The sequence below is a fragment of the Tachyglossus aculeatus genome, chromosome 20, assembly GCF_015852505.1.
Source record: "Tachyglossus aculeatus isolate mTacAcu1 chromosome 20, mTacAcu1.pri, whole genome shotgun sequence".
Lineage (NCBI taxonomy): Eukaryota > Metazoa > Chordata > Mammalia > Monotremata > Tachyglossidae > Tachyglossus > Tachyglossus aculeatus.
In genome coordinates, this window is record NC_052085.1 from 32,193,701 (window position 1) to 32,259,583 (window position 65,883).

The 65,883-nt window shown below is 52.8% G+C and overlaps 1 protein-coding gene across 4 annotated transcripts; it reads left to right on the forward strand.

Annotated features, from left to right (window-relative positions):
- The first annotated feature begins 37,340 nt into the window (after positions 1 to 37,340).
- Positions 37,341 to 58,956, forward strand: WNT11 (Wnt family member 11). 4 transcript variants are annotated; one of them, XM_038761904.1, is made up of 6 exons: positions 37,341 to 37,399; positions 39,276 to 39,444; positions 50,882 to 51,117; positions 51,718 to 51,995; positions 56,511 to 56,803; positions 58,390 to 58,956. In XM_038761904.1, exons 2-6 carry the CDS (start codon positions 39,356 to 39,358, stop codon positions 58,562 to 58,564), a joined length of 1,071 nt encoding a protein of 356 aa, XP_038617832.1. In that variant the 5' UTR covers positions 37,341 to 37,399; positions 39,276 to 39,355; the 3' UTR covers positions 58,565 to 58,956. The 4 variants fall into 4 exon arrangements, with proteins under 4 accessions (XP_038617832.1, XP_038617836.1, XP_038617833.1 ...); XM_038761908.1 differs by having other exon boundaries at positions 56,511 to 56,777; positions 58,390 to 58,515; XM_038761907.1 differs by lacking the exon at positions 37,341 to 37,399 and adding an exon at positions 46,658 to 46,695 and having other exon boundaries at positions 39,402 to 39,444.
- The last annotated feature ends 6,927 nt before the right edge of the window (positions 58,957 to 65,883 follow it).

Here is a 65,883-nt window from a genome sequence, read left to right on the forward strand (position 1 = left end):
GCACAGAATATGTTCGGTGTGTGCGTGCGTGTGTATTTTCTTCCCAACAGACAGCCCCTTCATCATCATCATCGTCAATCGTATTTATTGAGTGCTTACTATGTGCAGATCACTGTACTAAGCGCTTGGGAAGTACAAATTGGCAACATATAAAGACAGTCCCTACCCAACAGTGGGCTCACAGTCTAAAAGGGGGAGACAGAGAACAAAACCAAGCATACTAACAAAATAAAATAAATAGAATAGAGGATAGAGGACTCACTGTGTTTCTCCCAATCTCCCGGCAGGGTTTTCTTTTCTTTTTTTTTTTTTGATGGCATTTTTATTAAGCGCTTACTATGTGCAAAGCACTGTTCTAAGCGCTGGGGAGGTTAGGTTGTCCCACGGGGGGGCTCACAGTCTTAATCCCTTCTTTCTTGTGGTTTGGGTTTTAGACTGTGAGCCCAATGTTGGGTAGGGACTGTCTCTATATGTTGCCAATTTGTACTTCCCAAGTGCTTAGTACAGTGCTCTGCACATAGTAAGCGCTCAATAAATATGATTGATTGATTTGGGTCGACTACCCCATGTCCTCTGTCCTCACGGAGACGACTCACTGACAGATTCTGCAGGCAGGTGGGCGAGGGAGACTTTAGCAGGAAATAACACAAATGTAGCAGGATGAAGTCTTTGAATAACTGAATATACAAAGAGGCAGGTAAATAAATAATAATAATAGTAATCATGGTATTTGTTAAGAGCTTACTATGTGCCAAGCACTGTTCTAAGCGCTGGGGGAGATGCAAGGTTATCAGGTTGTCCCAGGTGGGGCTCACAGTCTTAATCCCCATTTTCCCTTCCCCACAGCACCTGTATATATGTATATATGTTGGTACATATTTATTACTCTATTTACTTTACTTGTACATATCTATTTTATTTTGTTAGTATGTTTGGTTTTGTTCTCTGTCTCCCCCTTCTAGACTGTGAGCCCACTGTTGGGTAGGGACTGTCTCTAGATGTTGCCAACTTGTACTTCCCAAGCACTTAGTACAGTGCTCTGCACACAGTAAGCGCTCAATAAATACGATTGATTGATGATTGATTTTCCAGATGAGGTAACCGAGGCACAGAGAAGTTAAGCGACTTGCCCAAAGTCACACAGCTGACAACTGAGAACCCACGACCTCCGACACCCCAGCCTGCGCTCTTTCCACTGAGCCACGCTGCTTCTCTAAATAAAACTATTCCCTTGCACAAGAGTGCTGAGGAGAAGAATAAAAGCACAAGTACCGAGAGGGGGTATTAATTAGATTGGGGTGTCTGACTGGGGTGTGGACTAATCAGGGAGGTTTTCGAAGGAGGGCAGGGCGATCGATTTGTATCTGCTTGTCTTCCCATTTGACTGAAAACCCCCGCGGGCAGGTACGGCATCTTCTACGGCCGTCGTATATTTCTAGGCGCCCTGCACAGCGCTCCGCACAGTGACAGCTTTCCGCACAAAGTAAGGCCGCAGTCCGGTGCTCTGCCCGCAGTAGGTGCTCAGTCCACAGCAAACCCCCTGTAGAGTGCTCTGCACACAGGAGATGTCCAGTCCGGAACTCTGCACACTGTAGGCCTCCGGCATGGCGTTCTGCAAAGGTTTCCATGATGGTGAGATAACGTGTATTTCCCCGCCCCCCGCATTCCTGGGTGAAGGCCTGGGGGCTCAATGGTTAACGCTGGTAGGAGACGCCTCGCTGAGCATTTATGTCTTGGGAGGCTGGGGTTAGAGGCAGCAACAGTTAGCCCCCCAAGGGCAGCCGGGGACCAGGAGGCGGTTGAGGCCGTCCAGGGGTCAATCAATCAATCAATCAATCAATCGTATTTATTGAGCACTTACTGTGTGCAGAGCACTGTACTATCATCATCATCAATCGTATTTATTGAGCGCTTACTGTGTGCAGAGCAGTTAGCTGTACTAAGCACTTGGGAAGGCCTTAGGAGGCCTTCCCAGACTGAGCCCCCTCCTTCCTCTCCCCCTCATCCCCCTCTCCATCCCCCCCGTCTTACCTCCTTCCCTTCCCCACAGCACCTGTATAGATGTATATATGTTTGTACATGTTTATTACTCTATTTATTTTACTTGTACATATCCTATTTATTTTATTTTGTTAATATGTTTGGTTTTGTTCTCTGTCTCCCCCTTCTAGACTGTGATCCCACTGTTGGGTAGGGACCGTCTCTCAATGTTGCCAACTTGGACTTCCCAAGTGCTTAGTACAGTGCTCTGCGCACAGTAAGCGCTCAATAAATACGACTGATTGATGGGTGGATTGGAAGTCCAAGTTGGCAACATAGAGAGACAGTCCCTACCCAACAGTGGGCTCACAGTCTAAAAGGGGGAGACAGAGAACAAAACCAAACATATTAACAAAATAAAATGAATAGACTAGATATGTACAAGTAAAATAAATAAATAAATGGAGTAATAAATATGTACAAACATATATACATATATACAGGTGCTGTGGGGAAGGGAAGGAGGTAAGATGGGGGGATGGAGAGGGGGAGGAGGGGGAGAGGAAGGAGGGGTTCAGTCTGGGAAGTCAGGAAGGTGGGGGGACCGACCCCCGGCCCCGAGGGCTGGAGAGACCTGAGCAGCCGGGGCCATCCGCTTCCTCTCCCCCTATTCCTGCCCGGCCAACCATTTTTCCCTCCTTGATGATGATGATGATGGCATTTATTAAGCGCTTACTCTGCGCAAAGCACTGTTCTAAGCACTGGGGAGGTTACAAGGGGATCAGGTTGTCCCACGGGGGGCTCCCAGTCTTCATCCCCATTTGACAGATGAGGGAACTGAGGCCCAGAGAAGTGAAGTGACTTGCCCAAGGTCACACAGCGGACATGTGGCGGAGCCGGGATTCGAACCCACGACCTCTGACTCCAAAGCCCGGGCTCTTTCCACTGAGCCACGCTGCTTCTCTCACACCTCCTCCTCCAGGGGCCCTTCCTCCGGGCTCTGCCTAGCTCCTCTGGGCCCCGGTTCTTCCCTGCTCTGCCCAGTCTTGTTCTACCCTGCCTAGGCCTGCCCCATCCCTGGCCTGCACCTACCCAGCTCCTGCCCAGCCCCTGCCCCATTCATTCATTCAATCGTATTTATTGAGCGCTTACCGTGTGCAGAGCGCTGGACTAAGCGCTTGGGAAGGCCAAGTCGGCAACATCTAGAAACGGTCCCTACCCAACAGCGGGCTCACAGTCTAGAAGGGGGAGACAGACAACAAAACAAAACATATTAACAAAATAAAATAAAGAGAATAAATATGTAATAATAATAATAATAATAATGTTGGTATTTGTCAATCAATCAATCGTATTTATTGAGCGCTTACTGTGTGCAGAGCACTGTACTAAGCGCTTGGGAAGGCCAAGTCAGCAACATCTAGAGACGGTCCCTACCCAACAGCAGGCTCACAGTCTAGAAGGGGGAGACAGACAACAAAACAAAACATATTAACAAAATAAAATAAAGAGAATAAATATGTAATAATAATAATAATAATGTTGGTATTTGTCAATCAATCGTATTTATTGAGCACTTACTGTGTGCAGAGCACTGTCCTAAGCGCTTGGAAAGTACAAGTCGGCAACATATAGAGATGGTCCCTACCCAACAGCGGGCTCACAGTCTAGAAGGGGGAGACAGACAACAAAACAAAACATAACAAAATAAAATAAAGAGAATAAATATGTAATAATAATAATAATGTTGGTATTTGTCTATCAATCAATCATCAATCAATCGTATTTATTGAGTGCTTACTGTGTGCAGAGCACTGTACTAAGCGCTTGGGAATCAATCAATCAATCAATCAATCATATTTATTGAGCGCTCACTGTGTGCAAAGCACTGTACTAAGCGCTTGGGAAGTACAAGTTGCAACATATACAGTCCCTACCCAACAGTGGGCTCACAGTCTAGAAGAAGCTTACTATGTGCAAAGCACTGTTCTAAGCGCCGGGGTAGATACAAGGTAATCAGGTTGTCCCACGAGGGGCTCACAGTCTTCATCCCCATTTTCCAGATGAGGGAACTGAGGCCCAGAGAAGTGAAGTGACTTGCCCAAGGCCACACAGCTGACAAGTGGTGGAGCCGGGATTTGAACCCATGGCCTCTGACTCCAAAGCCCGGGCTCTTTCCACTGAGCCACGCTGCTTCCCTCAAGTACATGTACAAGTAAATGTACAATGAAACGTAAATCATGTTACCCGTCTCTACTTCTTGAGTGATCTAAACAGATCAGCGGTTTACCATAATTTAAATGGCACAGCACACTAAGAATAAACACTACAGGGTTCTCTTTCCTGATTTTCTCATTTTTTTTTAACTCCCACATATCTTAGTAGCCTTGTCTTTTAAGATTAAACTCATTGTTATTCCAGGCATTTATACACTTTGGCAAAAATACCATCTTAGGTCCTGCAAAAGCCCACTGTGAGCCCACTGTTGGGTAGGGACAATATATGTTGCCAACTTGTACTTCCCAAGCACTTAGTACAGTGCTCTGCACACAGTAACCGCTCAATAAATATGATTGAGTGAATGAATGAATGCAAAAATTACCAAAGTACGAAGAAAGAGATTTTGCCCATCAGACTACAGTCACATCGAAGTACAACCCTCCCCTGTTCTACCGTGACCAGCCCAGCCGCTGCCCTTGTACCCGCCCAGTGTCTGCCCCTCTTCTGCCCGAGTCCCAACACATCCACACTGGCCTGACTCCTGGTAATAATAATAATAATAATAATAATAATAATAATGCTGGTATTTGTTAAGCGCTTACTATGTGCAAAGCACTGTTCTAAGCGCTGGGGGGAATACAAGGAGATGAGGTTGTCCCACGTGGGGTTCACAGTCTTAATCCCCATTTTACAGATGAGGGAACTGAGGCACAGAGAAGTGAAGTGACTTGCCCAAGGTCACGCAGCAGACATGTGGGGGAGGCTGGATTCGAACCCATGACCTGTGGCTCCCAAGCCCGCACTCTTTCCACTGAGCCACGCTGCTTCTCTTAATACAGCCACTTAGTAGAGCCACTTGTCTGCTGTGTGACCTCGGGCAAGTCACTTCACTTCTCTGTGAGCCCCACGTGGGACAACCTGATTACCTTGTATCTACTCCAGCGCTTAGAACAGTGCTTGGCACATAGTAAGCGTTGAACACATACCATTATTATTATTATTATGAATATTAGAGCGCCCTGCAAATAGGAGGTATGCTAGGCTGGGCTCTGGGGAAGTGACAGAGGGAGGAGGGGACCTCGTTATTGGCCTCCAGGGATTGTTAGTCTGGTGGGGGGACAGGACACACACATACACACAAGTGCACACACCCGCAACCCTTCTGTTTCCTGCAGATCAGCCTCTCAGAGGAAGGAGAGCAGTTGGGGTGACCCCTCCTCTCTGCACCCCTTCTCACCCAAGCAGACGGCAATGCAGCGTGGCTCAGTGGAAAGAGCTCGGGCTTTGGAGTCAGAGGGCATGGGTCCGAATCCCGGCTCCGCCAATTGTCAGCCGGGTGACTTGGGGCAAGTCACTTCACTTCTCTGGGCCTCAGTTCCCTCATCTGGAAAGTGGGGATTAAGACTGTGAGCCCCCCGTGGGACAACCTTACAGTGCTTTGCACATAGTAAGCGCTTAATAAATGCCATCATCATCATCATCATCATCATCATCATCATCAATGACCCACGGCCCGGGGCGGCAGCCAAGGCTTTTCAGGGCTGATTGCCTCACTCCAGGATGGATCCGGCCCTGCAAATTAAAACCCCATCACTGCCCTCACCCACCTTGAACCGCCAACCCCCTCAGCCTTCCCCCCACCCCACCCCATCCTGGTTCTGCCCAGTAGGCTCTGAGAGGAAGCCGCGCTTGGGATGGTCCGGCGGGTTGCAGGAGCGTGATGGACACCGGCTCCATTTCCCCTGTTCCTCAGGGCCCCACCCCGGCCCCATCCATAGCCAACCCCTCGCTTCATCATCAATCGTATTTATTGAGCGCTTACTGTGTGCAGAGCACTGGACTAAGCGCTTGGGAAGTACGTATAGAGACAGTCCCTACCCAACAGTGGGCTCACAGTCTAAAAGACTCGCTTCCCATTCCTCCTACACCAGCCCTTAACCCACCAGCTTCCCGGCTCCCCTTAGGCCCCTGAGAGACTCCGAAAATTGGGCGGATTTTTGCTGGCCTGGGATCAGGGCGCCTGAGATTCCCCTAAGGCAGGGGGATGGATGAAATGACCCCATCTCATCCCGCAACTCTCTGGCAGCCGGAAATGGATCGTCGTCATCATCAATCGTATTTATTGAGTGCTTACTATGTGCAGAGCACTGGACTAAGCGCTTGGGAAGTACAAATTGGCAACATATAGAGACAATCCCTACCCAACAGTGGGCTCACAGTCTAAAAGACTCGCTTCCCATTCCTCCTACACCAGCCCTTAACCCACCAGCTTCCCGGCTCCCCTTAGGCCCCTGAGAGACTCCGAAAATTGGGCGGATTTTTGCTGGCCTGGGATCAGGGCGCCTGAGATTCCCCTAAGGCAGGGGGATGGATGAAATGACCCCATCTCATCCCGCAACTCTCTGGCAGCCGGAAATGGATCGTCGTCATCATCAATCGTATTTATTGAGCGCTTACTATGTGCAGAGCACTGGACTAAGCGCTTGGGAAGTACAAATTGGCAACATATAGAGACAATCCCTACCCAACAGTGGGCTCACAGTCTAAAAGACTCGCTTCCCATTCCTCCTACACCAGCCCTTAACCCACCAGCTTCCCGGCTCCCCTTAGGCCCCTGAGAGACTCTGAAAATTGGGCGGATTTTTGCTGGCCTGGGATCAGGGAGCCTGAGGTTCCCTAAGGCAGGGGGATGGATAGAATGACCCCATCTCATCCCGCAACTCTCTGGCAGCCGGAAATGGATCGTCGTCATCGTCAATCGTATTTATTGAGCGCTTACTATGTGCAGAGCACTGGACTAAGCGCTTGGGAAGTACAAATTGGCAACATAGAGAGACAGTCCCTATCCCAACAGTGGGCTCACAGTCTAAAAGGGGGAGACGGAGAACAAAACCAAACACACTAACAAAATAAAATAAAATAAAATGTGGGGCATACCCCAGCTAGGTGTGCCAAAGTAAATTTAGAAGGACTATGCTGTTCAGACAAGATTCATCTATAAGGAGTTGTGTCCCATGACTCTACAAGCCTGCTCCTGGCATCAATTTATCCTTCTCATTGAGAGATAACATTTTGTGTCTTTTAGCCTCCCTAAGGTTCGATCCCTGGCTAACAAGGCCCCACCGAAACCACGCTCTGGGCTCAGCAGGGACGTGGGGAGGTTACGCTCACCAGCCCGTGTCTCCCCGCTTTTAGTGACAGGCGGTGAGGCGGCATGCAACCGGCCCGGCCTGCCGGTGGGGAGGGGGGCCGGGCTCCCGGCAAAGTGCCGTTTTGGTGAGTAAAAGGTAAATGAGTCGGAAACTCGGGAATGAAAACATCCCTTGACGTTAGCTGGGGGTGGGGGGGGTGGGGGGTCACAGCCAGTAGGGCTGGGGCGGTCGGGGAGGGGGCGACCAGCAAAGGGAAGCAAGCAGAGCTTGGCAAAGTGGTTTGGGTGTTTTCTGACCAAGCTGACTACCTGGAGGACCAATTCGAAGCCTCTAACTCTAGATCCCCACTTGAATAATAATAATAATGATAGCATTTATTAAGCGCTTACTATGTGCAAAGCACTGTTCTAAGCGCTGGGGAGGTTACAAGGTGATGAGGTTGTCCCACGGGGGGCTCACAGTCTTAATCCCCTTTTAACAGATGAGGGAGCTGAGGCCCAGAGAAGTGAAGTGACTTGCCCAAAGTCACACAGCTGACAAGAGGGAGCCGGGATTTGAACCCATGACCCCTGACTCCAAAGCCCAGGCTCTTTCCACTGAGCCACGCTGCTTCACTTTGCCATTCCTCGCTTCCTCCTTTCCCCACCCCTTCCTCCTCTTCCCCAACTTCCACTTCCGCACCCCTCCCTGCCGCCCTCTCCTCCGTTCTCTCAGATCCCCCACCCTTCTCATACTCCCTGATCCCCTGATTCATTCATTCATTCATTCAATTGTATTTCTTGAGTGCTTACTGTGTGCAGAGCACTGTACTAAGCGCTCGGAAAATCCTCCCTCTCTTCCCAGCACCCTACCTAAGTACCTCCGTCGGCTCAAGTGGAATGGCTTCTGCGTGAGACCTGCCCCCGGGGTCACAGGGCCTCTCCCGGGGACTCCCCCTCCGTTACAAGGCCCCTGGCAGCCCCACGACGGGCGGCCCTGCTTCCGCGCCGTGTAAACAACCCGACGGGAAATGTAAACAGCAACGGGTCTTGGTGGTAATCGTGGTCTTGGTCATGGTGGTCTTGGTTGGGGCCTTGCCTTCCTCCCCGCTCACACCGCTCACCCGCTCTGCACGGGGGAACGGGGATCGGGAAGGGGTAGGAGTTGGGGTTCCTGCGTAGTGGGAGCCCAGGAGAGAGTAAGCACTTAGTACAGTGCTCTGCACACAGTAAGCGCTCAATAAATACAATTGATGTTGAGAGGAGTGGAGGAGTGGGCTAGGGGTTCTGGCTAGCTGCGGTCGTTTGGTGGGCGGCAACAGGGCAGTGCTTACTGATCGTTCTCTGGTCTAGAGGGGTGTTCATCTTGGACCCACCCTGGCCTAGGGACTACCCTCTTCAGACTGCTCCCCGGCCCAAGTGGTACCCTTCCCACCAGACAACTCCCTGGTTCAGGGGCTGCCCTCTCCAGATGCCCTCTCCCTCTCTAGTTACGTACCCCCTGAGCTCCCTTCAAAGCCCTACTGAGAGCTCACCTCCTCCAGGAGGCCTTTCCAGACTGAGCCCCCTCCTTCCTCTCCCTCCCCATCCCTCCCGCCTTACCTCCTTCCCCTCCTCACAGCACCTGTATATATGGATATATGTTTGTACGTATTTATTACTCTATTTTATTTTGTTAATATGTTTTGTTTTGTTCTCTGTCTCCCCCTGCTAGATTGTGAGCCCACTGTTGGGTAGGGACCGTCGCTATATGTTGCCAACTTGTACTTCCCAAGCGCTTAGTACAGTGCTCTGCACACAGTAAGAGCTCAATAAATACGATTGAATGAATGAAAGATGGATCTCTAGCCTGGGAGTGCCCTCCCCACCAGGCCCAGGAGATGTCCACCCCACCCTGGCCTAGGGGGAAGCCTTTTCATTGGGCCTCTTGACCTTTGCCGAGCACCGCCTGCATGTCTGTCAGCCTCATTCCCAGGGAAGCAGGATCTCCTTTCTGGTTTTCCCTCGAGAACAAGCACCCTCTCCTTGGTTCATTCTCCCCCAGATCCTCTGAAATAGGAAAACTGTAGCCCCAGTCCTTGGCTCCAGGGGACTGGCAGCGGGGCTGGAGTTTCCGAGTTCCAGGAGGCGAAGGAACCCACCCAGTCGATCGGTCAATCGATCGTATTTATTGAGTACTTACTGTCGGTGAACCCATTCCCTGCCCACAACCAGCTTACGGTCTAGAGTCACCAGCCACGATTCTCCCTCGGAGTCGGCCACTGCCCCAGGCCTCCACCCTCCTGTCCCCAGTGACCCAGCGCGGACTCTCGTCCGTGTGTCTGTCCATAGCTCCCTGACCCCACGGGGTCCCAGAGCCGTGTGCCCTGGCTCAGGTCACTCTCCCCTTCATTCCCCTTCCCTCATCAGGGTGAGGAAGCCATGCCGGTGGGACCAATGCGGGGCAAGGAATGGGGTGGGCAGGTGTTAACCCTTCTCCGCTCAGGTGAGGGGGTGCCCCCCACCCCACCCCCTAACCCCCTGCCTTGGGCTCTGACTGCATCGCTTCAGTCAAACCTCGGCCCCCTACTCCTCCCCCAAGGCCGGGTCCGCAGACCAGCACCGCACCGACATCCCCCCACCCCCCAGTCCACGGGCTTCCTCTCGGCCCGTCTGTGAGGGGGAGGACGGGGGGGCGTGTGGAGGGGGCTTCCTCTGCTCCGCTGGGAGCCGCAGCCGGCGAGGCGCTACGCGTGGGCCGGAAACGCTGCTCGGCTCGTTACCTGAACGTGCTGGCACGGCGGCCCTCCCCTCCCCACTCCAGCTGGGGCCCGGACCCCAAGCCAAGGGAAACATCCAACAACCTGGGGTGAAGAGGATCCCAAATGTTTCCCAAGGTACCCTGAGGCCCGGCGGGAGGGACTGTGGCCTGGGTCAGGGTCAAAACGGGGGAATGTCTTTAGCCTCCTCGTTGTGACAGGCCGAACAGTGCCTGGCACTCAGTAAGGGCTTAACAACTACAATAATAATAGTAATAGTAATGATGGTGTTTGTTAAGCGCTTGCTATGTACAAAGCACTGTTCTAAGCGCTGGGGAGGTTACAAGGTGATCAGGTTGTCCCACGGATAATAATGGTCATTGTTATTATCAATAGGACAAGGGGGCATGTCCTGCCGGACTCTGCACCATCAAACCCCCCACCCCGCAACTCCTCACAGCCATTCCCCAATGTTTGGTTTTGTCTCCCCCTTTTAGACTGTGAGCCCACTGTTGGGTAGGGACTGTCTCTATATGTTGCCAATTTGTACTTCCCAAGCGCTTAGTACAGTGCTCTGCACACAGTAAGCGCTCAATAAATACGATTGATGATGATGATGATGACTCCCCGCCTCCTCCTTTTCTGCTGCCTCTTCAGGCTCAGGACAGAGCAGGCCCTTGACATTTTCCTCTCCCTTGCCCCTCGGCTCTCCCCTTTCTCTCTCCATCCCCTGGCTTACTGGCATGGGACGTCCTTCCCACCTCCTCCGCAAATTCCCCAAAGCACGCTCCTCTTGTCCTTCACGGCCCTCTTGGAGGAGGTGGCTTTTACAGTCAATCAATCAATTGTATTTATTGAGCACTTAGTATAGTGCTTTGCACACAGTAAGTGCTCAGTAAATACGATTGATTGTTTGGAAAAGCCGCCTCCTCTAGAAGGCCTTTTCTGATTGATTCCCCCCTTCTCGACTGTGAGCCCACTGTTGGGTAGGGACTGTCTCAATATGTTGCGAACTTGTACTTCCCAAGCACTTATTACAGTGCTCTGCACAGTGTAAGCACTCAATATATACGATTGATTGATTGATTGATCCCCACCTCTCTAATCAGGCGGCCCTCTCAGCTCCCTGACATATTTATTCATTACTGATGGATTCAACCGCTTGTGTCTGCTGTTTAGATCTCCTCTCCTGCTCTTTTTACACCCGACCCTCCCCCTTCCCTCCTCTCTGTTCCTCACCCTCATCTCTCCCGCCACTGCCGACCCGTTTCTCACGCCCTCCCTCCCTCCTCCTTCCCTTCCAGCAGACCAGGGCTCTCCCCATCTTCGAGGCACTGCTGAAATCCCATCTCCTCCTTGACTGGGGCTGGAGTCCCAAGCTCTGGGCCGGCCCCACTGCCGTCTAAAGGGAGTCAGGTCCCCAAGGGCCGCTCGGGACGGAGAGACGGAGCTGGGGACGGGAGACAGTTGTCTCAGGCTTACAGGCCTCAGATTGACCATCCCGGACCACTGCCACCGGTCAGATGCTGCTCTGTGCTAGGATAAACTGTGTGGGTTGTGATAATAAGATGAAAATGAAAGCAGCCCCTGGCGCTGTGAACAGCAAACACAACTGCACAACAAGGAGGGAGACGGAGGGAGAAGGGGAAGAGAAAGAGAGAGGGAGAGAGACAGAGAAGCAGAGAGCAGAGACAGGGAGAGAGCCTTCTGTCGGGGGACTGTGGGTCCCACATCGGCTTTTTCGGCTTTTCACGGGAAGCAGTGTGGCGGCTTAGCGGAAAGAGTACAGGCTTGGGAGTCAGAGGTCATGAATTCTAATCCTGGCTCCGCCACTTGTCAGCTGCGTGACCTTGGGCTAGCCGCTTAACTTCTCTGGGCCGCAGTTGCCTCATCTGTAAAATGGGGATTAAGACTGTGAAATCCACGTGGGACAACCTGATTACCTCGCATTTACCCCAGTGCTTAGAAGAGTGCTCGGCACATAACAAATACCATCATTATGATTTTCGAGCCACAGTTGCTCTCATGGTAAACCGCAGGGCGCCGGGGGAAGAGTAAAATCACAATATTGGAGGACAGGATGGGGGGTGGTAGGGAGGTCATGGGAGGCAGTGGTCACCCAGGGGATGGAAGGCAGGGGCCAGGAAGGGGTGAAGGACGGACTCGGCTTCCTGAGCTCAGCTTCTCGGCCTAGGGTGGGACAGGATAGGGTTCCCTGGCAGCTGGCAACCAGCTGAGCCGCAGGTGTGATGAATCCAGTGCTTTCTAGGGGGGAGAGGTCGGGAGGAAATGAAGATGGGGTTCAGGAAAGAAAGAGCTGGGGGGGAGGAGGGTTCAGGGGAAACACATACCCAGGGGGACGGCGGGGGAGGAGAGGTTCGGTGGAGACAGGTACTCCAGAGGGATGGGGTGGGAGATTCAGAAGACCAGGGACCCCAGGAGAAAGGCGTAGGGGGTTCAGGAGAGACAGGGACCCCGGGGGAAGGGGTGGGGGTTCTGGGAAGACAGGGAACCTAGGGGGATGAAGGTCGGGTGTTTGGGGGAGCAAGACCCTGGGGGGTGGGTGAGGATGTCCCGCTCTGGGTGTGGACTCCCCCCCAGGTTTTACCGAGGCCTCTATGGACCACACGCTCTCGGTTTTAATAATAATGACGGCATTTATTAAGCACTTACTATGTGCAAAGCACTGTTCTAAGCGCTGGGGAGGTTACAAGGTGACCAGGTTGTCCCACGGGGGGCTCACAGTCTTAATCCTCATTTTACAGATGAGGTCACTGAGGCCCAGAGAAGTGAAGTGACTCGCCCAAAGTCACGCAGCTGACAATTGTCAGATCCGGGATTTGAACCCATGACCTCTGACTCCAAAGCCCGTGCTCCTTCCACGGAGCCACGCTACTACGCTACTTGAGCATCTGGCCCGAGGCAAACGTCCTCCCGGAGGGCCTAGACGGCCCGCGCCTCGCGGCCAGACAAGCTATTTTGAGAGGATGAACGGGGCGGTTGGAGGTGTTTGCGGAGGGACTTGGAGGGGTGAACGGGTTTGAATCAAACCAGAACCTTCCTTTCCTCCTTCCCGGCCTCCCACGCTCCTCCAACCTCGCTGCCCCTCCTTTCTAGCTGAAACCAAACCCTCCCTTGTTCCCAGCCCCACCAGGGCGCGGAGGAGAAGGAGGAGGCTGCTGGGGGGAGAGAGGCAGTGCGGGCTGGTGGTTAGCGCGCAAGCCATCCTCAGGGGTTGAGGGTGGGGGATGCTACATAGGTCTAAAAGCCTCCTTCTACCAGCCCAAATACGATTGATTGATTGATTGATTCTCTGACTGCCCAAGAGAAGCCCCCCAGAGTGGGGTAGAAAAGGGGATTCCGGCCTGCTTCCGACCCTGGTCAGTACACCGCTTTCCCTCTTCGGAGAAGCAGCGTGGCTCAGTGGAAAGAGCCCGGGCTTTGGAGTCAGGGGTCATGGGTTCGAATCCCGGCTCCGCCCATTGTCAGCTGTGTGACTTTGGGCAAGTCACTTCATCATCATCATCATCATAATAATAATGGCATTTATTAAGCGCTTACTATGTGCAAAGCACTGTTCTAAGCACTAGAGAGGTTACAAGGTGATCAGGTTGTCCCACGGGGGCTCACAGTTTTAATCCCCATTCGACAGATGAGGTAACTGAGGCACAGAGAAGTTAAGTGATTGCCCGAAGTCACACAGCTGGCAGTTGGCGGAGATGGGATGTGAACCCATGACCTCTGACTCCAAAGCCTGAGCTCTTTCCACTGAGCCACGCTGCTTCCCCAATCATCATCAATCGTATTTATTGAGCGCTTGCTATGTGCAGAGCACTGTACTAAGCGCTTGGGAAGTCCAAATTGGCAACATATAGAGACAGTCCCTACCCAACAGTGGGCTTGCAGTCTAAAAGGGGGGAGACAGAGAACAAAACCAAACATACTAACAAAATAAAATACATTTTCTCTCTCTTTTTTGTTACAGCTTTCTTTGTGTGTCAGTTACCAGCGCTACCCATGCCTTAGATGGGGTTCAGGGATTGGGTCTCATCTTCATTCTGCATCCCGAGAAGTAGCGTGGTGGAAAGAGCCCGGGTTTTGGAGTCCGGGGTCATGGGTTCGAATCCCGGCTCTGCCCATTGTCAGTTGTGTGACTTTGGGCAAGTCACTTCACTTCCAGTTCCCTCATCTGGAAAATGGGGATTAAGACTGTGAGCCCCTCGTGGGACAACGTGATCTCCTTGTAATCTCCCCAGCGCTTAGTACAGTGCTTTGCACATAGTAAGCGCTTAATAAATGCCATTATTATTATTATTATTCCCTTTCCCGCCGTCCCCTGGAGACTTCTCTCCTCTCCCCCGCCCCGCTGGGGAGCTGTCTGAAGGGGGTAGGGAAAGTGGGGAGGGGTCCATCCGCAGAGTCCCCTTTTGGACCTCGGAATCACCCCAGGCCCCGGGAATCCTCTGAGTCCGGAACCTTCTCCCGCGGGATCCCACGGCTCCAGCGCTCACCCGAATGTCAGAGACCCTAGAGAGCCCGGCCCCCAGATTTTCCGAACCTCCTGCCATGCTGAGGTGACCCCCAAAGGACCAGCCCACAAGCCCCAGAACCAAAGCCTCTCCACCAGGGTCCCAGATTTGCTCTTGGTGGGAGAGAGGGTGCACCGGGGTTGGATTGGGTCAGGGGTCCTAGGTTCTAATCCTGGCTCCACCTCATGTCTGCTGTGTGACCTTAGGCAAGTCACTTAACTTCTCGGTGCCTCAGTTATCTCATCTATAAAATGGGAATTAAACCCCAGTCCGTAGTACGATTTATGTGAGCCCTGTATATATGCACCTGTATATATGTTTGTACATATTTATCACTCTATTTATTTATTTTACTTGTACATATCTATTCTATTTATTTTATTTTGTTAGTATGTTTGGTTTTGTTCTCTGTCTCCCCCTTTTAGACTGTGAGCCCACTGTTGGGTAGGGACTGTCTCTATATGTTGCCAATTTGTACTTCCCAAGCGCTTAGTACAGTGCTCTGCACATAGTAAGTGCTCAATAAATACGATTGATTGATTGATTGATTGACTGTCTCTATATGTTGCCAACTTGTACTTCCCAAGTGCTTAGCACAGTGCTCTGCACACAGTAAGCGCTCAATAAATACGATTGATGATGATGATGATGATGATGATGTGGGACAGGGACTGTGTCCAATCTGATTAACTTGTACCTACCCCAGTGCTTAGAACAATGTTTGGCACAAAGTACTTAATAAGTGCCATAGTCATTGTAATTATTGTTAGTAGTAACCACAGTGATAGTATTTATTAAGCCCCTACAGTGCACAAGACACTGTCCTAAGCCCTGGGAAGAAGGTACATGGATGAGAATAATAATAATAATAATGATGGTGGCATTTATTAAGCGCTTACTATGTACAAAGCACTGTTCTAAGCGCTGGGGGGGATACAAGGTGATCAGGTTGTCCCACGGGGGGCTCACAGTTAATCCCCATTTTACAGATGAGGTAACTGAGGCCCAGAGAAGTTAAGTGACGTGTCCAAGGTCACACAGCTGACAAGTGGCGGAGCCGGGATTTGAACCCATGACCACTGACTCCAAAGCCCATGCTCTTTCCACTGAGCCACGCTGCTTCTCGGGATGCAGAATGAAGATGAGACCCAATCCCTGAACCCCATCTAAGGCATGAGTAGCCCTGGTAACTGACACACAAAGAAAGCTGTAACAAAAAAGAGAGAGAAAAACAGCATGAAGAGACAGGAATAAGGAGGCCTTCCCAGACTGAGCCCCTTCCTTCCTCTCCCCCTCGTCCCCCTCTCCATCCCCCCATCTTACCTCCTTCCCTTCCCCACAGCACCTGTATATGTGGATATATGTTTGTACATATTTATTACTCTATTTATTTATTTATTTATTTTACTTGTACATATCTATTCTACTTATTTTATTTTGTTAGAATGTTTGGTTTTGTCTCCCTCTTTTAGACTGTGAGCCCACTGTTGGGTAGGGACAGTCTCTATATGTTGCCAATTTGTACTTCCCAAGCGCTTAGTACAGTGCTCTGCACACAATAAGTGCTCAATAAATATGATTGACGATGATGAATAAGAAATAGATACGGGAGCTTCAGATTGTTACGGGTCTCCGGGCCGGGGGTGGGGTCCGTCTTAAGCCTCGGCAAACTGGAGCACTGGGATCCTGGGGCACTGTCCGCAGATGCTCAATTTGTACTTCCCAAGCGCTTAGTACAGTGCTCTGCACATAGTAAGCGCTCAATAAATACGATTGATGATGATGATAGCTGACTGTCGACTCCAAAGTGCGATCAATTCTAGAGCCCTGCAGGAGTTTTGCTGTGCCACCTTCTCTAATTTCACCAAGCATGCCCTCAATCTCTTCTAGACCTCTTCTGGACCTCTCCTGGGCCTCTCTTCAGCCGCTCCTGAACTTCTCCTGGGCCTCTCCTCAAGCCGGTAAAGAAAAACTGTTCCTTTCCCAGCCAGTAAAGAAAAGCTGTTCCTTTCCCAGGGGGATCAATCAATCAATCAATCAATCGTATTTATTGAGCACTTACTATGTGCAGAGCACTGTACTAAGCGCTTGGGAAGTACAAATTGGCAACACATAGAGACAGTCCCTACCCAACAGTGGGCTCGCAGTCTAAAAGGGGGAGACAGAGAACAGAACCAAACACACCAACAAAATAAAATAAATGGGATAGAAATGTACAAGTAAAATAAATAAATAAATAAATAAATAGAGACCCGGGGGGGGCCGGAGGTTTGAGGGGAGCAGCGGCACAGGTGACGGGGTTCTTTCCCCCACACTGTGGAGGTGGTGGTGTGTATCTGTGTGTGATTCAGGGTTGGGACAGGTGTCAAGCCCTTTCACATGCACTCAGGTACATACACATGCATGCGCTCGGCATACACATTGTCTCCCCCTTCTAGACTGTGAGCCCGCTGTTGGGTAGGGACCGTCTCTATATGTTGCCAACTTGGACTTCCCAAGCGCTTAGTCCAGTGCTCTGCACGCAGTAAGCGCTCAATAAATACGATTGAATGAATATATACACACACACACACACACACACACACAGAGCTAGGAGAGACGCCGCTCCAGATCCGATTCCGGATGGAGGCTGGGAACATCCAGAGGTCGGGAGGAAATTTGAAAATGGAAATGGTCCCTAATTGACTTTTAATATTTCCTGTGCCAGGTCTTAAAGTTAACGATTGATTCTGTTTCTGTGGCGGCCAGTTCTGTGGGCCCGGGGGTGAGGGGCCGGCTCTCACTCAGGCTGGGAGGCCTTGCCACGTGGGGAGGGCACCCGGCTGTATGGGCCACCTGAGGGCTGCCCACAGAGGGGCCGAGTGGAGGGACGGTCGCAGGGTGGAAGCTGGACCTTCTGTCCACATCCCTGCCAGCTGGGCAGAGGGCGGGAGTACTCTCATCATCATCATCAATCGTATTTATTGAGCGCTTACTATGTGCAGAGCACTGTACTAAGCGCTTGGGAAGTACAAATTGGCAACATATAGAGACAGTCCCTACCCAACAGTGGGCTCACAGTCTAAAAGGGGGAGACAGAGAACAAAACCAAACCTACTAACAAAATAAAATAGAATAGATATGTAGAAATAAATTAAATAAATAAACAAATAGAGTAAAAAATATGTACAAACATATATACATATATACAGGTGCTGTGGGGAAGGGAGGGAGGTAAGATGGGGGGATGGAGAGGGGGATGAGGGGGAGAGGAAGGAAGGGGCTCAGTCTGGGAAGGCCTCCTGGAGGAGGTGAGCTCTCAGCAGGGCCTTGAAGGGAGGAAGAGAGCTAGCTTGGCGGATGGGCAGAGGGATTGGGGGCATTCCGGGCCCGGGGGATGACGTGGGCCGGGGGTCGATGGCGGGACAGGCGAGAGCGAGGTACGGTGAGGAGATACTCTCGCCCTGCAGGATTCCAGCGGGGACTTCTGGAAGGTGTGTTGAACCACAGCCCCCCCAGGCTTCCATGGGCCTGGGCCTCAGAAAGACCTGGGTTCTAATCCCGGTTCTGCCACATGTCTGCTGCGGAAGCTTGGGAAAATCACTTCACTTCTCTGTGCCTCAGTTATTCCATCTTTAAAATGGGGATTAAATCCTACTTTGTCCTGTGTAGACTGTGAGCCCCTTATGGGACAGGGACTGTGTCTCTTCTGATTAGCTGGTGCCTACCCTAGCGATGATGATGGTATTTGTTAAACGCTTACTATGTGCCAAGCGCAGTTCTAAGTGCTGGGGTAGATACAAGGTAATCAGGTTGTCCCACGTGGGGCTCACAGTCTTAATCCCCCTTTTACAGCAGACAGATCATCATCATCATCATCAATCGTATTTATTGAGCGCTTACTATGTGCAGAGCACTGTACTAAGCGCTTGGGAAGTACAAGTTGGCAACATATAGAGACAGTCCCTACCCAACAGTGGGCTCACAGTCTAAAAGGGGGAGACAGAGAACAAAACCAAACATACTAACAAAATAAAATAAATAGAATAGATATGTACAAGTAAAATAAATAAATAGAGTAATAAATATGTACAAACATATATACATATATACAGGTGCTGTGGGGAAGGGAAGGAGGTAAGCTGGGGGGGATGGAGAGGGAGACAAGGGGGAGAGGAAGGAAGGGGCTCAGTCTGGGAAGGCCTCCTGGAGGAGGTGAGCTCTCAGCAGGGCCTGGAAGGGAAATGGCAGAGCCGGCATTAGAACCCAGGTCCTTCTCGCTCCCAGCCCTTGTTCTAGCCACTAGACAACACTGCTTCCCAGGTCTTCGGCCATCCAAAGGCCTCCCTGCCCACTCGGGCCCCACTATGGCTCTCCGGGCAGCAGCCGCTTGGTTGTTGGTATGTTTGGTTCTGTTCTCTGTCTCCCCCTTTTAGACTGTGAGCCCACTGTTGGGTAGGGACTGTCTCTATGTGTTGCCAATTTGTACTTCCCAAGCGCTTAGTACAGTGCTCTGCACATAGTAAGCGCTCAATAAATACGATTGATTGATTGATTGATTGATTGGGCGGCCGACGTCCGTCCTCTACACACGCCCGGCCCAGAGGAGCTGCGCTGCCGTGAGCAGGGGCTCCAGGCGGGTGAGCTGGCAGTGGTCCAGAGCGGGGCTCGTCGGCGTCGGCGACGCCAGTGACCCCACGCAAGAAGCCGGATATGGCGCCTGCGGGGGCCAGGTCTCCCAGTTGCAGGGAAGGCCGGACCCCCCACGGCTTGGCCGACTGTCAGCTGGGCGGGGAGCTGGGAGCTCCCGTGGCCGCGGTCCGGCGGCCAAGGCCTCCGGACCTGCAGGAGGGGTGGCCCCAGTTGGACAGTTGGGCACCTTTTCAGAAGAGACTGTTTCCCCCCTTCCCCCAGATCGTAGGTCTACTATCCTGCTTCCTACCTGGAGAAGCAGCCGGGTGGGGAAGAGGAGAAGAAGAGGGCTGACGGGACCTCGGTGGGGGACTTGCGGGGGGTCATTCCAAGGGCACGGTCCTTGGACTACTCTGAGTCCTGGCCCTGGTGCCGACGCCGGGGTTGCCACATCTGACTGTTCCCCTGGGAGCAGGAGCCAGGGGGGCCGTGCAGGGGAGGGAAAGTCCGGCTTCCTTGCGTTTCCAATCCCACGTTCAGCACGGCTCATTGTCCCACCCTGGTTCGGAGGTCCCTGACCACTCAGCTTTGGCCACTGACCAGCTGGCTCCTGTGGCCGAAGTGGCAGGCAGCTGCTGGCAGAGGAAGCTATGAGGGGCTCGGGACTCTGAGTCGGGGGCATCCAAGGCCCTGGGACTTCACGATCCTGGAAGCTGCCCAGAAGAGACAAATGTCTGGACAGTGTCACCAGGCCCCTGATGTGTTTCTTGTTTGGCTCGAACAGTTCCCCAAATCGTTGCGTAGAGACAGAGGGGGTGGGGGAGGGAAAGAGAGTGGAGGGCCTGGGGAGGGAGAAAAGGAGGGGGACTATTTGTTTCCAAGCTGTATGACCTTGGTCAAGGCCCTTAACCACTGTTGGCCTCATTTTCCTCATCTGTCAAATGGGGAGGGAAGAGTAGTTGCCGTCCCCTTGGGATCACAGAGGAGGAAAGACTCCAGAAATGTTGTAGTTGGGGACGGGGAAGAGCCGGGCTCACCGACTCTGCTTCCAGCTGGGATTCTCTTCAGGGTCTGGGTTACCATTCTGCCAAGGGGGCTGGGGTGCGGGAGGTCTTGAGTGGAAGATCATCAGCCCCCGAGAAAAGCCCCCCGGGTCAGCTCCCCAGCCCTCCAACCCAGCAGGTGCCTGCAGTCCATTGAGGAATTCAGGACAGCACCCTGCACACAGTAGGTACTTGGCCCACGGTAGGTGCCCAACCCAGACCCCTTCACACAACTGCAAACTTGCTGTGGGCAGGGAACTTGTCTGTTTAGTGTTATATCGTACTCTCCCAAGCTCTTAGTACAGTGCCTTGCACTCAGTAAGCATTCAGTAAATGCGATTGAATGAATAGGGACCCAATACAGCATCCTGTCTCCCCCTTTTAAACTGTGAGCCCACTGTTGGGTAGGGACTGTCTCTATACGTTCCCATCTTGTACTTCCCAAGCGCTTAGTACAGTGCTCTGCACACAGTAAGCACTCAATAAATACGATTGATTGATTGATTGATTGATTGATCCTTCACACCAGTCTAGCTCCCTGCACACAATAGACGCCTAGGACAGAACCCTGCATACTGTAGGTGCCCAGCGCAGCGCTCTGCACATAGTAGGTGCCTAGGACAGCTCTCTGTACACCCCAGGCGGGGAATAAATACTGTCGAATAAATGAATAAATTCGAAGTAGAGGATAGTAGGAGTTGACTAGCTGATGGAGGAGACAGGCACGTGCAGCAGAAGAATGAAGAAAGAAGAAAAAGGAAGGATGGAAAAATGAAAAACCGGAAAGAATTGACAAAGTCGAGGCGGGGCAGGAAAAGGAGTTGGTGGTGGCTAGTCGCATTCCCAGGACGGGTCAGGTGGGCCTGATCCCCGCTCCTCGTGGACCTCGGGAATTGGAGCTCAGCATCGTCCTTCCCCCCTTGCTATACAGCTTGGGAGTCAGAGGACGTGGGTTCTAATCCTCTAGACTGTGAGCCTGGTGTGGGCAGGGATTGCCTCTCTTTATTGCTCTATTGTGCTTCCCAGGTGCTTAATATAGCGCTCTGTGCACAGTAAGCGCTCAATAAATGCGAGTGAATGAAGAATGAATGAATCCTGGCTCTGCCACTTGTGTGCTGTGTGACCTTGGGCAAGCCACTTAACTTCTCTGTGCCTCAGTTTGCTCCTCTGTAAAATGGGGACGAAGACTGCGACCCCTACTTGGGACAACCTGATTACCTTGTATCTACCCCAGCTCTACGAACAGTGCTTGGCACATAGTAAGCCCTTAACAAATACTATTATTATTATTATACCGCTCCCCCATCCTCCACTGGGCCGCCCCCAAGGAGGCTTCACACGGATAAAGACCCCCCTACTCTGGCGCTTATAACAGTGCGTGACACATAGTAAACGCTTAACAAATACCATTAAAAAAAAGAAGGTTCTGGCCTGGTGTCCTGTTTCCACGTGGAATATGAGGTTCAGAGAGGGGGCAGCCGCAACAACCCATGCCTCTTTCCACACCAGTGCCTCACGCCCCCCATCTCCCTCTCCTCCAGATAATAATAATAATGATGGTATTTGTTAAGCGCTTACTATGTGCAAAGCACTGTTCTAAGCGCTGGGGGGAATACAAGGTGATCAGGTTGTCCCATGTGGGGCTCACAGTCTTCATCCCCATTTTACAGATGAGGTAACCGAGGCACAGAGAAGCGAAGTGACTTGCCCAAAGCCACACCGCTGACAAGTGGCGGAGGCGGGATTAGAACCCATGACCTCTGACTCCGAAGCCCCGGCTCCTTCCACTGAGCCACGCTGCTTCTCAACCAGGCTCTGCCTATTACCTGTTGCTGGGTGGGGCCAGGGTGCAGGCTAAAATGATCCAGCCTTGCAGGATCCAGAGTTCATGTGAACTCTGTGCAGAGCTCAGTACTCAGAGTTTGGGAGACTACAACAGAGTTAACAGACATATTCCCAGCCCTCAAGGATATTACAATCTAACAGGCGCTAAAATAAATTATAGGTAGTGGGATCTGGGCAGCAGCATGAAGCTTGGAATGAAGGGGAGAGAGGATGAGGGCAGGGAAGCCAGTGAAGAGGCTGTTTTAGTAGGTTGGGTCCAAGATATGATGAGAGTTTGGACCGGAGCGGGAGCTTTTAGGGTGGAGAGGAAGGAACGGAGCAAGAACTGGTGGGCGTTAGAAGCTGATGGACTAAGAGAGCTGAAAGATAGTGAGAAGTTGAGGTCGCAGCTACTGGTTTATTGAAGACTGTGGTGTTGCCTCCTACTGCATCCAATAAATGTGGATTTGAGAAGAGGGCAGGGCGAAGAGACAGGTGCACTGCAGAGTCCCTAGACTATAAGCCCGTTGTGGCCAGGGGATGTGTCTCTTTATTATTATATTGTACTCTACCAGGCACTTAGTACAGTGGAGAAGCAGCATGGACAGGCTTTGGAGTCAAAGGGTGGGTTCAAATTCCAGCTCTGCCAATTGTCAGCTGTGTGACTTTGGGGAAGTCACTTAACTTCTCTGGGCCTCAGTTACCTCATCTGTAAAATAGGGATTAAGACTGTGAAGCCCCTGTGGGACAACCTGATCACCTTGTAACCTCCCCAGTGCTTAGAACAGTGCTTTGCACATAGTAAGGGCTTAATAAAAGCCATTATTATTATTATTATTGTGTGCAGAGCACTGTACTAAGTGCTTTGAAAGTACAAGATTATTATTATTATGATTCCGACTCAGCCACTTGTCTGCTGTGAGACCTTGGGCAAGTCACTTCACTTCTCTGTGCCTCAGGTCCCTCATTCAATCTATTTATTGAGCGCTTACTGTGTGCAGAGGACTGTACTAAGCGCTTGGGAAGTACAAGTTGGCAACATATAGAGACGGTCCCTACCCAACAGTGGGCTCACAGTCTAGAAAAAGGGGATCTGCAAAAAGGGGATTGAGAATGTGAGCCCCACGTGGGATGGGGACTGTGTCCAACCCAATTTGCTTGTATCCACCCCAGGGCTTAGTGTAGTGCCTGGCAACATAGTAAGAACTTAAAAAAATACTATAATTTAATTATTAGTATTACAGTGCTCTGCACACAGTGAGTGCTCAATAAATACAGTTGACTGACTAACTCAACTGGCTGCTTCATCATCATCATCAATCGTATTTATTGAGCGCTTACTGTGTGCAGAGCACTATACTAAGCGCTTGGGAAGTACAAGTTGGCAACATATAGAGACAGTCCCTACCCAACAGTGGGCTCACAGTCTAAAAGGGGGAGACAGATAACAAAACCAAACATACTAACAAAATAAAATAAATAGAATAGATATGTACAAGTAAAATAAATAAATAGAGTAACAAATATGTGCAAACATATATACATATGCCTAGTAACAGGGCTTGCACGGTGTTTAGTTTATCTGGGGGCCTGAGCCCTGGCACCATGGGCTTGGCAATCCAAAGCCAGGACCTTTGGGCCTGGCCGTTTGTAGTTCTGGCACTTAAAGGCCTGGCCATCTGAAGGCCCTGCATTTCTCAGGCATGGCACTGTTGGGGGTAAGACCTGGCCTTGCTCTCAGTAATAATAATAATTTAATAATTTTGGTGTTTGTTAAGCGCTTACTACGTGCGAAGCACTGTTCTAAGCACTGGAGGGATACAAGGTGATCAGGTTGTCTCACTTGGGGCTCACATCTTAATCCCCATTTTACAGATGAGGTAACTGAGGCCCAGAGAAGTGAAGTGACTTGCCCAAAGTCACACAGCTGACAATTGGCGGAGCCGGGATTTGAACCCATGGCCCATGAAGTAGGACTTCAGCCAGCCCTGGCCATGGGGAGGGCAGAGGGAAGGGATGGGTTTTCTGCTGCCCTGCCTGTTCACTGGGTGCTGGACACAGCTGAACCTTTGGGGAGAGGGAGTGATGAGGATGATGATGTATTTGTTAAGCGCTTACCATGTGCCAAGCACTGTTCTAAGCCCTGGGGTAGATACAAGGTAATCAGGTTGTCCCACGTGGGGCTCACAGTCTCAATTCCCATTTTCCAGATGAGGGAACTGAGGCCCAGAGAAGTGAAGCGACTTGCCCAGAGTCACGCAGCTAAGTGGTGGAGCGGGATTGAGTGTAGAGGAGGGCAGAGAGAGAGAGAGAGAGAGGCATAGGGGAGACCAAGAAAGGAGGCACACTCAGAGAGACACAGAATTTGTGGGAGACAAGGATTGACACAGAGAGACGGGGGGAGACGGAGACAGTCAGAGACACACAGAATTTGTGGGAGACAAGGATTGATACAGAGAGACAGGGGAGACGGAGACACAGTCAGAGACGCATAGAAATTGAGGGAGGCAGAGATAGACCCAGCCAGAGAGGCAAAGAGATAGAGAGAACACAGAAAGAGGGAGATCCCCAGGGACACAAAAAGGTAGGCAACGAGAGCCACACAGAGAGACGCAGCCAGAGAGTTTGAGGAAGACAGTGCGAGGGAGACCAGAAAGACCGAAAACGGAAGAGATCTTGAGAGAGACGCGGCTAAAGAGGCATAGTACGAGGGAGACCAGAAAGACAGAAAACGGAAGAGATTTTCTTGAGAGAGACGCAGCTAAAACCCTGGCGGAAGGAGAAAGGAGAAAGAACTAGATGGAGACAGACAGGCAAAGAGATGATCCCAGGGAATTAGCAATGTGCTCGTGTGTGACGTTTCTGGTTTGCAAAGCCACACGCGTGTATACACACATACACCGCACCAGCCTAGATCAAAGGGATATTTTTACATTAAAATAAACACCACCTCTCTCAGGGGGCGCGCACCCCCCCCCCCGTGCCCCCCAGCCGTCAGCCTCCCGCACAGACACAGCTTTATTCCCCGCCGGGCGAGAGCCCGAAGATGGTCTTGGCTGTTTGCTGCTGCCACTGAGGCACGGGTCACCCCTCCCGCCCCCTCCCACCCCCGGCAGGGACCCCAGCCCCTTCTCACCCAACAGCCGTGTGGCTTTCGGACCCCCGCGGCATCAACCCGAGGTTTAATGAAGGGCACTGCACTAAGCGCTGGGGTAGAGCAGCGTGGCTCAGTGGAAAGAGCCCGGGCTTTGGAGTCAGAGGTCATGGGTTCAAGTCCCGGCTCTGCCAATTGCCAGCCGTGTGACTTTGGGCAAGTCACTTAACTTCTCCGGGGCTCAGTTACCTCATCTGGAAAATGGGGATTAAGACTGTGACCTCCCGTGGGACAACCTGATCACCTTGTATGAACGAAGCGCTTAGAGCAGTGCTTTGCACACAGTAAGCAGTGAATAAATGCTATCATTATTATACAAGCAAATCGGGTTGGACACGGTCCCTGTCCCACGTGGGGCTCACAGTCTCCATCCCCATTTTATAGATGAGGGAACTGAGGCTCAGAGAAGTAAAGTGGCTTGCCCGAGGTGTCAGGGCGGACAAGCGGCTGAGTGGGGATTGGAACCCACCGTCTTCTGCCTCGCAGGCCCGTGCTTCTCTAGTAGGCGCCTAGTACAGCCCAACCCCCGCTGGTGCCAGCCCTCTCTGGGGACGTGGCTGCTTTTCGAGCCTCTCTAGGAGGAGGGAGGGGGGCGCGGGGGTCTCGTCGGCTGCGCCCTCCGGCCTCGTTGTAATATTAACCCGGCGGCTCCTACATCAAAGCCAGGCCGGCGGGGGTGGGGGGGACCTTGGAGAAGACCTGCCCCCTCCAGCCGTCCCGTCTCTGCCGGCTGTCCCCTCCGTCCCCTCTGTCCCTGCCGCTCCAGGCCTGAGAGAACCGGCCCAAGCCGCCCCAGGCCTCCCCTAAATCCCCAGAGGAGGGGAGATGCCCCAGGGAGGCGAAGTGGGTGGAGAGGAGGGGGAGCTGGAAAGGGAACAGAGGACAGGGGATGGGGGGAGTGGACAGAGAAGAGAAAGAGGGGTGGACAGAGGAGGGAAAGGAGTGGATAGGGAAGGGAGGGAGGAGTGGACAGGGAAGGGAGGGAGAAGGGGTCAGGGGAGGGAGGGAGGAGTGGACAGGAGGGGAGGAGGAGGAGGAGGAGACAAGGCAGGGGGAGGAATGGACAGAAAAGAGGGGGAGGAGTGGACAGGGAAGAGAGGAAGGAGTGGGCAGAGGGAGCCCACTGTTGGGTAGGGACTGTCTCTATATGTTGCCAGATTGTACTTCCCAAGCGCTTAGTACAGTGCTCTGCACACAGTAAGCGCTCAATAAATACGATTGATGATGGCGATGATGAAGGGAGAAGAGTGAGCAGGGGAGGGGGGAGGAGTGGACAGGAAAAGGGAAGTGGAAGACTGGGGCACCGTGGGCAGTTCTGGCCAGTAGGATTAGAATCAATCAATCAATCAATCAATCGTGTTTATTGAGCGCTTACTGTGTGCAGAGCACTGTACTAAGAGCTTGGGAAGTACAAGTCGGCAACAGATAGATTCATATATTGATATATATATTTCATATATTGATTCATATATAGATTCATATATTCATATCAACAATTCGTAGAATGAATTGATGCAGCTGGAGGAGGGACAAAGCAGGGCAACTGGGACGGTCAAGGGGATGGAAGAACCTCTGGAAGAGGAAGGCCTGAAGAGGTCAGGAGTCAAGTGGGGACAGGGTTAGAGTTGGCAGAACTAAGAAGGGGTTGGGTAAGGTGGATTAGGAATTGCTCTTCCCCAAAGTCCACCTCCAGAGAATCCACTCCCACAGTGCAGCCAGGAACACCAGCAGATTCAGAGGGGTCTGGGCAGATCCCTGGATGAGTAGTCGTGCTGAGTCAATCAACCAATAAATAACATTTACTGTGCACCCTCAGGATGCACAGCACTGGGAGAAGACAGAAGAGTTGGAAGACAATCCCTACCTTCAAGGAGCTAATTTGGGGGAGAGTCAGAGCTGGAGAAGGGAGAGTCAGGGGTGTTGCGTGACCCTTGCTGGGTTACTGAGGGAGAGACACGTGTTGGATGATTTCATGCCAAGTCATGAAGGTAAGTGTCCAGGAGGGCAGCCAGCACAAGGTTCCCCCCAGGGCATTGGTGCCACTGCATCAGAAGAGTCTCGGGGGCTGGTGGGCGAGGGAGCTAGAGGATAGAGGGGATAGATTTTAGACTGCGAGCCCACTGTTGGGTAGGGACTGTCTCTATATGTTGCCAATTTGTACTTCCCAAGCTCTTAGTACAGTGCTCTGCACACAGTAAGCGCTCAACAAATACGATTGATGATGATAGAGGTGGCTGGGGCAGCAGAAAGCCAGATCCTGATTCTAAAACATTTTCTCCAATGATTCCCAGCAAACCTCTTCCTCCAGTGCTGAGTCCTCAGGTGCCCTCTCCCAACAAAACCACACACACGTACACACACGTTCACACACGCTAGCACGCGCATGCACACAACCAGAGGCACACCCGCTCACACTCACTCTCCCACCCTCCCGCCCTCCCAGGGCGGAGGAGATGCCGTCAGCTGCTGCTGTTGTTGTTGATGTTGTTGGGAGCGGGGAGACGCGGGAGTAGCAAACAGGTCCCCGAAGACGCCGGAAAAAGCACGGCTCTGTCCGGCCAACTCCGGGATGACTCAAGCGGCCAAACTCTGACTCAAGGGTCTCCCGTGGGGCTGTCTGCTGGACGGCCCGGGATGTCAGAGTCCAACTTCTGGGGCCCCCGGCTCTGCGAGGTGGGGCGGGGCCCGGCTGGCCCGGGCGGGACCCTGAGTCCTGGACTTTCTGCCACTTAGGTCACTGAGTCTGGCTACTGCTCCAAGGTCTGCACCGGGAATCTGACTCAGGACGGCCGGTCGAGAAGAGAGACCTCATTGCTAGCAGCAGCTGGTGGGTGTACTCGTGCCCAGCCCGCTGCTCTGTGCACAGTAGATGTCCAATACAGCGCTCTGCACACAGAAGGAGCCTAGGACAGCTCTCTGCTCACCCTAAGCTCCTTGAAGACTCTTTTGTTTCATCACCAACATCATCATCAGTGGTATTTATTGAGTACTTACGGCACGCAGAGCACTTTACTAAGCCCTTGAGAGAGTACGATACCAAAGAGGGTTATACTGTACTTTCCCGAGCTCTTGGCATAGTGCTCGGCACACAATAAGCACTCAAGAAACGCCGTTGATTGATCGATTGATAAATACTGGTGCTGATGTTCCCCCGGTACCTCTCCAACTCTTCTCCTCCATCCCAGACCTCATCCCCTTTCACCTCTGTGCCAGCTGACTCGGGCCTGGAGCCCCGAGATCTCAGCGGCTGTGGGCACGGGCATCCGGAAGGGGGAGAGTTGGGGATGCCCTATGTGGGACAGTGACTGGGCCCAAACTGATTATCTTCTATTTTCCCCAGTGCTTGGAACAGTGTTTGGCATGTAATAAATGCTTAACAAATACCACAGTTATTATTAGCGGCCTTCCAAGCAGGATCTCCTGACCCCACCGGCATCCCGAGAGTACTCCGGGGCTCCAAATGTCTGCCGTCGTTCCCACCTCAATGTCTACACAATGTGTGTGGGTGTGAGCAAAGGCGTGTGAATGCAAGCATGTAGATGTGTGCACACATGCAAATGCAAATGTATGCAGAGATCGAGGTGCTCATTGGGTCCCAAGGCTGACGCTGTGCTTTTTGGTAATTAGACTGACAGTCACGTCCACCGCCGCTTTGCTAGAGGCTCAGGTGTAAACTTTCCTGTGAAGAGTGGCTTCCGGTAATCTCCCCTTCCCCTCATTGCTGCTGGGTGTCTAGCCCAGTGACCCTGCCTCTCTGGACAAGACTGAAGAGGGGGACAGTATAGGCCCGCCCAGGCCCTGCAAGTCCACCCGGGCGCTCTCACCGCAGCTCCAGATGCGGCAGCTCAGGCCCAGGCCTGTGCTGGGCATCGGGGCGGGGCCCGCCCGCTGGTGCCCGGCCTGGTTGGCTTGGGTCATGCCCAGCTAGCCAGATTCCTCCCCGACTGGGAATCCAAACCCGGGCCTGGATCTCCCATGGCTCCCCGGCCTTCTGGTTCAGGCTCCTGCCTCCAGGCAGATGACTGATGAACCCGCCCTGGATAGATGGTGCCTGCTCTCTACTGTTCCTCCCTTCTTGACTCACAGTTCCACAACCCCTCACCTGCTCTTCCCAACCTTCTACCCACTACCACCTCCACTCCCCCTCTCCTTCCCTCACCCCTGATGACCTCGCCAATTACTTTGTAGGTAAAATAGGCATGAACTTCCCCAGGTCTCCCCATCGCCCCTCAATGCCTTACTGCTTTCTCATCATTCTTTTGCTACCCATCTTCTCCTTCAAACCACCTTGTTTCCCTGTGCCACGGAACCTACCTATTCCCTCTCACCTCTGAAAATCACTTGCTCCTATTCTGCTCCGGCCCCTCAGTGCCATCTTCAACCTCTCACTCTCCGATGGCTCCTCCCCCTCTGCCTTCAGACAGGCACATACCTTCCTCCCCTTTTCTCAACTCCCATTGCTCTGTCCAGGTCCCGTTCCTTCTCCCTGTTCCCTTTCCTGTCCAAACTCCAAGAACGGGTCACGAGGCCTTTGCTTTCCCTTCCTACATCCCCAACTCTTTTCTCAACCCCCTGCAGCCTGACTGTTGCCCCCTTCACTCCAACGAGCCTGCTGTCTCCAAGTCATCGATGACCTTACAGCCTCTACTCCATCCTGACCCTCCTCGATCTCTCTGCTGCTTTTGACACTGGACCACTCCCTCCTCCTCAAAACAAAGTCATGACAGTTTTGTTGATCCAGTACTATCCTGGATCACCTCTTGCCTCTCAACCCCTTTCCTCCTAGGGTTCCCCAAAACTGTTGTGAGTTCTCTACTCTTCTTGTTTTGACCCTCACCCTCTCAGAGAGCTCTTCCGCTCATATGACTTAATGGCATAGTCGATAAGAGTACGGACCCGAGAGTCAGAAGGTCATGGGTTTTAATCCCAGCTCCGCCGCTTGTCTGCTGGGTGACCTTGGGCAATCCACTTCACTTCTCTAGGCTTCAGTTCCCTCATCTGTAAAATGGGGATTAAGACTGTGAGCCCCATGTGGGACAGGGACTGTCCAACCTGATTATCTCGTATCCACCCCAGCATTTAGTTCACTACCTGACAAACAGCAAGCACTTAATGAATACCATAAAAAACCCACTCCTCCCACTAACTTTCCCATATCAGTCAACCCCGTGACCATCCATCCCCATGTTAGAAGCCCACAACCTCGGTGTCATCATGCTCTACCATAAAAAAAAAACCAACCTCACATTCAATCTACTGCTAAATCCTGCCGGTTTTTCCTGTACAACATTTTCTGGATCCACCCTTCCCTCCACCCAAACCGTTCCCTCCTGGTCCAAGCTCTGGTCATATCACAGCTAGACTATTGCATCAGCCTCCTCACTGGTCTCCCTGCCTCCAGCCTCTCCTACCGCCAATCCATTTTACATGCTGTAGCACTGATCATCTTCCTGAAGTGTCACTCAGCCGACATCTCTCTTCAATCAATCAATCAATCAATGGTATTTAATGAGAGTTTGCTCAATCGATGGTGTTTATTGAGCATTTTCTACGTACTAAGCAAGTGCTGTACTTACTGCTTGGAGGAGAATAAAACAGTAGAGTTAGACTCATTCCTTGTGCTGAATCCCTGGGTCTGTTCATTCCGGGCAAAAATTTCTCAAGGGTGACCACCATCTGGCCCCACCTCAACTATCTGCTCTTTTCACCCACTGCTCCCCGCACTCGGTCTTTGCTCCTCCCAACTCAACCTTCCAGTTGTCCCTCCCTCTCACCTCTCCTGCCTCCATTTCTTTGCTCCCACTGTTCCCCCGGCTTAGAACTCCTTCCCTCTCCACATCAGACAGACCACAGTTCTCCCTATATTCAAAGCCTTCCTGAAATCCCACCTCCTCTTCCAACAAGCTTCCTCAATGAGGCTCCCAGCAACTGAGCCAACTGTAGCACTTCTGGATGCGCTCATGTACATATGTCTGCTCGATTCATTTTGACTGTTCTCGTTGTAATTACTCTTATGTTTGTCTCCCCCATTACAGTGGAAGCTCCTTGTGGGCAGAGAACATATCACTTCACTATCTGGTACTTCTCAAGCACCTAAGACAGTACACAACATCAAGTGGGTGCTCAATAAATGCTGCTGCTGCTGCTATGACTACTACTACTACTACTACAAATAATAATGATGGTATTTGTTAACTGCTTACTATGTGCCAGGCACTGTACTGAGCACTGGATTGGATATAAGCAAATTAAGTTGAACACGGTCCCTATCCTTTGGGGGGCTCACAGTCTCAATCCAATCCCCATTTTGCAGATGAGATAACTGAGGCACAGAGAAGTGAAGTGACTTGCCCAAGGTCACACAGCAGACAAGTGATGGAGCTGGGATTAGAGGCCTGTGCTCTATTCACTAGACTATGCTACTACTACTACGCAAAACAGCATGGCCTAGTGGAAAGAGCACAGGCCTGGGAGTTTGAGGACCTGGGTTCTAATCCCCGCTGTGCCACATACCTGCTGTGTGATCATGGCCAGATCGCTTAGCTTCTCTGTGCCTCAGTTTCCTGAAGAACAAAATTTCTAGACCGTGAGCCCGCTGTTGGGTAGGGACCGTCTCTATGTGTTGCCGACTTGTACTCCCCAAGCCCTTAGTACAGTGCTCTGCACACAGTAAGCGCTTAATAAATATGATTGAATGAATGAATGAACAAATTGAGGATTAAATACCTCCCTCCTACTTCGACTGTGAGCTCTGTGGGGGACCAGAGTTTAGAATGTTGCTTGACACATAGTAAGTGCTTAGCAAATGCCATAATTATTATTATTACCACCACCACCACTACTACTGTATATTGTTGAAGACCCTGTCTCCTCCCCCACCTCCACCCCCCAGAGACTAACCTGTTCCAGCTGTTCCTAGGATTTAGGTTCTAATCCCTCCACTGCCACTTGTCTGCTGTGTGACCTCGAGTGAGTCACTTAACTTTTCTGTGCCTCCATTACCTCATCTGTAAAATGGGGATTAAGATTGGGAGCTCCATGTGCTACTGGGACCGTGTCCAACCTGGTTATCTTGTGTCTACCCCAGCACTTAGAATAATGCCAGGCATACAGTAAGCCCTTTACACATACCATAGCATGAATCAAAAAAAACTCCTCCTCTCCCAAGTAACCCCAACTATCAGGGCTCAGTAGTCTGCTCAGTCCTGTCCAGCATCAGTTGGTCCCCACTGCCAGGACCACACAGTTGGGGTGAAGTTGCCATCCAGCAGGCCTAGCCCTGATTAGGGTCCCAAGTCACTGGGTGTCGATTTGGATGGAAGGTTTGATGCTGGGAAGTGAGCAAACCCAATGGCTGATTATAGATTTTGGATTACCTGCAGGTTTCCATCATCCCTCTGGCCGGCCTCCCCCTCCTCCCCCTCTCCATCCCCCCTGCCTTACCTCCTTCCCTTCCCCACAGCACCTGTATATATGTATATATGTTTGTACGTATTTATTACTCTATTTATTAATTTATTTTACTTGTACCTATCCATTCTATTTATTTTATTTTGTTAATATGTTTTGTTTGGTTCTCTGTCTCCCCCTTCTAGACTGTGAGCCCACTGTTGGGTAGGGACCGTCTCTATATGTTGCCAACTTGTACTTCCCAAGTGCTTAGTACAGTGCTCTGCATACAGTAAGCGCTCAATAAATACGATTGATTGATTGATTGATTGATTGATTGATTGATTGAAAAGGGAGAGTTGGCCCTGCTTGTCAAGTGGCTACTTTCATTAGTTCCTTTACTTGGGGGGGATGCACCCCGGCAGGGAGGGTAAAGGAGGGGAGGGCGTCGGGGACCTGATTTGATAGAAAGCTGCCGAGAGGCGGGCAGGTTTGGGGGGCGGGGTGGGACCCCAGGCCACCGCGCTTCGCACCTCCGAGTTTTCTGGCTGGAAAGGTGAGCAGGGAGGGGATGGGGAGGAGGGGAAAAGAGGGGAAAGGAGGGGAGGCGGGCCTGGGGAGGGGAAAGGAAGGGAAAGGAGGGGAAAAGAGGGGAGGAGGGGCTGGGCTGGAGAAGGGGCGGGGCCGGTCTCTCCACCAACGGGAATCAGGTCGGGGGTCGGACGGCGAGTGGTGTCAGAAATTATCTTCGAAACTCGGGGAGAGGAAAATGTCCTTCGACCTCCCAGACCGCCAGGGATTTAGCTTTCGTTTGAGGGCGGCTCGGAGTCCTCAGCCCACCTCGCGGCCCCAAGAGGTTGCTGAATGCCCCGCGGCCGGAGGCGTTGGTTGGCCCAATCCGGGGCCTGGCGGGCAGCCGGACTGGTCAGTGTCTGGACACGCAGTGGGGAAAGGGTCGCCGGCCTCCTCCCTGAGGGGCAAGGTCAATCAATCACTCAATCGTATTTATTGAGCGCTTACTGTGTGCAGAGCACTGTACTAAGCGCTTGGGAAGCTCAAGTTGGCAACATATAGAGACAGTCCCTACCCAACAGCAGGCTCACAGTCTAGAAGGGGGAGACAGAGAACAAAATCAAACATATTAACGAAATAAAATAAATAGAATAGATATGTACAAGTAAAATAAATAGAGTAATAAATATGTACAAACATATATACATATATACAGGTGCTGCGGGGAAGGGAAGGAGGTAAGATGCGGGGGAGGGGGGGAGGGGGAGAGGAAGGAGGGGGCTCAGTCTGGGAAAGCCTCCTGGAGGAGGTGAGCTCTCAGTAGGGCCTTGAAGGGAGGAAGAGAGCTAGCTTGGTGGACAGGCAGAGGGAGGGCATTCCAGGCCCGGGGGATGACATGGGCTGGGGATCGATGGCGGGACGGGGGACAACGAGGCACGGTGAGGAGATGAGCAGCAGAGGAGCGGAGGGTGTGAGCTGGGCTGTAGAAGGAGAGAAGGGAGGTGAGGTAGGAGGGAGCGAGGGGATGGACAGCCTTGAAGCCCAGGGTGAGGAGTTTCTGCCCGATGCGCAGATTGATTGGTAGCCACTGGAGATTTTTGAGGAGGGGAATAACATGCCCAGAGCGTTTCTGGACAAAGACAATCTGGGCAGCAGCATGAAGTATGGATTGATGTGGTCCTTACCTAATGCGCATCTGTGCAATAATAATAATTATCGTATTTGTTAAGCACTTACTATGCGCCAAGCACTGTTCTACAAGGTAATCAGGAAATAAAAGGTACTCAGGTTGTCTCCCTTGGGGCTCACAGTCAATCAATCAATCAATCAATCATATTTATTGAGCACTTACTGTGTGCAGAGCACTGTACTAAGCGCTTGGGAAGTACAAGTCGGCAACATATAGAGACGGTCCCTACCCAACAATGGGCTCACAGTCTAGAAGGGGGAGAGCACTGTACTAAGCACTTGGAAAGTAAAGTACAATTCAGCAACAAATAGAGACAATTCCTACCCAACAACAGGCTCACAGTCTAGAAGGGGGGAGACAGGCATCAAAATAAATAAAGAGAACTATAGATATCACAAGATCACACAGGAGACAAGTGGCAGAACCAGGATTAGCCAGGGTGACACAGAAGAGAGGAAGAGAGTGGGAAAAAAGGAAATGAGGGCTTAGTCAGGGAAGGCCTCTTAGAGGAGATGTGCCTTCAATGAGGCTTTGAAGATGGGGAGAGTAATTGTAATTGGCTGATTCTGTTGTCAAGTTGGGAGGTGGTAAATACTCGGACCCGTGCTGGGGCAGTTGCAATGCCGGGAGAGAGGGAGGGCAGAGTCTGGAAATGTTGTGGAAAATAACTGTCAGGATTTGATGACAGGTGGAAGAAGGGGGTTGAAAAAGAAAGAGGATCAGAGTATAATGACCCGTGTGTAGCCTTGAGAGGCAGGGAAGACGGGTGGTGTTGTCAACTAAGATGGGAAAGTTAAGGAGAGGAGAAGAACATGGGAGGGAAGGCGAAGAGGTCAGTGTTGAACATGTTGAGCTTCGGGCGCCGTGGGGGACATTCAGGCAGGAGGAGACACAAGATCGCAGAGGAGAAGGGTTAGAGCTAATGAGGTAAATTTGGGAGTCATTAGCAAAAGAGTGGTAGCTGAAGCCTTGGGAGCAGATTCTGTTCTGGGTACCTACTCGCTGTGTTCAGAGGAAAAAGAAGAAGAAGTAGAAAACACGGTCTCCTCCCTCACGAGCTTACGGTCTACTGGAGGGATGGGAGACATAAGTGGACAGATAGCCCACAGGCAGGAGTGAGGGCTGGGCCTTTTTCCATTAAGACCCAGTCAATCAATCAATCAATCAAACCCAGACCCAATCTCAAAATCCAAGGATGTCAAACCTTGAGATTTCACAGATGTGCAAACGGATACACAATCTGACCCCAAAACGCCCACACATGCAAAGACGTACACTGACATATGCACAAACACACAGGCACATGTGCTCAAGTTCCTAGTACAGGGTTCGGCACACAGTTAGCCTTCAAACAGATGCCACTGATAGACTGACATGCAAACACACACAGACACTTGCGGCCACAATCACCTCCACACATAGATGCCCACGTGCACATGCACTCAAGACACCACACTCCCACGCATACTCGCGCTCACTCTCTCCCTTTGCAATCGCTGTTCGGGGTCTCAAAGAGGCCGCTCCAGACCGAAGAAGAGGCTGAACCGAGATTACTTGTTGGGCAGAGTCGGGAAGGAAGCCCGAAGTAGGCAGGGATTCTCTCTCTTTATTTCTTGAATTGTACTCTCCAAGAGTTTAGTACAGCACTCTGCACACAGTAAGCACTCAATCAATACGATTGAATGAATGGATCTGCAAAACGGGGATCAAGACTGTGAGCCCCACGTGGGACAACCTGATTACCTTGCACCTTCCTCAGCGTTTAGAACGGTGCTTGGCACATAGTAAGCGCTCAATAAATACGATTGAATGAATGAATCTGTAAAAAGGGGATTAAGACTGTGAGCCCCACGTGGGACAACCTGATTACCTTGCACCTTCCCCAGCGTTTAGAACGGTGCTTGGCACATAGTAAGCACTCAATAAATACGATTGAATGAATGAATCTGTAAAAAGGGGATTAAGACTGTGAGCCCCACGTGGGACAACCTGATTACCTTGCACCTTCCCCAGCGTTTAGAGCGGTGCTTGGCACATAGTAAGCACTCAGTAAATACGATTGAATGAATGAATCTGTAAAAAGGGGATTAAGACTGTGAGCCCCACGTGGGACAACCTGATTACCTTGCACCTTCCCCAGCGTTTAGAACGGTGCTTGGCACATAGTAAGCGCTCAATAAATACGATTGAATGAATGAATCTGTAAAAAGGGGATTAAGACTGTGAGCCCCAAGTGGGACAACCTGATTACCTTGCACCTTCCCCAGCGTTTAGAACGGTGCTTGGCACATAGTAAGCGCTTAACAACTACCATTATTATTCTTATTAAATGCTAATAATCCGGGCCCAGGGGGAGACAGGCAGAGAAGCAGGCAGGGACAGAGGCGCAGGGAGGGAGAGGGGCCCTTGGGGAAGAGCTAACGGGACGCACGTCCCTCGGCCGGAGGGGGGTCTCCCTCTTCGGTCCCCCTCCCCTCCCCCGTGCAAAGCAGAGACCCCCGTTCCCCAGGGGAGGGGGCGGGACTCCCGGAACCACTTGTCCGAATGCGTTTCCTTATTGAGCGCCCCCGGCCCACCCCCCTCCGGGTCCCCGCCCCCGGGCCGGGCCCGGCTTTGTAATGTTAATGTGGTCGACGTCACCCCCCAGATCAAAGGGTCCGGGGCCCATATAGGCAGGTTCCCGGGACGGGGGGGTGGGGAGGGGGGCGGCTGCGGACCTTGCAGGGATCCGCTCGCCCGGGTCGTTTGGGGTTTTCGGGGAGCCCCCGTCCCCCTCTCCAAGCGGCCGCCCCTGGCGGGCCTCGAACCGCGGTCACCTCCGCCTGACCTTCCCCTCCGCGGCCTTGGGTCTGGACAGGATTCCGTGTCTGCTGTTCCCAGCGGGGGAGAGGGAAGGGAGAGGGGGCGGGGGGACTCTTCCCGGCCGGGCGGAGGAGAGACGCCCCGAGTCCGGGGAGAGACAGCGAAGAGACCCGGGGCGGGCGGAAGGCAGGGAGGGAGGCCGCAGAGAAGCGGAGATAACAGAGACTAAGAGCAGAGACAGAGAGACAGTGAGAGAGCCAGCGGGCTGGGCGGCAAGGTAAGAGGGGGAGGGTGGGCGGGGGGATTTCTCGGATTAAGGGGATTGAAAGCCCCAGATGTGGAAGAATTCCCTCCTCCCCCACCCTGGACGGAGGTGGGGGCTTTGATAGGTTGGGGGGGGGGGGGTTTCACTGCCCCACCCCAAGGCTGATCTTCAAGCGGCAGAGAACCGGTGGGGTCCGCCCGGGGTCCCCGACTTCCACCGAACCCCTCTTCCCCAGGCCAAAGCGGGGCGCCACGAGGGGCGGCGAGACCCCTCGGGGGAGATCTGTGGAGGTGAAGCGGGGGAGAAGGAGGGAGGAAGAGAAACTTCATCGGCTTCCCCGCCCTGCCCCCGGAAAATCCTTAAATTGGGTCGGTGAGTAGGGGCCGGGGGGCGAGCCCCGATTGGGCGTGTCTAACCCAGCCCCCGACTCTGTTTAGGACGGCCTCCGCTTTTCATACCCCCCTTCTGCAGCCCTCCCGGCCCCCCGCCGCGCCCGGGGTGGCTAACTTCTCCTGCACATCTGGAGCCGCGGCGGGTCACCAGCGTGGCCGGAACATCTGTCTGCCTCGCCCGCCCCCGCCCCTCGGGGTCAGCCCCTGGGGAGGGGTCTTCGGGGCAAGGGTGGGGAGGTGGGGCAGCCTCTCTCCCCCTCCCCGGCTCGGGAGAGGGGGGCCGTCCCCACCCGATCGGGGACCCTCTCGGGACGATCCGAGAAAGGAGTGGGGCGGGGGGAGGTTTGGGGAGGCAGATAAGATAAGAGGCTCGGAAATAGCGCGCCCCCTCCCCATCCCGCCCCCTAGAGAAGCCCCCTGCCAGGGGAGGCCGGGAGGAGGGGGGGGGGGAGGGGGGAAGGGAGGGAGAGAAAAGAGAGGGGAGGAGGAGGAGGAGGAGGAGGAGGAGGAGAGGGACGAGAGTTTCCAGGGCGGTGCTAGTTGTGTCCCCCCGCTCGGGTCCGATAAAAGGGACAGAAATAACTGGGAAGAGGGGAGGGGAGGGGGCTGCACCTCTGGCTGGAATCCTGCGGGGTCCTTCCCTCTCCTCCACCCTCCGCGAGGGGAATTTGGGGGCGCCGAGGGAATGTCCCCCCCACTGGCCCTCAGGAGAGATGGAGCTTGCGGGAAGGTTGAACTGATGGGGACTGGCAGCCCATCCACCTCGGAATAGGGGTTACACAGAGGGGGATTGGGAGGAGAGGAGGGGGGTACAGATCCCCCCCTTCCAGCCTACTAGCCCCTCCCGCCTCCCCCCGGGACCCCAGCTTCGCTCCGGAGGGTCCTCAGTGGGGGGAGGGGGAGGAGGAGGAGGAGGAGGAGGAGCAGGGGGCGGGTCTGAACATTTGGCTCAGGACCGTCGCCGTGACCGGCTTCTCCGGTTTCTCTTTCGGGATCTCCGGAGAGACGGCAGCGGCGGGGGCCGGCAGAGGAGGGGCAGGTAGAGGCAGGGAGGAGGCGGAGAGACCCGCAGAGACAGGCGACAGAGATAGACACGGAGACAAGGAGATCCGAACGGAGACGGATTAGAGGCCGGGGCGGGGGCGGGGGCGGGGGCGGCATATCTGTGCCCGGAGATTTCGCACATCTGCACCGAACCCTATGCGCGCACACGATCCTCTGTAAACCGGGGAAGGAGGGATCCCATATGGCCGGTTAAACAGAAACATGCAATCAGTCGGATAATTCAAGCCATACGTGCCGACTGTCTTTGTTGACTATAAAGGTCCCATCAAGAGTCGGAGCAGATCTCCAGCCCAGTAATACCTCTCTCCGTCTCCGTCCTTCCTCATCTCTCTCTCCCGCTTCCTCCGTCTCTCTTCGTCTCTCCACGCCTTTCTTCACCTCTCCCCACCTCCGTCCGTCCGTTCTTCCCTTCTCTCGTCCCCGCCTTGTAGACAGCCGCCCCGGCGACTCGGACTTTTGTCACTGGAAATTTGGGGACAATCCACCCGGCCCGAGGCCCCGGACGGCGGCAATGACGCTGCAGCCGCGGCGGCGACTCTCTCTGGCAGTTTTTCTGTCCTTGCTCCTGCAGGCTGGAATTTCCTCGGGAATTAAATGGCTGTGAGTATTTCTTTCTTTGCCCCCCCGCGCTGTATTTTGCGTCGAGCCCCGCGGTTTGGGGCGGGCGGCACCTTGGCTGGTGCGCTGGGGAGGAAAGCCGGGGTCGCCCAGAAGGGGCTTGTCCGTCACCCCCCCAATTTTTCTCCCTGGGGAAAGGGGAGGAGGGCGAGACTGTGACTTTTAGACTGGGAGCCCACTGTTGGGTAGGGACTGTCTCTATATGTTGCCAACTTGGACTTCCCAAGCGCTTAGTACAGTGCTCTGCACACAGTAAGCGCTCAATAAATACGATTGATTGATTGAGATGGGAGGAGCACCAGTTCCCGGCCCCGACCTGTCTCCCCCTTCTAGACTGTAAGCCCCTTGTTGGGTAGGGACTGTATATGTTACCGACTTGGACTTCCCAAGCGCTTAGTCCAGTGCTCTGCACACAGTAAGCGCTCAATAAATACGATTGAATGAATTGAACGAATGAAAAGGTGTGTGGGGGGGGTACCGACCTGAGTTCAACTTTCCTTGGGGTTCGGGGGTCGCGGAGGGGGGTCTCCGGCCCCTTGGTGAGGAGTGGGGAAGCCAGGGTTAACCGGCTCGGGATGCCACCGGGAGCCGGAGCAGAACCGGATTGGGAAGTCCCGGCGGGAAAGGCCCAGGTCCCCGGGAGGAGCCGGGCGGGGCGGGGAGGAGGGAAGGGGAGCAGTGGGAGCGGGAACGGCCCGGGATTTATTTATATTTCCAACCACCTGCTCCTCACCTGGGGCAGAGGGCGCGGGCCGCCGCCAGATTGGGAGCAGCTCAGGACCGGTCACTCTTATTAATAATAATAATAATGATAATAATAATAATAATGGCACTTGTTAAACGCTTACAATGTGCTGTGTATTCGGCGCTGGGGTGGAGACAAGCCAGTCGGGTTGGACACAGTCCCTGTCCCACGTGGGGCTCACAGTCTCCATCCCCATTTTACAGATGGGGGAACTGAAGCCCAAAGAAGTGAAGTGGCTTGCCTAAAGTCACACAGCAGACAAGAGCAGAACCGGGATTAGAACCCATGACCTTCTGACTCCTAAGCCCGTGCTCTAACCACTAAGCTAGGCGGTTTCCCCATTAGTTCTTACCTCTCCGTCTCTCTTAGCTCTGCAGGACCCCCGGAAACGTGCCGGGGATGATGATGATGATGACAGTATTTGTTAAGCGCTTACTATGTGCGAAGCACTGTTTTAAGCGAGAAGCAGCGTGGCTCAGTGGAAAAGAGCCCGGGCTTTGGAGTCAGAGGTCATGGGTTCAAATCCCGGCTCCGGCAATTGTCAGCTGTGTGACTTTGGTCAAGTCACTTCAATCAATCAATCAATCAATCGTATTTATTGAGTGCTTACTGTGTGCAGAGCACTGTACTAAGCGCTTGGGAAGTACAAGTCGGCAACACGTAGAGACAGTCCCTACCCAACAGCGGGCTCACAGTCTAGAACTTCACTTCTCTGGGCCTCAGTTACCTCTTCTGTAAAATGGGGATGAAGACTGTGAACCCCCGTGGGCCAATTTGATTACCTTGCAACCTCCCCCGCGCTTAGAACAGTGCTTTGCACATAGTAAGCGCTTAATAAATGCCATCATCATTATAATTATTTATTATTAAGCGCTGAAGCACTGTTCTAAGCGCTGAGCGGGGGTCCTCGGGTGATTGAACGGCATCGGCGACGGCGGTCCCCTTGCCCGAGGCAAAATCTGTCACTCGCTCTCAACGAGCGAGAAAAATTGACCTGCTTGTCCGAGGCCGGGAAAGAGCTACAGAGACAGAAACCCAGAGACAGGGAGACCCAGAGGCAGAGAATAGAGAGGGCGGGGGCGGTGGGGCTCGTTCCCTGGGACTCCGCTTGCTCGGGAAACGGTCGTGGCCGCCGCCTCCGGGGAGCCCCCCCTGCGGAGTGACGCCCCCCAAACACCCCCAGGCCCAGCCGGGCGGCTGAGAGGGGCCGCACGCCCCTCTGGAGACCTCTAGACTGTGAGCCCGCTGTCGGGTAGGGACTGTCTCTATATGTTGCCAACTTGGACTTCCCAAGCGCTTAGTCCAGTGCTCTGCACACAGTAAGCGCTCAATAAATACGATTGATTGATTGATTGATTGATTGAGATGGGAGGAGCACCAGTTCCCGGCCCCGGTCTGTCTTCCCCTTCTAGACTGTGAGCCCCTTGTTGGGTAGGGACCGTCTCTATATGTTACCGACTTGGACTTCCCAAGCGCTTAGTCCAGTGCTCTGCACACAGTAAGCGCTCAATAAATACGATTGATTGATTGATTGATTGATTGATTCGCCCGGAGAGAAGTCAGCGTGGTCACCCTTTCCCAACTCCCCCGGGGGCGTCTAAGCGCAAATGGGGAGTGGGCGAAGGCCGCCGCTCCGAGGTGGTCCCTTCCCCCGTCCCCCTCCCCACCCCCTCCATCCAAACCCCTTTGGCTCGACTTGGGGTTTTTGCAGGGAAACGCGCTTCATTCATTCATTCATTCATTCATTCAATCGTCTTTATTGAGCGCTCACTGTGTGCAGAGCACTGGACTAAGCGCTTGGGAAGTACAAATCGGCAACAGATAAAGATGGTCCCTACCCAACAACGGGCTTCCCAGTAGAGAAGCAGCGTGACTCAGTAGAAAGAGCCCGGGCTTTGGAGTCAGAGGCCATGGGTTCAAATCCCGGCTCCTCCAATTGTCAGCTGTGTGACTTTGGGCAGGTCACCTCACTTCTCTGGGCCTCGGTTACTTCATCTGTAAAATGACGATTAAGACTGTGAGCCCCCCGTGGGACAACCTGATCACCTTGTAACCTCCCCAGCGCTTAGAACAGTGATTTGCACATCATCATCATCATCAATCGTATTTATTGAGCGCTTACTGTGTGCAGAGCACTGTACTAAGCGCTTGGGAAGTACAAGTTGGCAACATATAGAGACGGTCCCTACCCAGCAGTGGGCTCACAGTCTAAAAGGGGGAGACAGAGAACAAAACCAAACATACTAACAAAATAAGATAAATAGAATAGATATAAGCGCTTAATAAATGCCATTATTATTAAAATGAGGATAAAGACTGTGAGCCCCCCTTGGGACAACCTGATCACCTTGTAACCTCCCCAGCGCTTAGAACAGTGTTTTGCACATAGTAAGTGCTTAATAAATGCTATCATTATTAGAAGGGGGAGACAGAAAAACAAAACAAGTAGACAGTCCCCCTCTAGTATAGACTGAAAAAGATAAATAGGGACGGGGGATAAGGGGAGGGGGACAAGGACGTAAGGAAAAGACTTGACGTTTGGTTTGCCTTCGCCGGTGGCCCGCTCCCTTCCCCCTCGGCAAAGAGAGGTCAATCAATCAATCAATCGTATTTATTGAGCGCATACTGTGTGCAGAGCACTGTACTAAGCGCTTGGGAAGTACAAGTTGGCAACAAGTACAAGGTCGCGAGCGAAACCCTCGGGGGGAAATGAAAACCATTTCATTACATGAAAACTATGTTGCCAATTTGTACTTCCCAAGCGCTTAGTACAGTGCTCTGCACATAGTAAGCCCTCAATAAATACGATTGATGATGATGAAAACCGATCATTTTGCCCGGGCTGGGGTCTGCGGAGAGGGGGTCACTGGAGTGACCCCTCTCCCCCTAAAGTTCACACCAATCTCCCCCCGAACCCACCGCGCAGAGGCCGCCCACCAGTCCTTTCTCCCTTTCGAAAGAAGCAACGTGGCTCAGTGGAAAGAGCCCGGCCTTGGGAGTCAGGGGTCATGGGGTCTATTATTATTATTATTATTATTATTAATAATAATAATAATAATATTGGCATTTGTTAAGCGCTTACTATGTGCAAAGCACTGTTCTAAGCGCTTGGGGGATACAAAGTGATCAGGTTATTCCACGTGGGGCTCACAGTCTTAATCCCCATTTTACAGATGAGGTAACTGAGGCTCAGAGAAGTCAAGTGACTTGCCCAAGGTCACACAGCAGACATGTGGCGGAGCTGGGATTCGAACCCATGACCTCTGACCCCAAAGCCCGTGCTCTTTCCACTGAGCCACACCGCTTTCTAATCCCATCTCCACCACTTTGTCAGCTGTGTGACTTTGGGCGAGTCACTTGACCTCTCTGTGCCTCGGTTGCCTCATCTGTAAAATGGGAATTAAGACTGTGAGCCCCACGTGGGACAACCTGATTACCTTGTATCCCCTCTCAGCGCTTAGAACAGTGCTTAACAAATGTTATTATTATTATTATTATTATTATTATTATTCTCCCCCGCGCCGCCCAGGGAGAGCCGGCTGTTTGTTCCAGGCCCCTTGACCGGCCGGAAATCTTTCATCTGGGAAGCTGGATTCCTGTGGGATTAAAGCGGCTTTCCAGCCAAGGACAGACCCCTCCCGCCCCCCACTCGACCCCCACCTCCGCCCAGCCCCTGCAAAACTGGATTTTAAAGCGAGGTGGTGGTCGCCAGGTCCGAGGGGTCCAAACCCACCCGAGGTGGACACTCCTGCAGCATAGAGGACTGCGCGATTGAATGAGTGAATAATAGCGGTCTTTATTAGGCGCTTAGTACAGTACTCTGCATACAGTAAGCGCTCAATAAATACGATTGATTGATTGGGGGGTTCCCTACACTCCATCCCTCCCCTAACAAATACCAACTTATTATTCTTACTTCACTTCTCTGGGCCTCAGTTACCTCATCTGTACAATGGGGATTAAGCAAGCAAGCAAGCAATCGTATTTATTGAGCGCTTACTGTGTGCAGAGCACTGTTCTAAGTGCAAGGGCAGATACAAGATTATCAAGTTGTCCCCCGTGGGGCTCACAGTCTTCATCCCCATTTTACAGATGAGGGAACTGAGGCACAGAGAAGTTAAGTGACTTGCCCAAAGTCACACAGCTGACAAGTGGCGGAGCGGGATTAGAACCCATGACCTCTGACTTCCAAACCCGGGCTCTTTCCACTAAGCCACGCTGCTTCTCTGAATGACCCCTCTCCCGGCTCGGAGTAACAATAATAATAATAATAATGGTATTTGTTAAGCGCTCACTATGTGCCAAGCACTGTTCTAAGCGCTGGGGTAGATACAATGTAATCAGGTTGGACACAGTCCCTGTCCCGCATGGGGCTCACGGTCTTAATCCCTGTTTAGACTGTGAGCCCACTGTTGGGTAGGGACCGTCTCTATGTGTTGCCAACTTGTTCTTCCCAAGCGCTTAGTACAGTGCTTTGCACACAGTAAGCGCTCAATAAATACAATTGCTTGCTTGCTTGCTTAATCCCCATTGTACAGATGAGGTAACTGAGGCCCAGAGAAGTGAAGTAAGAATAATAAGTTGGTATTTGTTAGGGGAGGGATGGAGTGTGGGGAACCCCCCAATCAATCAATCGTATTTATTGAGCACTTACTGTGTGCAGAGCACTGTACTAAGCGCTTGTACTAAGCCCACCCACACCCCCACGGGCGCCGTAGAGGCCTAGGCTCCCCGCAGGAAGACTTTTCGCAGGGAGGTTAGTGGCTTTTGGTCGGGGGACTGGGGGAGAAGATAATACTACTATACTACTACTACTACTACTACTACTACTACTACCACTACTACTACTACTACTACTACTACTACTACTACTACTACTACTACTAATAATAATGGTATTTGCTAAGCGCTATGTGCCAAGCACTGTTCTAAGAGCTGGGGGGGATACAAGGAAGATAGAAAATAATCCCCCCTCTAGACTGTGAGCCCGTTGTGGGCAAGGATTATCTCTCTTCATTGCTGTATTGTGCTTTCCAAATGCTTAGTACAGTGCTCTGCGCACAGTAAGTGCTCAATAAATAGGATCGAATGAATGAATGAATGATCAGGTTGGACACAGTCCCAGTCCCTGTCCCGCATGGGGCTCACAGTCTTAATCCCCGTTTTACAGATGAGGTAATTGAGGGCCAGAGAAGTGAAGTGACTTACCCAAGGTCACCCAGCAGACAAGGGGCGGTCCCGGGATTAGAACCCATGACTTTCTGCTTCCCAGCCCGTGCTCTATCCACTACACTATGAGAAGCATTGTGGCTTAGCGGAGAGAGCCCGGATTTGGAAGTCAGAGGACGTGAGTTCTAGTCCCGACTCCGCCGCTTGTCCGCTGTCTGACCTTGGGCAAGCAGCTTAACTTCTCTGTGCCTCGGTTACCTCTTCTGTAAAATGGGGATTAAGACTGGGAGCCCCACGGGGGGCAACCTGATTACCTTATATCTACTTCCTTCATTCATTCAATCGCATTTATTGAGCGCAGAGCACTGTACTAAGCGCTTGGGAAGTACAAGTTGGCAACATATAGAGACGGTCCCGACCCAACAGCGGGTTCATAGACTAGAAGGGGGAGAGCTTGGCACATAGTAAGCGCTTAACAAATACCATCATTATTAATTATTGTTCAGCAGGACGCTCCAGACCCGGACCCCTTCCCTCGGGCCATGGGGGCTCTGAGGGCTTTTCCATTCATTCATTCATTCATTCATTCAATTGTATCTATTGAGCACTTACTGCGTGCAGAGCACTGTACTAAGCGCTTGGGAAGTCCAAGTTGGCAACATATAGAGATGGTCCCTACCCAACAACGGGCTCACAGTCTAGAAGGGGGAGACGGGCAACAAAACAAAACATGTGAACAGGTGTCAAGCCATCAGAATAACTAGAAGTAAAGCTAGATGCACATCGTTAACAAAATACAATAAATAGAATAGTAAATATGTGCAAGTAAAATAGAGTAATAAATCTGTACAAACATATATACAGGTACTGTGGGGAGGGGAAGGAGGGAGGGTGGGGGGCATGGGGAGGGGGAGAGGAAATGAGAGAGTGAGAGAAAGAATGAATATGTGTGTGTGTGTTCTGTTTCACCTGTCAGACTGTCAGCCCCTTGAAGGCAGGGACTATGTTTTCCCCTCCTTCTGCCTCTTCCCTCAGTGACCAGTACAGCAAGAGTGCCTTGTCTCTCCTATCAGAATGCCAACCCTTTTGAGGGCAGGCATTGTGTCTTTTCCTCCGTTTTCCTTCTCCAACATCTAATACCCCCGAGAAGGATTGGGGAGGGGCGGGACGGGCCGCGTGGGTCCCACGGTTGCTCTGCTTTTTTGGGGTTCCTTCATTTTTCCTTCGTTTTTCCCCGCCACGCGTTTCTCCCTTCTTCCCCGCATCTCTCCGACCTTCCAGCCTCGCGTTACTCCACCTAGAACAGTGTTTTGCACATGGTAAGCGCTTAACAAATATTATCTTTATATTATTACTCCCCACCTGCTCCGCGTTTATCGGCACCCCGAGTTTATCCGTGGAGACGCTCTCTGGGTGACCGGTCCAGCCTCTGCCTCGCCTCTTTGTCGGGCCTCCGACCCACCTCTTCCGCGGGTGTTTCCGAGGGGCTTCGCTCGGTCTAAATCCCCGTCATCACAGTCATGGTGTGTTCGCTCCTTGGGCGGACACTCTCCCAGGAGGCGCCCCGAGGGGAGGGGGAGGCTGAGGGAGATCAATTGAGGGCTTACTGTGTGCAGAACGTTGTATTAACGGCTTGGGAGAAAAAATAACAGAATTGGTAGATATGTTCCCTGCCCACAAGGAGCTTACCATCTAGAGGATATAGGGGAAAGGTAGGGGGTGTGTGTGTGTTTGTGGCCGTGTTGGGGAAAGGGGGAGGCAGAAGGCGGCTGGGTGCTGTAGAAGAGTAAACTGAGGCCCAGAGAGGGTAAGGCAGCCACCCGAGGTTACACAGCAGGCCAATGGTCGAGCTGTGACTCCAACCTGAATCTTCTGACTCCTAGCCCCCTGCCATTTCCAGTAATAATAATACAAAATAGTGTTTATTAAGCACTTACTACGTGCCAAGCTCTGTTCTAAGGGCTGAGGGGAGTCTCCCCCTTCTAGGCTGTGAGCCCACTGTTGGGTAGGGACTGTCTCTATATGTTGCCAATTTGTACCTCCCAAGCGCTTAGTACAGTGCTCTGCACACAGTAAGCGCTCAATAAATACGATTGATGAGTTACAAGATAATCAGGTTCCACATGGGGCTCACAGTCTCAGTAGGAGGGAAAACGGGTTTTGAATCCCCATTTGTCAGATGAGGGGACTGAGGCACGGAGAAGTTAAGTGATCCCACAGCAGCAAAGTGGTAGAGGCGGAATCCGAAACCAGGTCTTCTGGATCCCAGGCCCGTGCTCTTTCCATTAGGCCACACTGTCTCTCCGACACCTCTCCAAACCTGCACCTCACCACCACAATCACTGCAGCCCAGACCTCCCTCTTCCTTTCCTGGTCCAGACCCTGGGTGGTTTCTATTGTCGGGGCCAGGGACTCGCTCCTGAGACCTTGGTCCTGGGATCCAGCGCTTAGAGCAGTGCTTTGCACATAGTAAGCGCTTAATAAATGCTATCATTATTATTATCCCCTGGCTTCCCGAGGCCCAAGGGGATGCTTGTCTTCAGAAGCGGGCAAGGGGAGACCCAGCTTCACCCCAGCAGGATGTGCCCTCTGAAGAATGGAGGAGTTGAGGGAGTTGCTGCCTTCCCTTGCCAAAATCATAATAATTGTGGTGTTTTAATAATAATAATAATAATAACAATAATAATGGCATGTATTAAGTGCTTACTATATGCAAAGCACTGTTCTAAGCACTGGGGAGGTTACAAGGTGATCAGGTTGTCCCACATGGGGCTCACAGTCTGAATCCCCTTTTTACAGATGAGGGAACTGAGGCCCAGAGAAGTGAACTGACTTGCCCAAAGTCACACATCTGACAAGGGGCGGAACTGGGATTTAACAATAATAATAATAATAATAATAATGATGGCATTTATTAAGCACTTACTATGTGCAAAGCACTGTTCTAAGCGCTGGGGAGGTTACAAGGTGATCAGGTTGTCCCACGTGGGGCTCACAGTCTTAATCCCCTTTTTACAGATGAGGGAACTGAGGCCCAGAGAAGTGATGTGACTTGCCCAAAGTCACACAGCTGACAAGGGGCGAAGCTGGGATTTGAACCCATGACCTCTGACTCCAAAGCCCGGGCTCTTACCACTGAGCCACATCACTTCTCTAGTTTTGTGAAACTCTAGTTTCTCAGAAGTTTTGGGACAAGTAATAATAATAATAATAGTAATAATAATAGTAATGGCATTTGTTAAGTGCTATCTGCAAAGCACTGTTCTAAGCGCTGGGGAATTTACAAGGTGATCGGGTTGTCCCACGTGGGGCTCACAGTCCCGTACTAAGCTCTGCAATAGGTACAAAACAATCAGATAGGACACAGTCCCCGACCCAGATGGGGTTCACCGTCTAAGGGGGAAGGAGAATGGAGGTAATGATTCCCCATTTTGCAGATGAGAGAACTGAGGCATAAAGAGGTTAAGCCACTTGCCCAAGGCTCCACGGCAGACAAGTAGTTGCTGAAATGCAACTAGTGAATGCCCTGATTTAGGGAAGGAGAGCAGTGATGGTTGTGGTTCTGGTGGGAGGGGTCACTCTGGGAAGATTTCGGGAGGTGGGGACAGGCATTCATTCGTTCATTCATTCAATCGTATTTATTGAGCGCTTACTGTGTGCAGAGCACTGGACTAAGCGCTTGGGAAGTCCAACTTGGCAACATAGAGAGACGGTCCCTACCCAACAGTGGGCTCAGTCTGGAAGAGTGGGCTCACAGGCACTGGGGTGGCGGGGGGGGAGGGCAAGAGAGGGAGGCATCCTAGTCTGGGTGTTCTGTCCCAGTGCCCTAGACCATTCATTCATTCATTCATTCAATCATATTTATTGAGCGCTTACTGTATGCAGAGCACTGTACTAAGCATTCCGCCTCCTGTCCCAGCGACCCGGCCCAGCATCTCACCCGAGGGCCCTGCCCTGATATCCCGACTTGGAGGGTTCCTGGAGGTTTTCAGCAGAGAAGAGGGTGGGATCTAGGTCTCTGGTGTCTACAAGACACCCTCTCCATCCCCCCCGCCTTACCTCCTTCCCTTCCCCTCAGCACCTGTATATATGTTTGTACATATTTATTACTCTATTCATTTATTTACTTTACTTGTACATATCTATTTATTTTATTTTGTGAATATGTTTTGTTCTGTTCTCTGTCTCCCCCTTCTAGACTGTGAGCCCACTGTTGGGTAGGGACTGTCTCTCTATGTTGCCAACTTGGACTTCCCAAGTGCTTAGTACAGTGCTCTGCACACAGTAAACGCTCAATAAATACGATCGATTGATTGATTGATTGCAAAGCAGCTGAGCCTCTCCTCCGCCCAGGCTCCTGGCAGGCAGGGGTCAGCGGGTGCCCATGCTGCTTGGGATTCAGGCCTAAAGTAGCTCTGGGCCCCTGAGCCCGCTGCCCACTCTTCGCCATCTACATGGTTAAAGGGGGGGGTTCTCTCTAAGACGAGGGGATGAAATCAGGAGGGCCCCGCCCCGAGCTGGATGCGTCTACACTGTCATCCCTGGCAACTTGCTTACACAGCCGGAGTACGTGGTCGGTCAGCATCGACAGAGTAAGCGCGTAACAAATACGATTGATTGATTAACAAATCATCATCAATCATTAATCGTATTTATTGAGCGCTTACTGTGTGCAGAGCACTGTACTAAGCGCTTGGGAAGTACAAATTGGCAACATAACAAATACCATAATAACAATAATAATTTAGGACCAACGCCGCCATTCCCGGAGGGGGGGTGCCCTAGCCGACAATAATAATAATGATGGCATTTATTAAGCGCTCACTATGTCTCCCCCTTTTAGACTGTGAGCCCACTGTTGGGTAGGGACTGTCTCTATATGTTGCCAACTTGTACTTCCCAAGCGCTTAGTACAGTGCTCTGCACACAGTAAGTGCTCAATAAATATGACTGATTGATTGATTGATTGCAAAGCACTGCTCTAACCGCTGGGGAGATTACAAGGTGATCAGGTTGTCCCATGGCGGGGGCTCACGGCCTTAATCCCCATTTTACAGATGAAGTAACTGAGGCACGGAGAATAATAACAATAATAATGATGGTATTTGTTAAGCGCTTACTATATGCAAAGCACTGTTCTAAGCGCTGGGGGGGATATCAATCAATCAATCAATCAATCGTATTTATTGATCAGGTTGCCCCACAAGGTGATCAGGTTGCCCCACGGGGGGCTCACAGTTTGAATCCCCGTTTTACAGATGAGGTAACTGAGGCCCAGGGAAGTGAAGTGACTTGCCCAAAGTCACCCAGCTGACAGTTGGTGGAGCCGGGATTTGAACCCATGCCCTCTGACTCCATAGCCCGGGCTCTTTCCACTGAGTCACGCTGCTTCTATAAGGAGAGTAAGGAGAAGCCAAGTGAGTTGCCCAAAGGCACACAGCTGAAGCCGATGCCACGAGGCGGCAGACTGGCAATGAACGGTTCTCCCTCTCCCCCCCCCCGCAGGGCCCTGTCCAAGACACCCCCGGCCCTGGGCCTGAACCAGACGCAGCACTGCAAGCAGCTGGAGGGGCTGGTGGCCTCGCAGGTGCAGCTGTGCCGCAGCAACCTGGAGCTGATGCACACCGTGGTCCAGGCGGCACGGGAGGTGGTCAAGACGTGCCGGAAAACCTTCTCCGACATGCGCTGGAATTGCTCGTCCATTGAGCGGGCCCCCAACTACCTGCTCGACCTGGAGAGAGGTGACGCGGCTGAGGGCTCCACGGGTGGGAGAGTGGCGGGCGGTCCGAGGGGGAGCCCGCTGGACCGGGACGCTGACACGCTGTCACACACCACAAACACCACGCACAGTAGCTCAGTCAGTGAGGTGTGAGACATTATGTGTCGGTGATGCTGTGTGTAAGACGCACTGGGCATTAGATCCTTTCTGTGCGACTGTGCGTATGTTTGTGGGGTGATAATGCAAGGGTTTAACACAGAGCTCTGCAAATAGTAAGTGCTTCATAAATACAATAATCCTAATGACGACGATGATGATTATGTCTCATTTGGAAATTTCCTCCCCCAAACTGTGGTTCCCGAATTTCTCCCGCATTCCCCTACTGAGGGGATGGGGTGAGGGGAGAAAGAGCTGAGTTGTGGAGTGGAGGGGACGACGTAGGCAGACCAGACTCCTGTTCGGCCCCTCCAGAAGACCCAAGAATGTCCTGGCTGGCCAGAGGCCCTGGAGGATGATTCCCCTCTTCCCTTCCCGCTCCTCCCGCCCCCAGTAAAGCCAGCCTAATCCAACTGCCTCCCCTGGCCCTCGGTGCTGACCTTAGCCTGCCCCGGCTCCGTTTCAGGGACGCGGGAGTCGGCCTTCGTGTACGCTCTGTCCGCCGCCGCCATCAGCCACACCATCGCCAGAGCGTGCACCACCGGGGACCTGCCGGGCTGTTCCTGCGGCCCGGTCCCAGGTGAGAGCCCTGGGCCTGGGTACCGCTGGGGAGGCTGCGCCGACAACCTCTACTACGGCCTCCTCATGGGGTCCAAATTTTCGGACGCTCCCATGAAGGTGAAAAAGTCAGGAGGCCAGACCAATAAATTGATGCATCTCCACAACAGTGAAGTAGGGAGACAGGTAACCGCAACGCTCCCCCTTCCCCTTTTCCCCCCCTCCTCCTGTCGCCCCACCTCCTTCGGGGTCGCCCCAGCTCCCACTCGGTGGCCCCTGCCTCCGGGCTGGCCCCCCAGCCCCCATGAGGGGCCCAGCTGTTGTAACACTCGCCATCCGTGGGCACTGACTTTCGAGCTGGTCAGATGGGGTGGGGGGGCGTGTCTCCATCCCCCCTCCCGCCCGCCCATCACCAGGGAGGGCCCCAGGAGAGGGGAATGGAGGGAAGAAAGGGGCACTTCTCCGTCCAAACCGCAGCACCTACCCGGGCAGTCCTGACCACCGTGTCCATGCGGGGGAAATGTCCTGGGAAGGGGAGGCGCCCCAAATCCAGCAGACCATCCCCTGGGGAGGGGAGCCCAGGGAGGGAAGCTGGCAAGGGGTCATAGAGAGGCACTGGGGGAGACGCAGGTTGGTCCAAGTGGGCAGGAGCAGAGTTTTCCTGCCCCCCGCCCCCCGGCCCACGTCATCCCCCGGGCCTGGAATGCCCTCCCTCTGCCCATCCGCCAAGCTAGCTCTCTTCCTCCCTTCAAGGCCCTACTGAGAGCTCACCTCCTCCAGGAGGCCTTCCCACACTGAGCCCCTTCCTTCCTCTCCCTCCATCCCCCCCATCTTACCTCCTTCCCTTCCCCACAGCACCTGTATATATGTATACGTTTGTACATATTTATTACTCTATTTATTTATTTATTTGACTTGTACATATCTATTCTATTTATTTTATTTTGTTAGTACGTTTGGTTTTGTTCTCTGTCTCCCCCTTCTAGACTGCGAGCCCGCTGTTGGGTAGGGACTGTCTCTCTATGTTGCCAATTTGTACTTCCCAAGCGCTTAGTACAGTGCTCTGCACATAGTAAGCGCTCAATAAATACGATTGATGATGATGATGATGATGACCCTGACCCTAATGGGTCACCGGGCTGTCACCGGCACTGCCACCACCAGGGGGCGCCAGTCTGTCAATAACAGTAGCATTGACCTTGACCCGTCTGCGCGCACTGTGCTGTTTGGGCCCCTAATAATAATAATAATAATAATAATAATAATAATAATAATAATGGCATTTGTTAAGCACTTACTATGTTCAAAGCACTGTTCTAAGCGCTGGACATCAGAATAGGGCTGCCTCCAGCCTCCACCTCCCCCCAAGCAGGGAGCTCGGCTTCACCCACTCTGGTCCTCTGGGATGGGACGGGGTCCTCGAAGAACCCACTAAAACTCCGAAAGGAGCCGCGTGCCTCTGATGGACTGGGGTGTAGACTAGTAATGATGGCATTTATTAAGCGCTTACTATGTGCAAAGCACTGTTCTAAGCGCTGGGGAGGTTACAAGGTGATCAGGTTGTCCCACGGGGGGCTCACAGTCTTCATCCCCATTTTACAGATGAGGTCACTGAGACACAGCACTGGGGACTAATAATAATAATAATTATGATAGCATTTGTTAAGCGCTTACTATGTGCAAGGCACTGTTCTAAGCGCTGGGGAGGATACGAGGTGATCAGGTTGTCCCACGTGGGGCTCACAGTCTTCATCCCCATTTTACAGATGAGGGAACTGAGGCCCAGAGAAGTGAAATGACTTGCCCGAAGTCACACAGCTGACAAGTGGCGGAGCCGGGATTTGAACCCATGACCTTCTGACTCCCAAGCCCGTGCTCTTTCCACTGAGCCACGCCGCTGCCCCGGACTGGGGTGTAGACTAATAATAATAATAATGATGATGGCATTTGTTAAGCGCTTACTATGAGCAAGGCACTGTTCTAAGCGCTGGGGAGGATACAGGGTGATCGGGTTGTCCCACGTGGGGCTCACAGTCTTAATCCCCATTTTACAGATGAGGTCACTGAGGCACGGCACTGTTGCCAAAAGTCACACAGCTGATTAGAACCCATGACCTCTGACTCCCGAGCCCGTGCTCTTTCCACTGAGCCACACTGCTTCCCCTAGACGGGACAGGATTCCCACACCCTCCCAATCAGCCTCGTCCCCGGGTGGATTTTCCACAGGGAATAAATCCAGATGGGAGCCTTTTATTTCGCCTATCAACCCTCCTTTCTGCATTAACTATGAACTTGACTGTGTACTCTTTAAGCACTTTGATACTCATCTCAGCCCCAGAGTACTTCTGTATATATCTCTATGCATTAATAATAATAATAATGATGATGGCATTTATTAAGTGCTTACTATGTGCAAAGCACTGTTCTAAGCACTGGGGAGGTTACAATGTGATCAGGTTGTCCCACGGGGGGCTCACAGTCTTAATCCTCATTTTACAGATGAGGTAACTGAGGCACAGAGAAGTTAAGTGACTTGCCCAAAGTCACACTGCTGACAATAGTCGGAGCCGGGATTTGAACCCATGACCTCTGACTCCAAAGCCCGTGCTCTTTCCACTGAGCCACACTGCTTCCTATTTCCCCTCCCCTTTAATAATAATAATAATGATAACTGTGGTATTTGTTAAGCACTTACTATGTGCCAAGCACTGTTCAAAGCACTGGGGGAGATACAAGGTTATCAGGTTGCCCCAGATGGGGTTCACAGTATTAATCCCCATTTTGCAGAGGAGGCAACTGAGGCACAGACAAGTTAAATGACTTGCCCAAAGTTACACAGCTGCCTAGTGGCAGAGCCGGGATTAGGACCCACGACGGTAAACTCCTCGTGGGCAGGGATCGAGTCTACCAACTCTGGTATATTGTCCTTTGCCAAATGTCTAGTACAGTGCTCTATGTTAGGCACTCAGCAAATACCACTGACTGACTGATAGGCCCGTGGGGCCAAGGGGCTGGTCTTGGAAGGGGCCACGCGATGTTTCAATCAATCAATCAATCAATCAATCGTATTTACTGAGCGATTACTATGTGCAGAGCACTGTACTAAGCGCTTGGGAAGTACAAGTCGGCAACACATAGAGACAGTCCCTACCCAACAGCGGGCTCACAGTCTAGAAGGGGGAGACAGAGAACAAAACCAAACATACTAACAAAATAAAATAAATAGAATAGATATGGACAAGTAAGATAAATAGAGTAATAAATATGTACAAACATATATACATATATACAGGTGCTGTGGGGAAGGGAAGGAGGTAAGATCGGGGGGATGGAGAGGGGGACGAGGGGGAGAGGAAGGAAGGGGCTCAGTCTGGAAAGGCCTCCTGGAGGAGGTGAGCTCTCAGTAGGACCTTGAAGTGCCCTTTAACTGCTCTGTACTTGTTTTCTCATCTGTAAAATGGGGATTAAATACCTGTTCTCCCTCCTGCTTAGACTATGAGCTCCATGTGGGACAGGGACCTTGTCTCATTTGACGATCTTGTACAGCGCTTGGCAAATAAAAAGTGCCTAACAAGTACCACAGTTATTAGTCTTTCTGTCCCAGGCTTCCTCCCTCCCCACCTGTGCCCGCGGCACAAATTTTCTAGTCCCATCACTCCTTATTTCCTCATGCCAAAGCAGGGTGGGAGTAGCAGAGCTGTTGGTAGGAGGGGAGGAGGAGGAAGGAACTAAGCTGAGGGTGACTTGGTGGGGGCAAAGTCCATTGGAGTGACCCCCCACCCTCTCTGGGGACATTAGGCTGTGTCCTAGGGGAGAGCTAGACTGTGAGCCCACTGTTGGGTAGGGACCGTCTCTATATGTTGCCAACTTGGACTTCCCAAGCGCTTAGTACAGTGCTCTGCACACAGTAAGCGCTCAAGAAATACGATTGAATGAATGAATGAATGCGAGCTGCAGCGTTGTCCCAAGGGAGAGCTGTGGGGTGTGTCCCAGGGATGAGCCATACAGGGCTGGTGCCGTGAGTGAATTTCAGAAGAGACGGCCTCAACCCCAGTTAATAATGATTATGAGAGTAATAATTTTAAAAAAAAGGCATTTGTAAAGCGCTTACTCTGTGCCGAGGGCTGTGATAGACACCATATAATCAGGTCCCCCATGGGGTTCACGGTCAAAGTAGGAGGAACGACAGGTATCAGCGTGGCTCATTGGAAAGAGCCCGGGGTTTGGACTCAGAGGTCATGGGTTCAAATCCCGGCTCCTCCAATTGTCAGCTGTGTGACTTTGGGCGAGTCATTTCACGTCTCTGGGCCTCAGTCCCCTCATCTGTAAAATGGGGATTAAGACTGTGGAGCCCCAAGTGGGACAACCTCATCACCTTGTATCTTCCCCAGCGTTTAGAACAGTGCTCTGCACACAGTAAGCGCTTAACAAATGCCGTCATTAGTATTGAATCCCCATTTGGCAGAGAAGGGAACTGTGAGGCTTCAAGAAAAGAGACCGTCCAAGGTCACCCAGGAGACAAGCGATGGAGCCGAGATTAGAACCTCAGTCCTCGGACTCCCACCAGCCCCTTGCTCTTTCCAATAAGCGATGCTACTTCTCCGGGGTGGCTTTCCCAGGGGAGGGGGCACATCGGAAACCCAGATAGGGGCTTCCTGATTCCCGTGTGTGTCCCTCCTGGCCCGCCCTGTCACCCCCCAGGCCCTGAAAGCGTCTGTGGAGATGAAGTGTAAGTGCCACGGGGTCTCCGGCTCCTGCTCTATCAGGACCTGCTGGCGGGGCCTCCAGGAACTGAGGGACATCGCTCTGGACCTGAAGACCAGGTACCTGTCGGCCACCAAGGTGGTGCACCGGCCCATGGGCACCCACAAGCACCTGGTGCCCAAGGACATCGACGTGCGACCGGTCCGGGACACAGAACTCATCTACCTGCAGAGCTCACCTGACTTCTGCATGAAGAATGAGAAGGTGGGCTCCCACGGCACGCAGGACAGGTGAGGGGACTCCCGAGGCCGGGCTCTTTCCACTAAGCCAAGCTGCATCCCTCCTGCCCACCCATGGCACCCCAGCCTGGGATGGCCAGGGGTTCGGGGGTGGGGGAAGTCAGTTCCCTCTCCCTCATCATCATCAATCGTATTTATTGAGCGCTTACTATGTGCAGAGCACTGTACTAAGCGCTTGGGAAGTACAAATTGGCAACATATAGAGACGGTCCCTACCCAACAGTGGGCTCACAGTCTAAAAGGGGTCTAAAAGGGGTCCCTCCTCCCCAACGCCCTCCTTGCCGCCCCCACATCCAGGCCTCCCCACTCTGTTGTCACGCGTGGGCCTGCGTGTTCACAAGCAGCCGTTTCCTGGAGGAGCGGGGGTCCTGGCACGGACCCGGCCTCCTCGCAGCTCGGGCTGACCCGTCGGAGAGAAGCAATCACCCCGCGGAGCCCATCTGCGGGGCGGCTGCGGGCTGTGGCGGAGCAGGGAGGGGGAGAGGGAGGGGAGAAACCCCGGCACCCCCCGAAATCTCCGCCCGCCGGGGCAGGTCTGGTGGCTCTGTCGTTATCCTACCCGCGGCCACGGCATTAGCTGGAAAACCGTTTTCTCACACCAGACCTTAGGCCTGGGTCCAGTTCGAGCGGGCTGGGGGGGGCAGGGGCCTTCCTGGATTATCCGCAGATTTCACTTAACCCTAGTGAGGTGATGGAGAGTTGAGGGCCATTCCAGAGGCAGGAAAAGTCGCCCCCACCCCCGCACAAACATACACACTTTCGGCCTAGGTAGGTCCACTCAGGCTCCCCCAGAGTCCTGGAGAAAGCCCCAAAAGCCGGGCCCGGGCGGCCGGACAGGGGTCAGTCAGTCGTATTTATTGAGCGCTTACTGTGTGCAGAGCACTTTTCGGTCTAGGTAGGTCCACTCAGTCTCCCCCAGATTCCTGGAGAAAGCCCCTAAAGCCGGGCCCGGGTGCGGCCGGACAGGGGTCAGTCAGTCGTATTTATTGAGCGCTTACTGTGTGCAGAGCACTTTTCGGCCTAGGTAGGTCCACTCAGTCTCCCCCAGAGTCCTGGAGAAAGCCCCAAAAGCCGGGCCCGGGCGGCCGGACAGGGGTCAGTCAGTCGTATTTATTGAGCGCTTACTGTGTGCAGAGCACTTTTCGGTCTAGGTAGGTCCACTCAGTCTCCCCCAGAGTCCTGGAGAAAGCCCCTAAAGCCGGGCCCGGGTGCGGCCGGACAGGGGTCAGTCAGTCGTATTTATTGAGCGCTTACTGTGTGCAGAGCACTATAGGGAGTATTTGGGAGAGTACAAGACAATGATAAACAGTCGCATTCCCTGCCCACAACGAGCTTATGATCTAGAGGACAAGTCAGGAGCTTGTCAGCTTCTCCACCCCCACTGCCCAGCGGGAGCCCTGATCTCTAGGGGGTCTGAGCCCCCTTGATGGACGTCACTCGACACTGGTCAACCATGCGCGGGTCCACTGAGGCTGCGGTGGCCCCGGACTAGCTTCTCAGGCCGGGGCGGGCAGGGCGGGCAGCGGGAGAGAGGGCGGAAGGCCTCACCTCACCCAGGCGCGTTCGCCCGCCCGCAGGCAATGCAACAAGACTTCCAACGGCAGCGACAGCTGTGACCTCATGTGCTGCGGCCGAGGATACAACCCGTACATGGACAAGGTGGTGGAGCGCTGCCATTGCAAGTACCACTGGTGCTGCTACGTCACCTGCAAGAAGTGTGAGCGGGTGGTGGAGCGCTACGTGTGCAAGTGAGCTTCCGCGCCCCGCGGCCCGCCGGACTGCTGGGTCCGGGCTGCCGGCGTCCCGAAGTGCTATCTGTCCCCGGGGGACTTTCCCCAGACTGTCTCCCCGCCGCGCCTCGCCGGCACGCGGACGCCAATGCAATAAAAAAAAAAATGAGATAATAGAAAGAGAGAAAGCCGGAGGAGGCCTGGGAAAGAAAGAACGAAAAAGGAGGCCCAGACACAGCTACACATCCGCGCGTGCGTGCCACACACACTCCCATATACCCCCAAGCATAGACACACACACACACACACTCAGATACACACTTGTGCACACACATTTTGATACATGCGTGTGCACACACTCAAATATACACCCCCGTGCGCACACCCATTTCATTAATTCATTCAATCGTATTTGTAGAGCAATTACTGTGTGCAGAGCACTGTACTAAGCGCTTGGAAAGTACAGTACAGCAGTAAAGAGAGACAATCCCTGCCCAAATCGGGCTTACGGTCTAGAGGTGGGGATTACAGTCTTACATGGGGGGATTTAGATACATACCCATGAGCGTGCACACACTCAGATACACAACGCCACGGGCGGGCTCCATGTTTAAAAATTTTTGTATCGGATGGTCCTAGAGGGAGCATCGGATCAGCTCTCGTCTCCCCAGGAAGCTGTGGACTTTTCTTGCGGAGACCGAGGATCCAACTCGGCCGCCCGGACCAAAGCGGAACCCCAAACTGGCTCTGGACACCCTAGGGGGTCCCAGTGCCCGAAGGGAGGTTCGAAGCCTCGTGGGCTGGACCCGAGGATGGGCCGCAGGGCCATCCCCTTGGGACCACCGAGGCAGAGCAGGGTCCGCACCAGACCCAACCTCCAGAAACGCCTCTCCTCGCCCTCCCGCGAGCAGAATCCCAACTCCCCAGGCCGGCGAGCCCAAGCCGGACTCCTCCGTGCCGCATGCAGAAACGCCTAACTGTGGGTGGGTGTAATGATTCTTCTCTGGGATGCGGAACCTTCGCCATATTTATGAACCCATCTTGCGGTCTCTTTTCCTCTCCCTTTGATATATATATTATATATATATATATATAAATATATGATCTATATTTGAAATGAGCTTTGCACAGTGATTCAGAATAAATGTCGGAACGGTGCCGCCGCTACCAGGCCTAGGGCCCCACACATCCTTTCCACCCTCCCCTCGCCACCCCCTCCACCTCCCTTCATCCCTCCTTCCCCCTTTGCCTTCCGCTACCCCCACCTCCCTCTCCTCCCCCCGAACCCCATCCCCACAATATTTTGAAATCCTTTTCCAAGGTTGGCAAGGGCAGTCGCCATGAAACCTAAACCCTGTCGACAAGGAGAGTAAATGAAAGGAAGAGGAAAGAGACACAGACAGAGACAAAGAGAGAGGGAAGCAAATTCCAGCGAAATCGTTTCCAGAGGGGCAGGGGAGGGACAAGGAAGGAGCAGCGGGAATGGCTGGAAGCCCCTTGAGGGAAGGGATCATGTCTACCCACTCTATTGTATTCTGTCAAGCACTTAATACAGTGCAGAGCTCTACACAGAGAAAGTGCTCAGTAAATTCCGTTAATTTATTTAGGTGGGCCTTCGGAAGTGCTGTGAGTATCGGGAGAACTGAGGTCTCAGATGCAGGGAGGGAGGGTGATCCACAATGTGGATTGGATTGGATTGGACTTTTAGACTGTGAGCCCACTGCTGAGTAGGGACTGTCTCTATATGTTGCCAACTTGTACTTCCCAAGGGCTTAGTACAGTGCTCTGCACACAGTAAGCGCTCAATAAATACGATTGATTAAGGTCCTGGCCCAAGGCCTGTTTCAAGGGCGAGGATCAGATCCGTCTCTGAAACGAAAACCGCCAGGATCGTGATGCAGGTTGGGCGGGAGATGGGAGAGAAGGGAATGGAAGACGGACAAGCAGCGTGGCTCAGTGGAAAGAGCACGGGCTTTGGAGTCAGAGATCATGGGTTCAAAGTCAGCTGTGTGACTTTGGGCAAGTCACTTCACTTCTCTGGGCCTCAGTGACCTCATCTGGAAAATGGGGATTAAAACTGTGAGCCCCCCGTGGGACAACCTGATCACCTTGTAACCTCCGCGGCGCTTAAAACAGTGCTTTGCACGTAGTAAGCGCTTAACGAATACCATCATTAATTAATTAATTAAGCGTTTAAAAGAAGCTACTTTCAGGGAAGAGGAAAACAGGAAAAAGAACCAGGACCAACAGAGACGCTTCCCGCGATCCCCAAATCAGGCCACTAGCTGCCCCTCCTCCCGCCAACTTCTCCCTCTCTCCCTGACTCTGGCTCTCTGTCTTTCTCTCTCCCTGACTCTGTCTGTCTCATTCTCCCTCTCTCCGGTTCTCTTTTTCCCTTTCTGGCTTTTTGTCTCTTACTCAGCTCCTCCTGACTCTCCGACTCTGTTTCCTTCTTTCCCTTTCTGTCTTTCTAAATCTCCGACTCTGGTTCTCTGTCTCCCTCCCTGCCTCTCTGTCTCTTTCAGTCTCCTGACTGGCTCTCTCCTGGCCTCCCTATTTCCCTCAGTAAATATAATTCACGGATTGACTGACCTACCTTTTAACCTGGGGGTCTTCAGACCATCCTTTCAGTGAAACAGACCCTAGCCTGGGGCATGCATTCCCCCCGCCACACATCTGCAGATATATGATGATGACGGCATTTATTAAGTGCTTACTATGTGCAAAGCACTGTTCTAAGAGCTGGGGAGGTTACAAGGTGATCAGGTTGTCCCACGGGGGGCTCACAGTCTTAATCCCCATTTTACAGATGAGGGAACTGAGGCCCAGAGAAGTTAAGTGACTAGCCCAAAGTCACACAGCTGACAATTGGCGGAGCCGGGGTTTGAACCCATGACCTCTGACTCCAAAGCCCGTGCTCTTTCCACTGAGCCACGCTGCTTCTCTAATATACATGTAGGTATACGCTCACACTCCCACACACAAACACCTGTGCACGCATGCATGGTCCTCATTCATATACAGCTGTTGGGGTTTCAGGGCTGGCCAGCCCGTGGCCGGAGGCTCCTGTTTGTTGGGCCGCCGGTGGGCCTCTGAGGCTGGCCGCAGCTCCCAGGGACCCAGGCTGGAGGTGTCCCCGACCGCCCATCTCAGTCGACCCCCGACGGTCAGCTGGGGGGCCTCTGTGTATGGAAGAGTGGCCCCCATCACCTCCATAAAGCACTTGGTGTCAACGCACATGCTCGTCTGCCAATCGGCCGGCCCACCCCCACGAGATGGCCGCGGTCTCTGATGTGTTTTCCAGGCGCCGTTTAAGGGTCTCTGGTCTCCTCTCTGAGCAAACCAATATCCGCTTGGCTGCCCCGGCCCGGGCTACTGCACAGCTAGTGCTGATGCCGGCCCCTCGGTCGTGTTAGCCAGAGCCCGTAAAACAGGCTGGTGGTGGGAGAGCCGTGGGAGGTGGGGAAGGGGAGCGGGGGGAGAGACAAGAGACCCTCTCTGTGCTGGAGAGGGAGTCTGAGAGTGGTCTCGTTTAGACCAGGAGTGGGGGAGATGGAAGGAGAGATAGATCTGGGGTCGGGAGGGAGGGCAGAGACACACTGTGAAGAAGGGCGGGACCAGTGTGGGAGTGGGCCTGAGGGGAGGCCAACTCCCTGCAGGTGCGGGTTTGCGAAATCCTCTGTGGATAATCCACAAAGCGGATAATCCACAAAGCGGATAATCCACTTGAAAGCCGTGGAGTGGTGCCTTTGATGGTGCCGAGATCCGCCGAGCCTTCCGGGCTGAGTTGGCATCGCCGTTGCAGCTGGCCACCCCGCCCAAAGGGGGTACTTCTACCTCCCACGGTGGCACTGGTTGCCGAAGGCACGAAGGACACGGAGCCGGGTGGGGAAGATGCTGTGGTTCGACTTGCCAGGTGGGACAGGGATTGTGTCCAAACAGATTTGCTGGTATCCACCCCAGCGCATAGTACAGTGCTTGGCACACAGTACGCGCTTAACAAATACCACGATTATTTTTATCCAAGGTGGGATGGAGGGAGGGGGCGGGAGGGAGGGGGACAGAGAAGGAGGAGAGAGAGGGAAGGGAAGGGTAACGGACCGCCGTGGAGATACCTCGCCCCTTGAGCTGCCCCCCTCTGCCTCCTCAGCTCATCCAAGGAAAAAGTGTGCGTGTGTGTGTGTGTGTTTGTGTGTGTATATGTGTGTCCAGCAGCCGCTGGACAGTTTAATCTCTGCTGGAAGCTCGGCCCCTCTCCCGGCCGACACCTGCTCGGAGCCTTCCGCCGCAGAAGCCGGGACAAGGGCGGGTGGGAGGTCAGGGCCTGACCCCCCCGGAGAGCACAGACAACGCGACCCCACGGGGCCGTGCCCCGACCCCTGTTCGCCTGCCCCCGGCAGGGATGAAAGGCAGCCTGAGGGCAGGGGGTTGCCCGCTGGGGGACCCCTTGCCTGTGGCCCGGCCTCTCATCCTGTCAGCCTCGCCCTTCCCGTCACCCCACAGCTCACCTAGCTCAGGACTCGTTCTCCGACCAGCCGCCCCAGGACGCTGGGAGGAACCATTTTCTGGCTGTCCTGGACACCCGCTCTCATGGTTGGAGATGGACTCTATCAGAGATGGATTCTAACCATGGAATCCCCTTCATTCTCTGCTTTTCATCCCTAACTCCCCCACAGTGACCCAGCACAGACCATCCAACACCCCCGACTCTCCCCTCTCCATCCCTGACTCTCCCCGGTGACCCAGCACGGACCACCTAATCCCCTTGATTCTCCCTCAGTGTCCCAGCAGACCAACCCACACCCCTGACTTTCCCCTCTCAGTCATCTATTCAATCGTATTTATTGAGCACTTACTGTGTGCAGAGCGCTTGGGAGGTACAAGTTGGCAACATATAAAGACGGTCCCTACCCAAAAACGGGCTCACAGTCTAGAAGGGGGAGAGAGACAACAAAACTAAACATATAGACAGGTGTCAAAGTCGTCAGAACAAATAGAATTAAAGCTACATGCACATCATTAACAGAATAAACAGAATAGTAAATATGTACAAGTAAAATAGAGTAATAAATCTGTACATATATATATATATAAGTGCTGTGGGGAGGGGAAGGAGGTAGGGTGGGAAGGAGGAGAGGAAAAAGAGGGCTCAGTCTGGGAAGGCCTCTTGGAGGAGGTGAGCTCTCAGTAGGGCTTTGAAGGAAGGAAGAGAGCTAACTTGGCGGATGTGTGGACAGAGGGCATTCCAGGCCAGAGGAAGGATGTGGGCCGGGGGTCGACGGCGGGACAGGCGAGAGCGAGATACAGTGAGGAGGTTAACGGCGGCAGAGGAGTGGAGGTTGCAGGCTGGGCTGGAGAAGGAGAGAAGGGAGGTGAGGGAGGAGGGGGCGAGGTGATGGACAGCCTTGAAGCCGAGAATGAGGAGTTTTTGTTTGATGCGTAGGTTGACAGGCAGCCACTGGAGATTTTTGAGGAGGGGAGTAACATGCCCAGAGCGTTTCTGCACAAAGGTGATCCGGGCAGCAGAGTGAAGTGTAGACTGAAGTGGGGAGAGACAGGATGGGAGATCAGAGAGGAGGCTGATGCAGTAATCCAGTCGAGATAGGATGAGAGATTGAACCAGCAAGGTTGCGGTTCTGACTCTCCCCAGTGACCCAGCAAGGACCTTCCTAATCCCACCTTCCTAATCCCCTTGATTCTCCCCTCTCCCTCCATCCCTGATTTGCCCTCGGTGATGCAGCACAGACCATGAGAGAAGCAGCGTGGCTCAGGGGAGAAGAGCCCGGGCTTTGGAGTCAGAGGTCATGGGTTCAAACCCCGGCTCCGCCAACTGTAAGCTGTGTGACTTTGGGCAAGTCACTTAACTTCTCCGTGCCTCAGTTACCTCATCTGTAAAATGGGGATTGAGACTGTGAGCCCCATGTGGGGCAACCTGATCACCTTGTGACATCCCCAGCGCTTAGAACAGTGCTTTGCACATAGGAAGCGCTTAATAAATGCCATCATTATTATTACCATCCCACACCACCGACCTTCCCCTCTCCATCCCTGACTCTCCCCAGGAACCCAGCACGGCCTGTCCCACACCTCCGATTCTCCCCTCTCCATCCTTAACTCTTCCCAGCGACCCAGCCCGGACCCCGCCACCCCCAAACTCTCTGTGAGGAGCCGGGGGAGGCTGGAGGGGTTGGGGAATGCGCACCAGCCTCCCCCTCAGGGGTTGGGGTCCGGACGTGTTTCATTAGGGGCCTGGTCTCTGCTGTGCTGCGCCTGGTCTTAGCACCTCATCAGGGAGCCCCAGGCCCTGACGGGAAACAGGCTGCGCTCTTCCTGCTCCCCCGGGCTCCCTCCCCTTCTCTCCCACTCCCCACCTCCCCCTCACACTCTACTTGCCCCCCACCCTTCCCCGACCCTGGCTCTTTCCTCTTTCAGCCCACCCGTTTGTCTCCTAGAATAAGAACAACAGTATCTGTTAAGCGCTCACTAGGTGCCAAGCACTGTCCTAAGCACTGGGATAGATACAAGGTAAGCAGGATGGCCCCCCGTGCCCCCCCTGCTAGATGGGAAGCTCCAGGAGGGCAAGGGAATCATGTCTTCTAGGCTGTGAGCCCACTGTTGGGTAGGGACCGTCTCTCTATGTTGCCAACTTGGACTTCCCAAGCGCTTAGTACAGTGCTCTGCACACAGTAAGTGCTCAATAAATACGTTTGAATGAATGAATGAATGAATCAATGAATCCTCTTTCAGCCCACCCGTTTGTCTCCTATAATAAGAACAACAGTATCTGTTAAGCGCTCACTAGGTGCCAAGCACTGTCCTAAGCACTGGGATAGATACAAGGTAAGCAGGATGTCCCCCGTGCCTCCCCTGCTAGATGGGAAGCTCCAGGAGGGCAAGGGAATCATGTCTTCTAGGCTGTGAGCCCACTGTTGGGTAGGGACCGTCTCTAGATGTTGCCAACTTGGACTTCCCAAGCGCTTAGTACAGTGCTCTGCACACAGTAAGCGCTCAATAAATACGATTGAATGAATGAATGAATGAATCAATCAATCAATCCTCTTTCAGCCCACCCGTTTGTCTCCTATAATAAGAACAACAGTATCTGTTAAGCGCTCACTAGGTGCCAAGCACTGTCCTAAGCACTGGGATAGATACAAGGTAAGCAGGATGGCCCCCCGTGCCTCCCCTGCTAGATGGGAAACTCCAGGAGGGCAAGGGAATCATGTCTTCTAGACTGTGAGCCCACTGTTGGGTAGGGACCGTCTCTCTATGTTGCCAACTTGGACTTCCCAAGTGCTTAGTACAGTGCTCTGCACACAGTAAGCGCTCAATAAATACGTT

Bases quoted from the DNA above. Each gene is read 5' to 3' on its own strand.
- WNT11 (XM_038761904.1), top strand. From the start codon at position 39,356: ATGACGCTGCAGCCGCGGCGGCGACTCTCTCTGGCAGTTTTTCTGTCC. The intron at 39,445-50,881 runs GTGAGTATTTCT...CCCCCCCCGCAG, and splicing joins TCCTCGGGAATTAAATGGCT to GGCCCTGTCCAAGACACCCC. The intron at 51,996-56,510 runs GTAACCGCAACG...GTCACCCCCCAG, and splicing joins ACAGTGAAGTAGGGAGACAG to GCCCTGAAAGCGTCTGTGGA.